This window comes from Microcaecilia unicolor, chromosome 2, assembly GCF_901765095.1.
Source record: "Microcaecilia unicolor chromosome 2, aMicUni1.1, whole genome shotgun sequence".
Lineage (NCBI taxonomy): Eukaryota > Metazoa > Chordata > Amphibia > Gymnophiona > Siphonopidae > Microcaecilia > Microcaecilia unicolor.
In genome coordinates, this window is record NC_044032.1 from 282,357,339 (window position 1) to 282,429,427 (window position 72,089).

The 72,089-nt window shown below is 43.9% G+C and overlaps 2 protein-coding genes across 2 annotated transcripts; both read right to left on the reverse strand.

Annotated features, from left to right (window-relative positions):
* Positions 1 to 9,347: 9,347 nt before the first annotated feature.
* Positions 9,348 to 14,755, reverse strand: LOC115463568 (cyclin-dependent kinase inhibitor 2A-like). Its single transcript, XM_030194219.1, has 2 exons — positions 14,168 to 14,755; positions 9,348 to 10,080 (listed from the first exon to the last, which is right to left on the reverse strand). The coding sequence occupies exons 1-2, from the start codon at positions 14,312 to 14,314 to the stop codon at positions 9,829 to 9,831; spliced, it is 399 nt and encodes a 132-aa protein (XP_030050079.1). The 5' UTR covers positions 14,315 to 14,755; the 3' UTR covers positions 9,348 to 9,828.
* Positions 14,756 to 33,209: 18,454 nt separating this feature from the next.
* Positions 33,210 to 37,931, reverse strand: LOC115463569 (cyclin-dependent kinase inhibitor 2A-like). The gene is made up of 2 exons (XM_030194220.1): positions 37,490 to 37,931; positions 33,210 to 33,682 (listed from the first exon to the last, which is right to left on the reverse strand). The coding sequence occupies exons 1-2, from the start codon at positions 37,616 to 37,618 to the stop codon at positions 33,419 to 33,421; spliced, it is 393 nt and encodes a 130-aa protein (XP_030050080.1). The 5' UTR covers positions 37,619 to 37,931; the 3' UTR covers positions 33,210 to 33,418.
* Between the last annotated feature and the right edge of the window lie 34,158 nt (positions 37,932 to 72,089).

Genomic DNA, 72,089 nt, shown 5'->3' on the forward strand with positions numbered 1-72,089 from the left:
CAGTCAGTCACTTTAGGGCCCATACCGAGAGCACTCAGTTTATTTATTTGTTGTCTATGTGGAGCCATGTCAAAGGCATTGCTAAAGTCTAAATGCACCACATGTAGTGCTCTCCCTCGATCTTACTCTTTGGTCACCCAGTCAAAGAAATTAATCAGATTTGTCTGTTAAGACCGCCTGCCTCTAGGATAACATGCTGCCTCGGGTCCTGTAATGGATTCCAGAAACTTCACTATTCTCTATTTAAAAAGTGTTTCCATTAATTTACATACCACAGAAATTAGACTTACTGGCCTGTAGTTCCTAACCTCTTCCTTCTGCTTTTGTGGAGGGAAACCACATCTGCCTATCTCCAGTGCTCTGGGACCAATCCTAACTCTAAAGAAGCATTGAAAAGGTCAGCCAGTGGATGAAGCCACTAATGTTTTCCTAAATTTCATTAGTATTGGATGTATGCCATCCAACCCCATTGTTTTGTCCACCTTTAGTTTAGCTAGCGCCTCAAGAACACAGTCCTCTGAAAATCGGACTAATTTTAATACATTTTGACTAACTTATTGATTCAAAATAAAAGACCTTGTTTAGGAAAACACCATTTGTGAGAGGACTCTTTTTGGATCCACTACTTCTACAAGACCCCAGAATAAGGATACCCCAATCAACATCTGATATATTAAAATCACCTATTAATAGTACTTCCCCTTTTGCAGTTATATTATAAATGCCTTCAATTAAATCTCTGTCCTTCTGTCTGTGAAGGAGGCCTGTACATCACACCAATGTAAATACGTTTTCCATTCCGCTTTCTATATTGACCCACAGTGCTTCTTCCTTACCCTGTAGGTCTTGCAATTATGTTGCTTTAATTTTCTTTAACATATAATGCCACTTCCTCTCCCTTTCTTCCTACCCTGTCTTTCCTGAGCAAATTATGGCCCAGTTTAATCTCTAGGTGAAATGCCTGTCCCACACTCATGCTTCTCCCATTTATGTGCCTTCCCCTAGCAATTGCATACTATCCCCCAGATTTTATATAGTGTGACTAAAGTTGCGTGCGCAACTTTAATTAGTTAACAAGCCGGCCAGTGCTGGTTGCCCCTTAAGCAATTATTGACACTAATTGGCATCAATTAAAATTTACGCACATAACTGTAAGCGTATTCTGTAACGTGATATGCCTAAATTCTATGTTGCATAGTTGAAAAGGGCAAGTGGTCATGGATGTGTTGTGGGTGTTCCTTAAATGTATGAGCATTATTGCAGAATACGCCCGATTCATGCGTAATTTAGGCGTTGGCATTTACACCAAGTTTTATTTGGCGTAACTGGCCGCGACTAAATTTAGTCATATGGATGGACACAGGTCGTATTCTATAAACCGTGCAGAATTTTAGGCGTATTCTTTAAAATTTAGGCATACTTCACAGAATACACCTAGGTGTAATTTTTTTCCATGCGGAATTTTCAGGTGCTATATATAGAATCTAGCCCTTTGTGACTTTGACATACTTTTTATAAAATAGCACCTAGCAATTACGCATATAAATGCTAGTTTATGACATCATTCACCTGTATAAGCGCGCCTATTCTATAGAGTAGTGTATGCAAATGGCATCTAAATTTAGACACCTTTTATGGAATTGCCCTTCATGGCCGTACATTTGTACCCAAGTGATTTGCCCAAGGTGACCAGGAATGTCAGTGTTAGGTATGGGATTTGAACCTTGCTGCATGCTGCTCTATCCACAAGGTCAGTCTCTCCACCCATTATTTACCTGGAGAGCCCTCCTTCCCCATACCCTTTTTCCTTTGCTCTTCAGTAAAACTTTCCTTAGGCAGTTATCCTGTTTTTAATTCTTTGAGTGAACAAAATTAGACTCGCAGTGAAAGCAATCTTATATCTGATAAGACAGAATCCCCCTTATAGTGACATACAACCCAGAGCTGGAAAAATTAAGAAAAATCATAAAAGATCTTCAGCCTCTGCTCCAGGAGGATGAATTACTGAAAGAGGTATTCCCATCCCCACCAGTGCTGGCTTTCTGACAGCCACCCAACTTAAAATACAAACTAATCAGAAGTAAACTCCCAACACAGACTCAAAAAGAAGAGAATGGCACACATCCTTGCAATATATCCAGCTGCAAACTATGCCAAAACATTTCACAGGACTCCACAGTCATTCACAAAGGAAAAAATTTTCACCATAAAGGAATCCTTTACATGCGTATACATCATTCAGTGTAAAAAATATGACAAAGGATGCTATATTGGAGAAACAAACCAGATGCTAAAAACAAGATTTAATTTGCATAGACATCACATGAAAAATGCCAGTGCCAGCCAGGATTTCACTCCTGTGGGGCAGCACTTTACAAAACCAGAACACTGTACCAGTGATATCATAGTAAGAATCATGAAAGGTAACTTTAAAACAATACAGGAACGTAAGACCTTTGAACTCAGAATGATTGAATATTTTGACACCCAACAGACAGGACTTAACAAGGATCTGGGTTTTCTAGCCCATTATAAACCATAAAGTTGTATTTCTCTGTTTATCACCCTCCTCTCACCTATCCACCCCCATCCTGTTAGACTGTTACTGAAATGCTTTGATGTTTCACTTATATATACTGTCATCTACCAACATTTGCTTATTTCCGATCTGACGAAGAAGGGCAATCTTCGAAAGCTAATCAAGAAATGTATTAAGTTATGTCCAATAAAAAAGGTATCATCTTATTTTCTTTTCCATGTTTTATTTTGTTTTATTTCTATTGATGATTATTGATAAGACCATGAAAGCTCTGCTAAGCCTTGCATAATGGAAGCTTTATGAGCCTTCATGTTAACAAACCATTAAAAAGCTTCACAGCAACTATTAGTCTAATTTCTTTAAGATGGATTAAAAAAGTGCCAAAGCAGTTTTAATATGATGATCTGCCAGAATTACTGATAATGCCTTGAGGGCTACAGAGAAAGAGTTTGGAGAGGAAACTGTTTAGGCTGAGAAGCCCACATTGTTTCCATATAACTTAGTCAAGCCAAAATACATACATTCAAGAAGTTCAGAAATGTATTTGTTGTACTTCAAAAATTTCAAGTAAACTACTGTAGACTGGATTCGGCCCTAGATAATCGGTTACTGGCCTTTAACCGTGATGAAGAGAGCAGAGTCTGCGGCCGTCTCAAGGCTGGCTGTGCTCTAGTCTGATTTGTTGCTCATTTAAAAAACAAACAACCCCCCTGTTAATCAATTTTAGCTTTGTTTTGCTTATTTGCAATTATGGTCTGAAAATGCGTATTGGTCTTGGAAACTTAAATTACCATCCCATAGGAGAAAAATTCCTGTTGCAAGGTCTGCAAAAGCCCTCTAGGGATGGCAATAGGCAAAATCTGAAAAAGAAACAACAAACGAAGAAGAACATTCATTTTCAGCACAGAAATACGACTCCACCATGAGAGCCACACCTCCTCCATCTGCCCAAATCCACCCAAATTAGTCGCAACACTTGGGAGTAATTATAAGCAAAAAGTTGAGCTAAATCCCATGGAAGCATAATCATTAAATAGCGAATCGTGTTTCGAGCAATTTTGAAAGGAAAATTTTGCTACAGGAGAGTCTCATCATGTTTAGAGGTAGTTAGGCCTAAGATCTCTGATTTATCCATATTAACCTTAAAACCCACTGTTGTGCCATAATTGTGGAATTCTGCCATTATAACCGGCAAGGTCAGTTCCAGATCTCGAATATAAAGCAAGATATCATCGGCGAATAAAGCCAGTTTATTTATCAGAGGACCCCACTTGTATTCCCCTTACGTCTGCATTTTCTCCAATATGAATGGCCAAAGGGATGGCCCTGTCTTGTGCTTTGCCTTACAGAAAAAGCGTTCGAGTAGGAACCGTTCACTCTCATGCGAGCCAACAGTGCTGTATACATGACCTGCACCCATGTATAGAACCTTGGGCCAAAACCTACCCAGTCCATTACAGCCCACAGAAATGCCCAGCGCACCTTGTCAAATGCCTTTTTGGCATCATAGGCTAGCAAAATCACTTTGGCAGGGTTGCGCTGGGCTCCCCACATCAGATGCAGTGTCCGTCTTACATTATCCGCTACCTGACGTTTTCTAATAAAACCCGACTGGAGCAGCAAGACCTATCAGCTAAAATCTTGGCAATAATCTTAATATCTAAATTTAAGAGGGAACTAGGTTAGTAAGACCCACATCCTAGCACTGGAGTGTACCTGGCGGTAATTACCACCAGGTTATTACCAGGAGCCCTTACTGCTGCCTCAATGGGTAGCGGTAAGGGCTCCCTCCAGAAATGGCCACGATGCAAGTGCTTTACTTGCCACCTGGCCATTTCCTGTAGGAAGATGAGACTAGGAGAGAACATAAGAGAAAATAGATGGGTCTTTAAAGCAGATCTAAATTTCAATTAAGATTGTTCAGCTCAGATAGCAGGAGGAAGCACATTCCAAAGAATCTGGTTTGAAAACCAACTCTGTAAGGGTTCATCTCAGTGCAATTAGTGCTTACCATCTCTATGTATGAAGTAAGCCTCTGTGCAGCCTCTAATTGTTCCTTTTATGAGAGGTTTGCTGACTCTTGATGGTCATGTCAGAGCCATGGTTACATTGGTAGCCCCCTTGAGGACAACCTCAATAGAGGAGATTTGCAAGGCTGCGGCATGGTCTTTGGTCCTCTTATTTATGTCTCACTACTGGCTTGAGCAGAATACCCAATGTGACAGCTGGTTCAGTCAGACAGTCCTGCAGAATATGGTTGGTGTCTAGAATCCAACTCTAATATCTTAGGCCCCATTTTGTTATGTTCCAGGCTGCACCTTCACAACGAATTTGTATATAGTTTCAGGTTAATTGACTTTGAGGCCTCTACATTTCAAATCCCTTTTGTCCTAGCTTTGTTGTTTTCGGTGAGCCTGGTAGCTAGGGATTCCCATCTGCTTGTCCTCAGAGAAAGTGAAGTTACTCACCTGTAGCAAGTGTTCTCCAAGGACAGCAAGCCAGGTATTTTCACCTACCCTGCCACCTCCCCTAGGACTTTTATTCCTTTCATTATATTACCTGACTGAGGGACCTGTGCTCGTGTGTCAGACAGGAAGGCACATGCACGGTGGGACGCTGCTAGAATTTTCTTGAAACACCTATACGCTAGCCAGTGTCCTCACCAGGTTCCGTCGGATGATGTCACCCACATGTGAGAATACGTGGCCTGCTGCCCTTGCAGAACACATGCTTACAGGTACCTTTGCTTTTCCTTAGGTTACTTCTGAGTCTATCCCCTTTCCACTTCATCCAGTGCATTTATGCCACGTAGTTATTTAAACATCTCCCCTCTCCCGCCATTTTTCAAAATCTTTAAGTCTGTTGCTATTTGCTTATATCGAAGACCACTGACCATTTTAATGGGTGCCTTTGGATTGGCTCAATCCTGTTTATCTTTTTGAAGGTGTGGTCTCCAGAATTGTACACAATATACTAAATGAAGTGTATCAAGAGTCTTATACAGGGGTATCATCATCTCCTTTTTCCTCCTCGCCATTCCTCTCCCTGTGCACCCCCAAGTATCCTTCTAGCTTTTGCCATCATCTTTTCTACCTGTTTGACCACTCAACTGTACCGTTCTCTTGGGTTTTTGAAGGCCAAGTGCATGACCCTGCATTTTAGCTGCTATATTCCAAACCATTCTTCAAGCTTCACTAAGTCCTTCCTCATGTTAGTCACCCCTGATGGTGTGGATACCCTATTGCAGATTTTGGTATCATCCGCAAAGAGGCAAATCTTGCCAGACATTCAGTAATATCATTTACAAAAATGTCGTTTAAAAAGAACCAGCCCAAGAACTGAACCTTGCAGCACACCACTGGTAACATCCATTTACCACTGCAATCTGTCTTCTTCCACACAACCAGTTCCTAACCCAGTCAGTCACTTTAGGGCCCATACCGAGAGCACTCAGTTTATTTATTAGCTGTCTATGTGGAACCATGTCAAAGGCTTTGCTAAAGTCTAAATGCACCACATGTAGTGCTCTCCCTCGATCCTACTCTTTGGTCACCCAGTCAAAGAAATTAATCAGATTTGTCTATTAAGACCTCCTGCCTCTAGGATAACATGCTGCCTCAGGTCCTGTAATGGATTCCAGAAACTTCACTATTCTCTATTTTAAAAGTGTTTCCATTAATTTACATACCACAGACTTCCTAACCTCTTCCTTACTTCTGCTTTTGTGGAGGGTAACCAAATCTGCCTTTCTCCAGTGCTCTGGGACCAATCCTAACTCTAGAGAAGCATTGGAATGCTTAAGAGTTCGTAGTAGACAAAAGCTTTAGCCATCTTTATTACAGGTAAAGAAAAAAATCCACAATAATGCACATACAATTTAAAAATAAGCCCCATGGTTTTCAAATATATACATTTTCAAAAATCACCTTCAAAACAAAAATCAGATTGATGGCTGGAGGTATATCCTGTAACCACTAGGTAGACCTTACAAAGGAGAATAACTATAACCTATCAGTTCACTAAAATGATAAATGTATAATTTCACAGGACAAAAAAGGTACTTGGCTTTCATACTTGTTATCCAAACCAGTGAAACATTTCCCTACAAGCTTTCAAAAAGGCTGCAGTCATCAATTTGATTTTTGTGAAGGTTTTTTTTTTTAAAGTATTTTTTGAAAATGATGGTGCTTATTGATAAGTTATGAATGCATTATTGTGGAGGTTTTTTTTAACTTAATATATAGACCTTGTTACTCTGGACAAGTAACTTAGAGGCTTTATTAGAAAGCTACAGTAAAAAGTGGCCTGTGCTAGTTTAGAAGCATGAAATTAGCATGCGCTGGGCCAGATTTTACCATGGTGGGTAATAAGACCTTTTTTTAATGTAGTGGTAAATGAACATGCACTAATATTAAAAGTAGCACACGGCTGTTTACTGCCCGAGTACTTAACGTCACCTATTTACTTGGTGGTAAGGGCTCATGCACTACTCCTGTGGTAATGACATCGCACGGCAATGTAATCGTGCTTCTGATTACTGCCAGGCAGTGGCGTACCAAGGGGGGGTGCGGTGGGGGCAGTCCGCCCTGGGTGCACGCCGCGGGAGGGGGGTTGCCGCGCGCCTGTCGGTTCTGCTCGTTCCGTGGGACATGGGAGCATGGAATGAGTGAAGCCGACAGGCGTGTGGGCACCCCCCCAGCAGGTAAAAATGCACCCGGGGGGAGTCCTTTCACCAGGGGGAGGGGGTGTCATGCTGCCCCCAGGGGGGGGCGCATCAGCGATCTGCCCCGGGTGTCAGCCACCCTAGGAACGTCACTGCTGCCAGGAACACCCCCACCCCTAATAGTAGAAAATGGTGCATTGTTTCCCCATGGTAGAAAAGTTTCTACCACGGGAAACAACGTACGCTAACTTCAAAACTACTGTAAGGCACCTGCGCTACCCCAGTGGTAGTGTCGATTTAGTGTGCATTACCCACACAGCCCTACCGCAGCTTAGTAAAAGGGCCCCTGTGCATTTGTGCAGAAGCCTGTTGACACGAGTTAACCATGTGTTAACCCCTGGATTCTATTTAGGGTGACTTAAGTTGCATGCACAAATCCGGTTATATTCAGGATTTGCACGCACAATATCGGTTAACAAGCCAATGAGCACCAATAATTGCCACCTTAAGTAATTGATACTAATTGGCTTTAATTAGAATTTATGCGCACAACTTGCCAAGTGTATTCTATAAACTGGTGTGCATGAATTCTACCGCCAGTATCCCAAAAGTGGGTGTGGTCATGGGAGGAGCATGGGTGGGTGGTGGGTATTCCCTATAATTTACATGCAGTGTTATAGAATATATTCCTTCTGTGCCTAAAATGTAGGTGTGGGAATTTACACTAAGTTTTACTTGACGTAAATGGCCACAGCTATGTTTAGTCCTTGCTAGGAGTATTCTATAAACCACACCAAAAAAAAAAATGTTTAAGTGCATTCTATTAACTATGTCTAATGTTAGGCATCGTTTATATAATACACCTAGGCGTATTTTCTTTGGCTCCAGTTTTTTAGGTATAATATATAGAATCTAACCCTAAGTGCTTAATGCCCCTGAGCAAAGGAGCCCCTAAGTCACATAACAAAACTCCTCACAAATAAAACACTTACTAGGGGGTCCTTTTACAAAGGTGCAGTAGAAAGTGGCCAGTTTTTCCCATGTGCTAAAAGCCATTTCTATCGCAGTTGGAAATTGGCCAAATTTTCCATTTTCTGAATTAATGGCCACGCACTAATGTTGCCATTAAGAAACGTTAGCAGGCGAGCCCTTATCACCTATTTTGTAAGTGGTAAGGGCTCAGGCACTAATCTTCCAGTAGTCAGTTAGCACACGGCAATGCCAGTGTGCTGATTAGCACAGACATGCACCCTCAGCCAAAAATAATTTTTATTTATTGCATTTGTACCCCACATTTTCCCACCTATTTGCAGGCTCAATGTGACTTAGTACTGTCAAAGGCGTTTGCCCAGTTGGTGGATAAATACAAAGTTGTATAGTGATCGTATGAGGTATATAAGTGGAGGGTCAGAATGGATGAAGATTGTGTGTTGTCCTGTCAGTGGCATTCCTAGGCTGGCTGACACCTGGGGCAGATCACCGATGTGACCCCCCCGGATGCATTTTTACCTGCTTGGGGGGGGGGGGGTGCCATGTGCCTGTCGGCTCCGAATCCACTCATTCCCTGCTGCTCCCTCTGCCCCGGAACAGGAAGTAACCTGTTCCACGCAGAGGGAGCAGCAGGGAGGGAATGAGCGGACTTGGCCAACAGGCGCGCGGCACCCCCCCAGTGGCATGCACCCGGGGCGGACTGCCCCCCCCCCTTTGGTATGTCACTGTGTCCTGTGCGATTACAGTCATGCTGTGTTGGTAAGTGAAGAGGGTTACATGGGGTTGTTGGGGTAGGCCTTTTTGAAGAGGTTGGTTTTTAGTGATTTCCTGAAGTTCAAGTGGTCGTGCATTGTTTTCATAGCTTTCGGGAGCCCATTCCATAGTTGTATGCTTATGTAAGAGAAGCCGGCTGCATAAGTTGTTTTGTATTTCAGTCCTTTGCAATTTGGGTAGTGTAGGTTTAGGTAGGATCTTGATGATCTGACTTTGTTGCCCTGTGGTAACCCGTTGCTAGAGCTTACTGCAGCTTAGTAAAAGAACCTCTAGGTAACCAAGAGAACAGGGTGAAAGCTTCTGCATAATTTTTATTCTTTTTGATAGACCAGGGCTCCACTATCATAGCTCACAGAATATTTATAAAATAGTAAGAAGTCGTGCTTTAAAAAAACTTTATTTTATTAACATATTTATATTTTAAAACAAAACTGAACTTGCCAACAGCAGAAAAAGTAGTCAATCATCACTTTTGATTTTTATCATGTTGTAAACATACGAAGCAAATTGTTACAAAATGAGAGATGCTAAATGAGAACAGCTGATTAAACGCAAACAGCAAGCTTTTTGCCATTGAATCACCTCTTATCCAGATCTCCCTGCCCACATTATCTACTTAAATATTAAAATATTTACTTGTTAACCACAAAACGAATGCCAAGTGAGAATACAGTTGGTGCAAAAAGCAGATCCTTGCAAACTCCTCCACAAAAATAACACTGGTTTTTAATTCTTCTTGTGCAGGTCATTACTCTGTCCCTGTGTCCCAGGATCTTTCACCAACTTATTTCAATTAGTTTTCAATAGTGGTACATAAACTATTTCCACCTGTCTTACTGCAGCTGGTCATCCTTACTGCCTCCTACTGGTGTGGAAGGTTTTTCAGCAGGGCATCAACCAGATGCCGTGGAACTAGGTCAATGGGTGTCTGACCCCACGTGTCACACTGGTCCAGGCGGGCCCCACCAGTGACCAGCACTTGCAGGGTGTCCAGAAAGCCCTCCCGGGCTGCATCGTGTGCTGGGCAGGTGCCTGTGGTGGGGTCTGGCACGTTTGGATCAGCTCCATAACGCAGCAGCAGCTCGGCCAGCATCGGATTCCCCAGTTTCATGACCTGAATTGGAAAAGTACAAAAATAAAATGCAGAAGAAGTTGGTCAGTTTGAGCTTGTTTTTCTTATTACTTGTGCCCTATTTGCTTTTTAACCTTCCTCAGTAGCTTGAAAAGTGGCAGCAGCGGTATGATAGGGTAGGGTGGTGGTAATTCAGTCCCTCTTAGCATGCCTGGCTAATCAAGTCCCCATGCCACATCAGTGGCTACTAGCTGGCAGCATGTTATATGGACCAAGGCAAATCTGCTTTTATTCTGTTCCATGCATAAACTGTATAAGAAAATCAGAACCAAGTCTCTTGCATGCATTAGCTGGAGCCAATCACCAAACTTACTGCCATCCTTGTGTAATTCTTACAGATCACACCATGTGCGTCATGAAAGAGAGGGCTGGAATGTCAGGTTTGTATATGTTGCAACACAATTAATGGCTCTGAAATAGTGACAAAATAGTACTTTAAAACTCAATGCACTTCACAGAACTTCAATTTCTTTAAAGTACTATTTTGCCATTATTTCAGAGAGATTATTGTGTTCCATTATATTTAGTACTCTCTTTTCCTTGTTGGGATATAGGTTTGCATATGTTGTACACATCAGATATTTAAAGTACTCCATTTGGGGACCTGCTTAAAGACAATTTTTGTGACTCTATAACTTCCTCCTGTCGATTAAAAAAAAAAATACAAATACAGCAAAAAAAAAAACAAACCTAAAACCTTTCAAACGTTCCGATTTCATTGCACAGCCTACAGCTAGAAGCAGGCTGTTGTAGGTGGTTCCTTCTAGGCATGCCAGTTGATTACCTTATAATAGCGCTACACTGCCCTGGTGAGAAACATTAGCAATATTTTCCTCCCGCATTTAATGTTGAGAAAGCAGGTGGCTTACTGATTTGGGGGATCTATTTTCAAAACTCATTTCAGTATTCTGTGTCAAGTGGTGGTTGGGGGGGGGGTCCTCTCGCGCGACTTCCCTGTTTTAATGGATAACCACAAAAAGGCAGTTAATTGTTTTTGACTGCCTCACTTTCCTATTTCCAGGGCTTCCTACAGCTTCTTAATCGATGCAATGCAGAACTTCAACATCGACATTTCCCGGACTTGCCGAACTTGTTTCACTGTGTAACTCTTTATGTTTGTGACCCAAAAAAAACAAACCCAAAACATAAAAACACCCCCCCCCCCCAGCTATATAGATACGTTTAGTGCATCTTGCCCTTGTTTCACTGTGTAAATCTTTATGTTTGTGACAAGAAAAACAAACAAACTCAAAACGCCCAAAAAACACAAATAAACAACCCCCCCCCCCCAGCTATATAGATAAGGTACAGACAAGTTCGACTGAACACACTCTCTCGTGTCCCTCTTGTCACAAGTTAAGGTAAACAGGACAGATCTGATGCTGATTATGTCCCCACCAGAGACAAAATTATTCCTGAAGTACAAAAAACAGATGCTTAAATGGGCCTGCAAATTGGTGGGAAAATGTAGGATACAAATGCTACAAATAAATAAAAATGTTCATATGATGGCTAACACGACAGCAAGGGGAGAGGTTCTGTATATGAAGCACAAAGTTTTCGGCAGAAGAAAATTAGCAGCTATTTGCCAGGAGGTTCTGGTTCTGCGTTTCTTTCAATGAAAAAGCAGCACAAGGAAACCAAGTAGGGCAGGTCCAGCAAATGTCAGCGGGGACGATTTGCCCTGCAACTAAGAAAATGTAGAAACGGAGCACTGGGGAGAGGTTCTGTATTTAATCAGGTTTTTGACAGCAAAAACGTGAGCTCTCCAGGGGCAGGAGACTAAATGTAATTTACCACGAGCTACTACCGAAGCAGGTGTGAGGCTGAGAGCTAAGTCGTAAAAAAAAAAAAAAAAAAAAAAAATCAATCATCGGCGAACTCGGCAAAGCAAGGTCTGCATTGCAATTAAGAAACAGTTAAAGCAATTAAGGAGATAGCGGTCAAAACAAATGCAACCAAGGATAAAGCCGGTTATAGTGGTAATAACGGGATCCGTGTTTTACCCGTTTCCACTGTCATTATTATTTGTATAGGGCTACCAGACGCAGGCAGCGCTGAACATCCAGGGGGGGGGGGGGGGGGGGGGACCCTGCTCTAAAGAGCTTAGATGAATTTATTTCCTCTCTACCGGGGTGAACACAAACCTATTCTGTTGGGTGCTGTTACTTTTGCTTTAGTTTTTGGCACTTTCCAGCCTAATCAGTCAAGTTCTGGCTGTCAGGGATCATAAATCAGAAGCGGAGCCAGGTTGACAGCGCGGGGACGAGCGAGAGCGGACTTCCGCCGGTGCCAGAGCACATTTTCAATGCAACACATTGGCTACTGGGATCATCTTCTAGATTGTTTCGTTTTAGGGCATTACTGCTTCCACCGGAACGGAAACACCTCCTCTTAGGTGCCCACCGGGAAGCCATTTCTTACAATCCATTGTGAAAAATTGGGGGGGGGGGGTTCGTTGCCTTTTTCTGTCACAGCCGAAAATAATAGTTTCTCGTAAAACAAAACAAAAACCGGCAGTTTTGTAACCATTCTTAGACACAATATCACGAATGATCAGGTTAGGCTGGATACACGTTACACAGCAGATATGGAACCAGCCCCTCCCCCCAGTGTATCGCAAGTTGACCCCGCAGTATTAAGACAAAATGGTGAGCCCTAGTTCATTAGGAAAAAAAAAAAAAAAAAGACACTTCTCCCCTTCCTAACTGAAATCAATTCACAATTTTCCTATGCCGGAAGATTTCCTAAATCGTAATGACGTCTTGCACTTGCTCTATGTAAACTGTGGTGATAACGGTGATCGTGATTTAACTATGATATTTTTATTATTATTATTATTAAATCAATGCTATATGGAATCTATTGAGGATCCTAAAACCAGTTCGGGCCTATTTACCACAGTCCTGCAGCTTAGTCGGCATTTCTCAATCTCAAATCAATACCGTCCGTGGCTTCTAGACAATTATTCGTTTCTAGAAAAGACACGGCAAAGGCTTATATTCATCCTCATTGTGAGAAGTATAGGCTATATAAATAAATACATTTTTACGCATGAAACTTGGACACATTTCATTGAATAAAAAACAGTTATTTTGCCCAAGAACTCTCTGTATGAAACAACTTATTTTCAATAAGTAAATGCTATTACTACTGCTAACAACAAAGCCTGCCGTTCTAGATTAATCAGGTGCGGGCCAGCCATCATTTTCAATCGAAAGTCACTTGTTTTCTATTTTCTGATTGAGAAACTATTTTTATGGGTTATCGTTTAGGTACTTTTAGGCGAAAAGGCGGTTAATAAATCCCAATCAAATCAATAAATATATACACACATTGTATGACCCAGTCAAATTACTGCACACCTCAGTAAATAACAAACACTGTTTCATTAGATCTCACCGCCAGTTTCCCCTTTGCAACTACTGGTTTCTATATTTCAGGGTTCCCCCCCCCCCCCCAACTATGCTTTTATTTTAGTGTGATCGACCTGTTTTACTATAAATACTCGCATCCTTCGCAGCGTCTGCGTTGAACCTTACAGGTGCATTGACTTTCCCCCATTTTTTTAAAGACTACTTTCAGTGGTATCAAGAACGTATCTGATTATTTGATTGCTTATTAAGTCCGTCTTGATTCCTATTACAGTAAACTGTTGAAGTATAAGGGGAAATAGGTACAGAGTATAAGCCTTACCAGTATAACTGTAGTTATTTCCTCCCTACACTCTTACATGGAACACGTGTTTCCCTCTCTCCCCCTCCCCCCGATAGTAGTATAACCCCTAGCTATCTTTTACTTGCTAACTCCGACCTCGGGATCTATTTCCCCAGGGCGGGCTAACCATTAGGCAGACGCCTAGGGACACTAAAAAGCAACTACAATCAAAGTAAAATAGTAGATCCACAACTACACGAAGATATAACAGGGGGTATATTTTAAACTGCGATGTTAAGAAGTTCATGATTTTTTTTTTGTGGGGGGGGGGGGGCACAAAGGAAGGCCGAAAGGCGTGCCTAGGGCCCCTAACATCCTTGCACCGGCGCTATTATGGCCCTCTTTTTCTTACTTGGATGGCAGTCCGGTGGAAAGAATTCATCCCGTTGGGGTCGGTTCCGTCTTCCAGCAGAGACTGGGCTAGAAGCAAATCCCCGCGGGCAGCGGCCCGGGTCAGGGCATCGGCTCGGGTCAGGGCATCGGCCCCCGCCCGACTCATGATGACAACGACAAGACTGGAGAGCTCCGAGGTTCACATGGCACTTCCTCCTCCCGGGCGGTAGGATGTGGGATCTGTGAGGCAGGTCGGGTGCAATGAAGCTAACAGGTCACCGCCCGCCGCTTCATTACTGCTGGTGCGTTGCCAACCAACTAAATGCCTACCGGAACTTCAATGCAAGAAAACGTATATATATACTAATATCTATGCATCATCTGCCTTTCATTATCACTGGGGGTTTCTGGTTCCTGCAGCGCAACAATAACAAAGGCAACAAACAAGGTACTGTCTCTACTCTTTGGCAAGGTAGATCCGGAACCGCACCGTTGCTCGGTATTCTCGGGTCGCTATATCAGCAGTCTCGCTCCTCTGCTCAGCTTTCTCGTTCTAACATGCCTCAACTTGCGAGCGACTGAAACGTCAGACCAAGGGGCGGAGCCTGGCAAGAGAGCACCACCCACCCCACAACCGTGAAAAAAAAAAAAAAGTCCACCCAACAAGCCGCTAATATTGTATATTAACAATTCCTGGAAGATTCCCCCCCCCCCCCCCCCCCAGGAGAGCTCCACCTACAGCAACACCCACCCCAACTATGCTGCTTTGACTCCTGACTTGTAACTTTTATCTTATCCTTATGTGTCCTTCTGTCTGTCCTTCCCTTATCCTTATTGAGCCTGTCTGTCTGTCCTGATTTAGATTGTAAGCTCTTTTGAGCAGGGACTGTCTTTCTTCTTCATGTTCAATTGTAAAGCGCTGTAGCGCTATAAAAGTGATAGTAGTAGTAGTAGTAGTAGTAATGGGATGAGGTGGACTGGAGGCTGCAGAGAGGCGAGGGGGCGGGGACTCGGCAGCTGGACTGACCCAGAGCTCATCATATGGCTGCTGGCTCTTTTTCCATTACTATGTATGCACATCTTTTCACTTACAAATTCCTGAATTTAGATCACTCTATAATTTTGCTATACCTGTGTATTTTAGTCACTTTGCACTTATAGAGCAGACCTAGCTACACTCCTGCCAAGGATGAAAATAGTACCATTCAGCTTGCAAAAAAAGCCCAAGACCACCCAGTGATAGTGGCCTGCTGTGTCACTCCTTTTTGAATTAGAGGGCAACCAATACTGATCTCTAGTCACTCCTGTCCATGCTAGCTCCAGTTTCAAAATGGCTGCCAGACTGCCACAATCTCTATCAGCAGCCATTTTGGCAGTAGAGAGGACATGGGGCAAGAGCCCAGGGGATCACTCCTGCTAGCCACCAGGGGGTGTACAGTAGGCCGGGGGGAGGGTGCTTGTTCTGTTCAGGGGAGAAAACGAAGGAAGGAGGGCTTCTATAGTTGGGGGAGGGAGAGTACACCAGCATTTTCATTCAAAATTGAAATAAGGCCAAACACAAATTTTGGGTTAGTTTTGATGCCAAAGCCAAAATTGAAATTCAGTCTGTCTCTGATTTGAATTTGGTTCTAGCTCCCTGTTCTTGGACCCCCTGAGTACAGCACTCTCTCTTTTCCTTCCCCATGTCCAACATATTTCCCTATACCCTCCTCCCCACAGAACTGCAGAGAGTAAACTGCTGACAGTGGCAGCTATGTGAAAGCAGCCTGCTTCTGGCTGGCTGCAGTGCCCATCCCTTGATCTTCATGCTGCCACATCGCACCTGATGCGATTTCCTGTGGGCTGGACATTGGCAGCAGAGAGACTGAGGGGCTGGCTAGAAGCAGTGTGTCTTTGCATTGCTGTCACCACCCGTGGTCCATTCTAACTTTGCAGGGCTGGGGGGGGGGGGGGGGGCGGCATGGGAGTGAACGAGAGATATCAAAACCAAAAAGAAAAAAAAACATCCCTTACAAAGGAAATCAACATTAAAAAGAAAGTAAGGATGGATAATGACCATCCACAAACAGATCACAAGAGGTGTCTGAGAATGTGATTTAAAAATTTATTATAAACACACCTCAATACATGACAAAAAAAGTACTTGACCTGAGACCATATTTTGTTGGACCACCGCCTGCCTCAGGGGTCATAAAATCTGTATAGAAAAAGAAACCAAACTGAAAATAAGACATATGAGGGGCATTTTTGATATGATGTCTAAGTCCAACTTTGGATGTTTTGTTCAAAACATCCAGAATCCGAATAGCAAATATAGCCATTTTTGAAAGAGCAAAATGTCTATTTTTCTTCTTTTTTGAAAATGGCCACATGCTAGATGGTTTGTGCTCTGTGCGTTTATCTTTTTCATCCATTTTCGAAACAAAAACACTGTCCAAATGAAAAATGCACAAAATCAAGCCATTGGGATGTAGGAGGAGCCAGCATTCTTAGTAGACTGGCTACACAGACATCCCAGGAGAGCAAGGGGGCACTGCTGCGGACTTCACATAAAAGGTCCCAGGTACACATCTCACCATCACCCCCTTATCTTGTCTACTGAGCCTCCAAAACCTACCACCCCCAACTGTACACCACTCAAATAGCCCTTATGGGTGAAGGGGTCACCTATACATGGGTATAGTAGGTTGTTGGTGAGTTTTGGAGGGCTCACAATATCCACCACAAGTGTAACAGAGTGAGATATGGGCCTGGGTCCCCTCCTCTACAGTACACTGCATTGACCACTGCATTACTCCAGGGGCCTGCTTGCTGCTCTAATAAAACTGGCTATAACATCTGCAGCTGTCATAGAGGCTGGTAAGTATTATTTTTAATCACATCTTTGGGGGTGAGAGAGGATCAGTGACCACTGGGGGAGTAAGAGGGGTCATCCTTGAACCCTCCAGTGGTCATCTGGTCATTGCCATTTATGACACCTTTTTGTGCTTTATTTGTTCTAAAAACAGGTTGTTTTCAGCTTGCGCCCCCCCCCCCCCCCCCAGGATCGGGACGTGCGAGGACATCCAAATCAAAACTATTTGGACGTCCCTCCCTCCAGGTCTCTCTCAGCCAATCACAGCATGTTTAGCTGATACCGGTGACAGCTAAACGCGCTGTGATTGGCTGAGAGAGACCTGGAGAGAGGGACGTCCAAATAGTTTTGATTTGGACGTCCTCGCACGTCCCAATCCTGAGGTGGGGGGGGGGGGGCACAAGCTGAAAACAACCTTGGAGGACAGAGAACGATGAGAGAAACCTCCATGGCTGTGGTCATTTCAGGCATGTGAGAAAAACTCCTTTAGTTTCCAAATTTGACTGAAGGATTCAAAAAGTAAAGTTCACAACTTCATGCTCATGCTACTTTCTCTTAGCTTTCTCAGCCAATCACAGCACGTTTAGCTGTCACCGGTATCAGCTAAATGCACTGTGATTGGCTGAGAGAGACCTGGAGGGAGGGTCGTCCAAATAGTTTTGTTTTGGATGTCCTCGCACGTCCCGATCCTGGGGGGGGGGGGGGGGGGGGCGCAAGCTGAAAACAACCTTGGAGGGGACGGAGAATGTTGAGAGAACCTTGGTCATTTCAGGCATGTAAGAAAAACACGTCCGAGAAAGACGCCCATCACAAAGGCTGAAGGAAAACGTCCAGGTGCTTGTCAGGGACGTCCTTTTTTTGTGAAGGACGTCTTTGGCATGCGCAGAGCAGCCAGCATAACGATTGGCTGCTCTGCGCATGCTCAGCTGGCCGACTGGCTTCCTCTCCTTAGGAAGGAAATCGCGTGCAAATGAGCTAACAGTGAGCACCTCATTTGCATGCGATTTCCTTCATGCATGCCCTTTCCTTACCGATTTGCTAAGGGATCATTAAGGAAAGGGCTCTTTACGTGGGGTTAGTGCATCTAGCCCTGAGTGGGCAGTAGAACATCAATACATCTACTGGGAAAACTAAATAAGCAGGCTTAGTACCGATTATTCAATGTCTTTTTCACACATGCAGAATACAGATAGACCCTCACCAAGTATAGAATAAGTAACCACAAACTAAAAGTAGATATCAGTAGACAAAAATTAAACTGAACCTCCAGGAAGCCAGACTCTGTGTATAGTGCACCATCAGAGAAAGAGAAGTGATATAAACTATTGTGCAAAATAAAAAGACAACAGATGTCACTTTCAAAAACTGAGACATTTGAATCCCTACATTACAAATTAGCAAAAATACCCCCCCCCCCCCTCGTTTACTCAGCCATGCTAGTGGCTCCCAGGTGCAAATGTCGACACAGTCCATTCAAATGGACTGTGTTGGCATTGCCGTGCGGCTTACTAAACGGAGGAAAAATAAAACAAAATATTGAAAATGAGGTGATACCTTTTTATTGGACTGTATAATGTGGGATATAAATAACTAAATAAATAAATTCAATACATTTTTTTTGACTAGGTTTCAGATCCAAACCCACCTTCCTCAAGTTAGATTTTGGCCTTTGAAAGTTAGTCAAAAAATGTATTGAATTTGCCCAATGAAAAGGTATCACCTTATTTTCTATTTTTTGTTTTATTCTAATGCATTAACCTTTAAACTGGATTAACAGTGCTATAACACTACTTCACTCTAATTTAATTTTTAATTTATTCTTTTCTCTATGATTGATGTCTGGCCACTTAATTTTTCTAATTGTGTAGGTCCCAGTCTCCGTTACTGCTTTCTTGTCTTCTCTTAGCTCTCTTTTCAGGGTCTCCTGTTCATTTGTTCTTTTTCTCTCTCCTCCTGTCTTCTTCACTTCTAACACTACATCCATCTCTGACACTGATCTTTTTTTCTTTCAGCTTTTTTTCTATTAATGCCTTTCTGTCCATTGAGATTTCATTCATTTTTAATATCTTTTCACTGCACCTACAGCAGTGCTTCTCACTTCAGTCCTCCAGGCACACCTACTCCCATCAGGTTTTCAGGATATCCTCAATGAATGTGCATCAGGGGCGTAGCTACGGGTAGACCCAGTTTGTCTCATCCACTAATCGTCGTCGGTCTTCTAGGTGCTGGTTAGTTTGCACAGCCTTTCAGTTCAGCCACGCTCAGCCATGTTTATGCAAGCTCAAGGGTATTATTATTGTTACTATTTATTTAGATTTTGCTCACACCTTTTTTAGTAGTAGCTCAAGGTGAGTTACATTCAGGTACATTGGCTATTGCTACACTGGGTAGCAATTATATTATAGCTCACCATTGCTGATGCCACATGGCAACTGCTAGTTCTGCTGCTGCCCTAGTGTTCTGCAGCTCCTCTCACCAGTGCCTGTTACCCAGCCACCCCGGGCCCCCTGCGGTGTGCATGCTGCAAGGTAATAGAAAAATCTGCCGCTCTCATGGTTCGGCCGAGTATGCTGCAGCTGTTTTCACCGGCGCCTGCTACCCTGCCACCCCGGGCCACCTGCGGTGCACATGCTGCATACCAACAGAAAAATCTGCCGTCCTAGCTCAGCCGGCTGGTCTCCCTGTTGGAGTGTCAGCTGAAGAAGTTGGGCCCTCTCAGTCCCAGGTCTCAGCAGTCCTCCACGGCCACAGGCACAGGAGCCAGAACAGTCAGTGCTCTGCATCAGGTGCACACTGACTGCATAGTGTGCATAACTGCAGTCTTTTGGGAAATTCAACACTCAAACCCAGGTAAAAACAAATGTTTTAATTTTAGTTATATGTAATGCTGGTGGGCTTATGGGTGTGGGTGGGCTCTTCACTGCATAGGGGAAAAAAAGGTATATTTAATGTAATGCTAGTGGATTTCTTTCTGGGTGGGGGTGGGCTCAGTGCCCAGCTTAAAATAATTTTAAAAACATTGTATTTAATGTTGGTGAGGATGGTCTCTGCAATACCTAGGTTAAAATAAACAGAACATTTTTATTTTTAATGTAGGCCAGTTTCTGAGAGGGAGTGGTCTCTCCAGTACCCAGGGCATTAAAAAACAAAAGGTTTTGTATTTAATGCTGGTGTGTGTTGGGGGGGGGGGGGATGGTAGGGGATAGGACAGGGCTGACACTAGGCTATATGGAGGTGTGGAGAAATAAGGTAGAGCTGAAGCCTAGCTACGGGATGGATGGTGGGGAAGGGAAGGGCTGATGCCAGGCTATGGGGATGGATGGAGAGGTGGATAGGGAAGGAAAGGAAAGGGAAAGGCTGATGCCGAGCTACAGTATGTGATTTATTTTGATGCAGGGCAGCTGTTGGGCAGACTACCTAGAAATCTATCATCAAGTGCATTCTAAGGCGTTATTTTCTAGTATCTCCAGAAACACTATTCATAACTCTATACATAGTGCCCACTCATATTAGCTCTGGCCCACCCAAAATGTCAGGTCTGGCTAGACCACTGATGTGCATGAAATAGGTTTGCATGCATTACCTCCTTGGTATATAAACCAATCTCATGCACATTCATTGTGTACCATATAGTGACCACTTTGTTGTTTGATATTTAATAAACATTTATTTCTTAAATACTTCTCTTGTTTGATATTTTTCTCATACAGATATCATATACTATACATCCTCACCATTCAAACATCATTCATACTTTCGCTCAACAATACTTGCCACAACATATCAAAACCACATTGTCAAGGTATAAAAAGTTTCCTTAATCAAGCCTATCTTACTAACATATTATCTCTAACTGCCCATTATAGAAACTTCAGAAAGTTCAGAAAATTTCAAAGTTCCACAATAGAAATCAAACAAAATAAAACATGGAAAAGAAAATAAGATGATACCTTTTTTATTGGACATAACTTAATACATTTCTTGATTAGCTTTCGAAGGTTGCCCTTCTTCGTCAGATTGGAAATAAGCAAATGTGCTAGCTGACAGTGTATATAAGTGAAAACATTCAAGCATTACTATGACAGTCTGACAGGGTGGGAAGATGGGGGTGGGTCGGAGGTATACATGGGGACATCAAAGCATATCATTGATATTCTAACAGGATAGGTATGGATAGGTGAGGGGAGGGTGATCAACAGAGTTCCACATAAATCGCAAATGTCTCCAGCGTGTTATCACTCCTATGCAGTTAGTGCTCTTAGAACTTCCTGAGCCACAACCGACCGCAGTTATATACAGTCCTGTTCTTACAAGCTGAATCCTTGATATTGTTGTTAAGGTAAAAGGAAACTTCCCTTGAGAAATGCGTGCCAATCGTGCCAAATTGTGCTTTCAATTAACTGTCAACCAGCGAAGATCACTGACACAGGTCTAATATCCAATTTCTTATGCCATCAACCCTACACAAACGTTGCGTTTCACCCTTAGGCGTCTTCAGGGGTTTGACTAAAAGGAAATTAGATATGATACCATAGGAATTCAAATCTATCCAACACAATTCTTTCAACTTACATATAAGGGCTGTGAGGGGGGGTGGTATGAGGAGGAGCTTTAGAGTATTTATGTACTACACGCATGCGCTGGTGTTTCAGCAGCGGCAGTGCCATTTTTCAGACTCCAAGGGAGGAAGCGCAGTCCATTTATACAGCCGGTAGAATATCCAAGGTACTGTTTCTATGTTGGAGGGGTGTGACTGGCTTTGCTAGTGGTGACATGTGGAAGAAACTGGTCCTATATGATTTTGCATTGCTTTTACCAGTGTGTTTTTATTAGCAAAAAAGGTGCCGGTACTCAAATACTAAGCCACCCTTCAGGGGTCAGGTGATCACTGATGGACCTATCCCACAATAGCCAGGCCCCCTAAAACCAGTCACAGAATCTATGACAAGGCAGAATTGGTGTGTAGAGCCTGAGCTCTTTCATTAAAACTTGGGGTCCATGGGTCAATTTTAGCAGACAGTGGAAAAGGTGCCGGAACTCAGTACCCCCAAGTACCCCCTCAAAAAAAAGCCCTGGCTTTTACTGCTGTCACCAACCCTGGAAGAGAATAGTTGCTGCAGTGATGCTTTAGGAGAGAAAGTAGGGTGACAGTTGAGGTTAGAGAGGCTTAGCCTCCCCGAGCCTCTTATGCAGGGTGCCTATGCCCCTAATAAATGATGTACAGCCTGTTTCCAGTCAGTGTTTGAGCTGTTTAAAATATTTATGGCTAAAGAAGCAAGCTGTTTCTGTTGTATGAAGTGTATTTTAGGCATAGGTATAAGGGAGGAATTTATCAAGTAGCTTTGGGGTGGGGGGTATCTGTGGTTGGTCGCGTAGGCAGCAAGATACCTATTTTAATGCTATGCACTGTATTAATGTACTGTAATATTTACAATGCATTTGGAATGAATGTCTTATTGAGTTATGCTTTCTTTTCTATGTTTTATGGAGTTCCTTTCTTATTTTCAATATTGTTTGGACTGTACATGGCTCTGATTCGCAATGTAAAAAGAGCGATTTTATCAAGCCCAAATAAACATTATGTTTGTGGAATAATCTTGAAATTTTTGAACAGTCAACATTTTCTGCATCTCAGCCACAGTCTTCTTTGAAGAATACATTTTAGGCAGCTTATAAAATTATTTTCAGTGTGTTCCTTCGTTCCATTTGTGCCTTTGAATAACTTTTCAGCAACTTCACATTTAAGGGGGAATTCATCACATGGCGTTATGGCTTTAACACACGTTAAAGGAACTAGTGTGTGCTAAATAAGTCCATTCTATGCCTATGAACTTTTACAATTTAGTGTGCTCTAGTTCCCGAACAACAGTTATCAATGTGAGGCCATGGAACATAGATGTGTTTTCAAAACAGTTTTAAAGTTGGTAAAAGATTATTCTAATTGTAGGGAAGGAGGCAAATTATTCCATAGGAAGGGTGCCAAGCCCAGATCTGAAGATTCTAGAAGATCCCTGAGTAAGTCTTGTTCCCCACAGACCTAACGTTGATATAAATGATGGGGATGGGAGTGGGTGAGACTTGTGTTCCAAGGAGGAGACTTGTTTGATCAAGTTCAGAAGAGATTGAGTTTTTCTTAGGCCATCAATGGTGATGAAGTGTTGATTGTCTACAGCTTGTTTTAGACAATTGGTTCTGGTTTGTAACCATAGTAGTATTCTGAAGGTATATATTGGCGTTGTTTATCAAATATCTACCATTAAAATTAGGGTGTTTCCTAGGCCAGGGTTTTCTAGAAGTATTATAGACTATGGGAATGGGACTAAGCCCCAAACTATCTGGTAGGTTGTTGCCCAAGATGCCCAAAAGAGCTAAGCAAAACTATGTAAGCCACTGCATGCAGATAGCATTTGGAGCTGATTTAATGGTCAGATCAATGGAATGGGATGAGGATTAGGCACCTGGTTGTCATCAAGTTACCCCCAAATTGCTTACAAAGGTTCATGCTAAGGTGCAATGTCCCTTAGGCAAGCCCTGTTGGCGCGCCTTAGAGATGCACTCTTTATCAAAGCCCAATTGGGCGCTGTTGATGACTTCAGCCAGTAGCGGTCCCTGGTGGAAGACGACGATGGTGAAGAGAGGTTTTGGTGTCTCAGGCGCTCATGTGGTGGAGAGATGTAGATTCGCAGTTGTGGCGGCCTCAAAGATAACTCTCTTTATCAAGGCCCAATCTGGCTCATCTGATGATCTCAGTTGGTAGGCAGGGTTATGACTGCACCATTGCCAATGATTCCTGGTGAAAGAAGATTTGAACGTGGAGGGAGATCTTGGTGTCTCAGGAGCTCACATGGAGGGGAGATGTAGACTAGTAGTTGTGCTGGCATCAGAGATTGTGCTCTTTTCAGCTATGTCTGAGTTATGGAAATAGCCCCACCATTTTTTATGCTGCCACCGAGTCAGGACAAACAGCAGGCAGCAGGGCACTAGGTGTTACTGACCTGGCCCATAAGCCAAAATCCTAGAGGATGAAGCTGGCCACCCAAAAATCTTCTGGCTCTCCATCAGTCACTCAGATCAGTAGATGCTCATGAAATGTCACCTCTCTCGGACAGTCACTCACACCAGAAGGAGCCTGTATAGATTTATGTAATCCAGCCTTTGGTTCCAATTGCAGGAAGAGGGGGAAAAAAAGGGTGTACGAGAAAAGCCAGGCCCTTAAAATTCCTTCACCCTAGTGAGCTGTTATGAGCAGAACCAGCACTCAGTCTGCCTCTTGAGGGCCCGGTGGGCATTTTTTTCTGCCTGGCTTTGACCGCATGTTTCCCTGGTGTAGTTGTGAGAAGCTGCCACTCACTGGGGTTAGCACTGGAGATACTGCTGAGCCCTTGATGTATGCCACTCCACGTTGCCGGAAGGCTGTCCTTGCTCACATGTTTCCACAGTTTGCTGTTAGTTTGCGCACTTTGCTCAGGTTTGCAGGGTTTTTCCACTGGAATTGAGTGAGGAAAGGGAGCTGAGGTCTCCTACGCTCCAGGAAAACCATCCTTGTTCTCCCATTTCAGCAGCTGCCAGTGCCGTTTCAGGTTCATGATTGGAGCAGGGCTTATCAGGAGCAGAGGACTTTAACATGCACTGAGGGAACAAGGGACTCATGATTTGGGTCGAAACAACCTTCCTCTCTCTGACTCTTCCACAGAACCTGGTCCTGAAGTGCATAAGCCGCCGCCGCTGCTCTCCGTTGCTGCCGCATCAGCCACTGCTGCTGCTGTAGCCAGGGATTGCCGCTGCTGCTGCCCCAGTCCCTCTTCTCACAGCTGCCCGTGTCCTGGTCGCAGGAGATGCATTGGGAGTTTGCGGAGGTTCTTTGAGGGGAAACAGTCATTCCCTTGGCTCCCGCTCTTGAGAGTGAATCGGAGCTAGACCGGATGGGAAGAGCTCAGAGAGTTTTCAACATCAACGGGGAGGGTATGGGGAGGAAAGAGAGACAGATGCTGAAGGTGGGGGGGGGGGGGGGGGGAGGAGGAGGAGGAACTAATCACAAATTACCTCGCCTTGGACAAAATGAAGGCATTTGCTCAACATTGGGAATAAAAATCCACAGAACTGGTAAATATAAAGGGGGGGGGGGGGGGAGGGTGTGTTGGAAGAAGGGAGATATGCTGGATCCAAGGAGGGTGGATTACAGGAGACTGCATGAACCTATCTAGCCCAGTATATGGGCTGATGGTAGTGGGCGGAGCTTCCACCATCTTCATTTGTCCAACACAATAGCAAACACCGTTGAAAACAATAGCAAATTAGATTTTGCATTCTCTCGTTTGGAGGGGATCATGTGTGTGTGTGTGTGTGTGTGGGGGGGGGGGGGGGGTTGGGTTGTTTGAGGGGTCTGTGAAGAGAGAGAAGGCAAATGAGCTGCTCCCTACGCCGCGTCTCTCATGGCATGGGCAGCAGCTCCCTTGATTCACCCTCTTCACAGACCCCTCAAATTCCCCAAACTCCCCTTACATCCCTCCCCCATTCCCTCATAACAAAGAGAATGCAAATGCAAAACCTAGTGTATAGAATCTAGCCCTAATGCTGAAAATCAATTAAGATAACTCATCTACTATAGCTACCTAAATCACTCCTCTCCTTCTTCTTTTACCCTCATTTAACCTCTACACAACATTAAATGTATATGTCACCTTGCAATGACAATGTTAACAAAACTATGTAAGCCACATTGAGCCTGCAAATAGGTGGGATAATGTGGGATACAAATGCAATAAATAAATAAAATCAGTGCAAAGATCCTAACTTTTTCCCTTGCCCTAAATCCACCCTGTTGCCACATTTTTTATACAGTACAGTCTCAAATATCCTACATAAATTGGACTTACAGGTTTGTTGGAGTATCAAAAAGTCAGATACTAAAGAAAAAGTAGATGAGAGATAAAATAGAAGTATATTGAATGCATGGGATCAGTATTGGATCAGATTCTATGAAATGTGATTATGATGTTATGTTACCGGTATGGTTTTAGTATATATTTTAATTATGTTTTAAATTGTGTGTTGTTATTGTGAACCGCCAAAAGCGCTCTGAATTGTTCAGGATAGTAAGGGCCCCTTTTACAAAGCGCTCACAAAAAAGGAACTACTGCAGGGCTACCGCAGCAGCCCGGCAGTAAAAATAATAATAATAAAACTTTATTTATAATCCTCTATATCTATAAAAGTCTAAGCGGGGAACAAGTCACATACAGAACAATAAAAACGATTTCTTTACTCAACAAACTATACAAAAATTGCTATTATACTCGAAAAATAAAACATACAGCAGATTACATTTACATGGTATTAAAATAATATCATACATCAGGGGAACCAAAAGCCTGAAAATATAAATGAGTTTTCAAATCTTTTTTTAAACTGGTCCTTATTCTGTATTAAACGAAGTTCAATGGGTAATGCATTCCATAATTTCGGGCCTTTGATGTAAAAAATAGCTATGATCCCAGCACGCCATCATATCCAGTGCTGCGAAAGTATATTTATTTTTGTAGCACCGGTGTGTACCCAGCGGTAATCGCTGCCCAGTCGCTGCCAGGTTAGTGCACGAGCACTTACCGCACCTCAATGGGTGGCGGTAATGGGTTTCCCCTGAAACGGCCGCGCAGCAAGTGCTTTACTTGCCGTACGGCCATTTCCTGCAGAAAAGAAAGATCTACCTTTTGCCTGGCTGCTGTAAAAAGGGGCCTCGGCGCATGTCAAAAACATGCACTGATGACAACGCAGGCCCCATTTTGCTGCTGCTTGATAAAAGGGGCCCTAAATGATATAAATACAATTTTAAAAATAAATCTTTTAAAAGGGGATGCAGTAAAAATTAGTTTATAACTTAATGTACCCAACAATCTGACCTAGCACTGCTGCCTTTTACCTAAATGTGATGCCAGGAAAGAGAGAGAGAAACTCGCACGCATCATAATGACAATGCTGGGATGTCACTGAGATATGTCGGATAATTTGGAATGTTGGATAAATGAGACTCTATTCCTAAACTGAGGAATTTAATGACATTTTGAATATAAAGTTAATTCCCAAAGTGACCCTTTTACCACACTAATGTGTTTTCAGCAGCTTAAAATGGCTACTGCAGGGCACTCCTGACGTGTCCCATGGTACTTTTGACTTGTTCGTGCACCACTGATGTTCTAAAAAATAAAATTTTATTTTTTGCCGAGGAGAGCATATCTGGGGGGGGGGGGGGTGGAGAGTGGGTGTGTCTGCACTAATCGATTAGCGCAGCTAGATTATCGTGTGCCAGCTGATTAGCGTGAAAACCATAAATGACTACAAAATAGATGGCGGTAAATTAGCATGTGGCATTAATAGAAAAAAAATAGGAAAATCAAGCATCTTACTGCATTTAGCACATGGGAAAAATCTACGTACAGGTGCGCTAAAGTCCGTTTTTACCACTGCTTTGTAAAAGGGCATCAAAGTTAGGAACATAGATCCATTGCATATCGGGCCATAATTTTCAAGTGGGATTCGTTGCCAGAGAATGTGGTAAAGGCAGTTAGCTTAGCAGGGTTTAAAAAAGGTCTTGACAGCTTCCTAAAGGAAAAGTCCGTAGACCATTATTAAATCGACTTGGGGAAAATCACTGCTTATTTCTGGGATAAGCAGCATAAAATGTAATGAACTTTTTTGGGATCTTGCCAGGTATTTGTGACCTGGATTGGCCACTGTTGGAAACAGGATGCTGGGCTTGATAGGCTTGATCTGTCCCAGTGTGGCAATACTTATGTACTATTGTTTTTGACTGGTGTTTGCTACTGTTTTGGAGAGAGGTGTGGAAGAAGGGCAACCTTCGAAAGCTAATCAAGAAATGTATTAAGTTATGTCCAATAAAAAAAGGTATCATCTTATTTTCTTTTCCATGTTTTATTTTGTTTGATTTCTATTGATAACCTACTGTTTTGGACAAACCGAGATGGCTGCTGCCGGGTGAACCAGCTTCAACTTATTGACGTCATGCCGTTTCCTGTTAATCCAACCTCCTTGACTACACTACGCGAGGGAGAAAGATATTGCACAGAAAGCCAGGGACCCTGTGCTGTCGCTCTCCCCCCCCCCTCCCCCCAGCTTCTTGAGAGCGGTGAACAAGTAGCAATCATCATTTTCTGGGAGATGCATATGCCTGCAGGCAAATGACAGGTACCCACTTGAAGGGCTATAGCCATATGTGATGAAGGATGAAGCTGCTATAGCCCGATTCCACCCTATGAAAAACAAACTAGCCCAAGCCCCCTCATTCGGCCCACAAAATAGGTAGCAGCCACCCCAGCTCAAGAAATGGTCCGGTCTAAACCCGGATCTTGAAGCAGGGCGTTCCTTAGCAGAGCCAAGGAGCAAGGGGCGGTGACATGGGAGTTTTTAAAGGCGCAACAACCTTCCTGTTTTCGGCGGTTTTTAATTCGTCATGCCGAGCCGTGACAAAGTGAACAGCAAACGCGTGGTCCCCGCCCTTTTTTTTTCTTTAAATGGATGTCCAGTTTTTAATCAAGTTCTCGCTCTATTACTTCAGTAAGGAGCTTTGTTTTTATTATCAGGTTGATCTGGGGTGATAATATCTTGATTATAAGTGGTACTTCAGGCTCCGGTAATTGTTATTTATTTATTTGTAGAACAGCGGTTGCAAAGTAGGGAGAATTAGTTTGGCTTACAAATGAACACATTAATTTGTTTGTAAAAAGGTACTAAACAGTTTTCCACATACAATCAAAACTTTTTTTTTATTCTCGTACGTTGCCAATCTGTCTACTCCAGGTTAGAAAGTGATGAGATTTAATCATTCCCAAAACAAACTGAAACGCTAGAGCATTTTTCACGCGAGGGGCAGAGAAAATAGAAACAACAAACGTTATGCAGAATGTAGTGTTTCTGTGTGAAGCACATTTTATTTTCCAAAGTCGTTTCCAAGTTTAAAACCATTTCTGGTAAATAGAGAGGGAACCAGTTTGATCTTCTAGGAAGCTCGTGAATGTTGGGAAGATACTTTAACAAATTTTGCTAGTGTAAGAAACTGATAATTAAGAGTACCGATGTTGTAAATAGTTTACAGAAATCCTGGAGGTTGTTCACGTGAACTTGCGTAAATGCAGCAACGACTGTACGAAATTATAAAATAGATAATTCACTGCACCTGGCATAGAACATAAAAAATATCGATAAAATACGAGCTTTTATTGAAATGTAATATGTATTACCGCGTCCTGAACACGATTTTAGTCCTAGTACTGTAGAAAAAATATTTATACTGAAGATCTAGTACATTCTTCAAATAATAATGTAATTATTGGCCTCATTGTGAGCCTGAACCCATAGACCCCAAATATTCGGTGTTAGCCTCTATTTCACAGACACGCCATAGGGCTCAACTCTGAAGCCTCTTTGACATAGAGGTTATAGGTTTATATTACTTTAGAGGGGATTGAGGAAGGTGAAAAGAAAAAATGGTATTTAATTTTTTTTATCTAGTAATAGAAATTTATACCCGTATATAGACCAAATAAATAGCATTAGAATTTCGCGTGTGAAAAACCCCACAGAAATATAGATATATATTTTCAACCGATTCAGATCACTCACGTGAAAAAAAATGTTCCTGGCAAAGAGAAGGGGTAATTAGAGGATACAAAGTGTTGTGCTCGTTTTCAAAGCACTTACCTCCGAAATTACATAGATAACCTATGGAACTTTGTAAGTAAGTGCTTTGAAAATGAGCCTTTTAGAATGCCCACCAATAATAATGATAATGCACAAATCAAAATGTAAATATTAGACATAAAATTCCTAAATGCATGAAATGAATCAAATGCAGTTTAACAACGGCTTGTTACTAGATGGAAAACTACAATGCAGCCCATCATATGCAGGATTAATTCCTTTGTATGTATTCATTAGCCCTTTATATAAAAGCATTCCGAATGAGCACTAGCAGCTCTGCTAAAAGTAGCAGGAATAGGTATTAATATGATAAACCTTGCGATAGCACTTGTTAAAGAATGGGAGTCCAGGATTTGCAACCCTACTCTGTATCCAAATGAATTTCAGTGCCTCGCATCACTTTAGAAAATATGGGGTCTTTTACTAAAGCTAAGCTCGCATTACAGTCCTATGGGCCCTGCTGCAGATAACTCGAGCTAAGCTTTAGTAAAAGGCCCCTTATATTCGCAATACATTTGTTCATGGGGCTATGCTGTCGGAACTGAAAAAGAGAGTCATTGTCGAAGGGGACTCTTTGTGCAGTAGGTTCAAGCTATCTTAGTGATAGATATCTCTTACTTGCAGGGAAGATGACATTTTTTTGTTTGTTTATAAAACAGCCCAAGACATGACTTATTTTTAGCATTTTGCTCCGTGAAAATTATTTTGAACAAACTCACTCTTGACTAGATCAAATGTTTTCTGTATATATTATTCTATTCAATTATTAAACTGAAAGCCCTTGCAGTTGGTGATAGTTCTAGATATTTTTTTTAAACTCTAGTGCTCCTTTGCAATTTTTTTTCCTGATTTCCTTTTAAATCTCCAAAAATCCAACATCTCATGTTACTGAACATAAAAGAATTAGGAATTTTTAGATTGTTGTGGTTTATTTCAGCTTTGGCTCTTTGAATAACTTTTTTTTTATTCTCCATTTTTAAGTAATGTTCCACAGAGGATGAATCATGCAGTTTGTTAACAGGATGGCTAACCCAGACTGTGGGGACCTATGAAAATTCTCACAATGTAAACAAAAGAGGCCTCAAAACTATCTAAATTGGATCTTTGCCGGTGCTGTTTAGAGGAATCTGGTTCTTTATCCCATATGATTTAGTTCTGCAAAAATGTCAAGGCCTACTGGAACTTTATCTAGAACAAAATGGTTTTAATATTTGATTTGCCCAGAATTGGATATCTCCTACAAAACCATAATTTTACATGCCTCTAATCCGGACATTAAAATACCAGATGATCATCAGAAACTGTTTAACGCTATGATAGCAGTTCCTCTTCACCTTATCACACGCAACTGGAAAGATAATTCACAACTAAACTTTATGGAATGGTGTAGCTATCTCTTGTGTGATAAGAAAGCATGAAGCTGCTTTAGCTTTCAAGCAACATACTCTTCCATCTTCATTAAAACTTGGCCTCTATTAGACTCATTGTGTTACTATCAACAGAAGGGCTCAGATCACCTTTATTATTATCTTTTAGATCTCCTGGGCTTTAAATAAGCAGTCTGAATTTTCACACCAGGTACAATAGATGCTTTTCTGTTCTGTTATATTGTTAAATTGCAAGATATAAAAATTTATAAAAAAAAATTTCAACAAAAAGATTTGAAAAAGAGCAATAGTCTGACCAAAGGGATTCCCGAATATTATCATTGGCCCCACTAAATTATCTATCTCCAGGAAAAAAAAAGACAGCTACAAAAAAATTCCAGGAACGAAGAAAAAAATTTGCTAATAAACCAGAGAAAAATAGCCAAAATCCAGTCTGTTTTAGTCAACAAAAAAAAAACAAAAATATCCACATCAAATCCCCAAAGTTCCAACACACACCACTGGTAGTTCATGACGTATCAAAATAAAGGCCCACCTTGACTGAAGAGGTATCTGTTCCCCAATATCAGCTCCTCAAATTGCTACTATTCCAGTACATAAAGGAACTTTAAGTGCTGCAGAACATGAACAGATTCCAGCAGTCCAAAACCTCAATAAGGGGTTTGGGGATTTGATGTGGATATATATATATATATTTTTTTTTTTTGATAACTAAGAGTGTGCGGGGTTTGGCTATTTTTCTCCGGTTTATTAGCAATTTTTTTCTCCATTTCCGAAGTTTTTTGTTGCTCGTTTTTTCCCCTGGAGATAATTTAGTGGGGGCAATGATATCTGGGAACCCCTTTGGGGATAGACCGACACATTTGGTCAGACCATTGCTCTTTGAGTTTTGAGGCTTCATTTAACTTGTGAGGTTTTCCATAGATCCCCACAGTCTGGGTTAGCCATTCTGTTAGCAAACTGCATGTTTCATGCTCTTTTGGGGATATTTTGAAAGTTTGCTACCCCTTATGTATTTTTTTCCATGCAGTAATGTTGCCATTCACAAAACATTAGCAGGTAAACCCTTATCACCACCTATTATGTAGACAGTAAGGGCTCATGTGTGACAACGTGCTGATTAGCACAGAAACACTGATTCTCCAGCCCCTGACATGCTCCTCAGCCAAAATAATAATAATATTTTTAGCATGCCCACATTTGAATCTTATTGTGGGACACCTCAGCGTGAAGCCCTTGTTAGAGCTTACCGCAGCTTAGTTAAAGGATCCCTAGGTAACACAGTGAAAGTTTCTGCATGATTTCTATTTTGTTACATTTGTACCCTGCACTTTCCCACTCATGGCACTCAATGCAGCTTACATGGGGCAATGGAGGGTTAAGAGACTTGCCCAGAGTCACAAGGAGCTGCCTGTGCCTGAAGTGGGAATTGAACTCAGTTCCGCAGGACCAAAGTCCACCACCCTAACCACTAGGCCACTCCTATTCTTTTTGATACACCAGGTCTCTCTGTTACTATAACTCACAAAGGGTTTCTTTTACTAAACCATGCTAGTGATTCCCAGGTGACAAATGTGATGCAGCCCATTCAAATGGGCTAGTGCGGTTTAATAAAAGAGGCCCAAAACATTTATAAAAGTAAGAAGTCATACTTCTGTAATCACTTAAATGCACTTTATTTTATCCACATATTTACATTAAGACAAGAACTGAAATTGCCAACAATTTAACAAAGAAATTAAAAACAAAACAATCCAACAGCACAGAAAAAGCTACGCAATCATTTGGGTGATTTTTTTTTTGTCGTGCTGCAAATGCATATAAAGATGCAAGTTACTTCAAAAACTAACATGAAATCATTTTGCTTCTTTCCAAAATTTAAGATGGCTAAGAACAGAATGAGAACTTGTCTTGTAGAATCCCCTTCCAGGAGCCTTAACAGCTGACTAACCTCAGACAGCAAGCTCTTTGCCATTGAACCACCTTTCCCTGTCCAAATTATCTGCTTAAATATTTAAAACATTTACTTGTTAACCACAAAATGAATGCCAAGTGAGAATACAATTGGTACAAAAAGAAGATCCTAGCAAACTCCTCCATAAAAATAATTCTCTGTGTGTGCCATTACTCTGTCCCAGGATCCTTTACTTTGACTTCTATTTCAATGTTGCACTATTTCCAGTGGTCAAATAGGAGCCAGCTCTGTGGGTGCTTGAGCGCCCCCCCCCCCAATATTGAACAAATTTATTGGCCAGGGAGAGAGAGAATTTCCATTGGGTTTAGCAGCCCCCAATAATTTTTGAAAAGTTGGCTCTTATGACTGGTCATCCTTACTGCCTCCTACCGGTGTGGAAGGTTTTCCCAGATGCCGTGGAACCAGGTCAATTGGCGTCCGGCCCCATTTGTCACACTGGTCCAGGCGGGCCCCACCTCTGACCAGCACTTGCAGGGTGTCCAGGAAGCCCTCCCTAGCTGCATCGTGCACTGGGCAGCTGCCCGTAGTAGGGTCCGGCACATTTGGATCAGCTCCATACCGCAGTAGCAGCTCTGCCAGCATCGGATTCCCTAGTTTCATGACCTTAATTGGAAAATACAAAAAATATTGATATTATTAACATCAGATAACATTCCTCCACCTTACCATCCCACCATGACAGGGCAAAGGTTATGGCATGGACCTCCATGCTCATTCCTTCCAGATCACCCAACTCTTCACACCCACTGGCTCTTCAAGCCTTAATTAAGTGTTCATCACCCAATGAGCTGAACCTCCTGTACATCAGGTATCCAGCTGCTGCAACACCACCAGCCACCCCAACACCAACTCCTTCCACATGCACTCATCACAACCCAGGGATCCCTAAAACAGGGAGGGCAGGCAGGCAGGAAAGACGCCTCCAAGGAGGAGGGCAAAAGCACCTCCTGGGAGGTGGCATCCTTAAATAACCCCTTCTTCTAGCCTTGTCTCCCTCTTTCCATCCCACCAATACCTCTTCAAGGTCCTGGTGGTGAAGCCGTTTTGAGTTTCCTTTCCAATCCCCAGGGACTAACCCCAGACTCCCCTCCCCCAACCTGTGCCTACCCCTATCCTAACCCAGGGCAGCTGCCCAGCCCAAGGTTAAACTTGTCCTATGAGACAAGCTCTTGGCCTGAAACGTCCCAGTAAGCATATAAGAGATATCTCCTGCCATGTACGTCGTGAAAGAGGGGGTAGGCTAAAAATAGCTGGGTAAAGATCGTAGTGTCAGGTTTATCATATGTTGTACACATCAGATATTTAAAGTACTCCGTTAAGGATCTGCTTTAAAAATTGTTTATGACCAACACCTCCTTCTTTGGATTTAAAAAATGAATCCAAAGAAAAATAAAGGCATTCAAACGCTCCGATTTCATCGTGTATGCCAATAAATTATCTCATAGAGGGGCGCTAAACTGCGTTGCAATATTTTTCTCCCGCCTTTATATGTTTTGTTGAGTTTGATTATCTTTTCTGAAAGCTCATTGCAGTATTGTGTGTCAATTGGTGGCGGGAAGGAGGAGGAGTGCAGGGGTGGGGGGAGATTTCCCCTGGCAAAACTAACCTGTTTTAACGGATTGCCGCAATAACAAAAAAAGTTCCGAATCTCACGGGTTTTCCGGACCCCCCGATTATGACCTTAGCTAACATTTGTCGGAGCTGCAGCAGCTTTACCTCGTGTCCCTCTGTCACAAGTTATGGTAGGTAAACAGGACAAAACTATTCCTGAAGTATAAAAAACAGATGCTTAAATGGGCCTGCAAATTGGTGGGAAAATGTAGGATACAAATGCTACAAATAAATAAAAATGTTTATGTGATGGCTAACACGACAGCAAGGGGAGAGGTTCTGTATATGAAGCACAGTTTTCGGCAGAAGAAACCTGTGTCAATTAGCAGCTATTTGACTGGAGGTTCTGGTTCTGCGTTTCTTTCAATGAAAAAGCAGCACAAGGAAACCAAGTAGGGCAGGTCCAGCAAATGTCAGCGGGGATGATCTGCACTGCAATTAAAAAGCTGTAGAGACGGAGCACTGTCTGGACAGCTCACTGACAGCATGGTGGAGAGGTTCTGCACTTCATTCACAAGTTTTTGGCAGTAAAAAACAAAACAAAACATCGGTGAACTCTGCAAAGCGAGGGCTGCAGTGCGAACAATTAAGAAGCAGTCAAAACAACGAACTGGCAACTAAGGAGATAAGCGGCCAAAACAGGTTCGGCTAAGGATGAAAAGCTAAAGCCGCTTATGGTGGTAATCGTGGGCTCCAGAGGATCCGTGTTTTACCTGTTTCCACTATTTTTATTATGTATATCTGAAATAAAGATCTACAATTTATTTCCACTCTACTAGGTGCAATTTTCCCCAGTATGTCCCGTAGGGAGCGGTTATTTTTGCTTTACCTAGTGGCACTTTTCAGACTAACCAGTCAACTTTCGGCTATCACGGATATTTTTCTGTATGGTTTCGTTTTAGAGCATTACTGCTGCCACCAGAACGGAAACGCCTCGTCTTAGGTGCCCACCGAAACGCCGTTTGTTAAAATCCTGTCGCAAGGCTGTGGACAAGATGAGGTTCTTTCCTTTTCCCGTCACAGCAGAAAATAATAGTTTTTCGGGTAGCACAAAAATGGTCATTTTGGAAGTGATCGCTTTTTTTTTGCTTGTCCATTCTTAAAAAGAAAGAATATCACAAAATAACAGGAATGATCAAGTTAAGCCGGATACACGTTACACTTTAGGTACGAAAAAAAAAAAACCCTCCCCAGTGTATCGCAAATTAAGACCCCGCAGTACTGAGATATAAAGGGGAAGAAAGACTTATGAGCTAGGACTCACCCCCTTTTAACTGCTCTGCAATCAACTTTCACATAGGGAATCCTCAGGCATAGGAAACTTTCATGTGTTTAGAGAGAAATCACAATGCACGTTCAGTAGTCGTGCACTTTCCCCGGTTCTATGCAACTGTGGAGATAACGGTGATTGTGAACGAGATTTATTTCACTGAACGATATTATTGTTACTACTACTAATAATAAGTGCTATATTGAATATATTGAGGAGCGTAGCACCAGTCCGGCCTATTTACCACAGTCCTGCATCCGAGGTACTGCATGAGCTTAGCCAGTATTTCTGTCTCAAATCGATACTGTATGTGGCTTCTAGACAATTATTCATTTCCAGAAAAGGAAATGACAAAGGTTTTTCTTCAATAGGCTATATAAATCATTTTCACGCATGAAACTTGGGGACATTTCACTGAATTAAAAAATGGTGATTTTTCTAGTATAATAAAGGTGCCCAAAAGCTCCCTATATGAAAAATTATTTTCAATACGTAACCGCTACTACAACTGCTAACAACCAGCAAGCGTTCTAGGTTAATACGTGTGGGCCAGACATCACTTTCAATTGAAAGTCATTTTTGTTTTCCATTTTCTGATTAACAAACTAGGGTATCTAATATATATACACACATTGTATAATCCGGTTAAACACTTCTATATTTCATTTTTTTTCACTATTTTACTTTTGTGCGATCGATCTGTTTTATTATAATGTTAAAATACTCGCATTCTTGGGAGTTCTGCGTTAAACCTTACAGGTGATTTGATTTTTCTGCAGTTTTTATAGATGTTTTAGACTACGTCCACTTAAACTCTTACTGGAATATATTACTCTGTATTTCTATTCCGGAAATGGCGATCGCCACTACGGTATTTGTAAGCCACATTGAGCCTGAAAAGAGGTGGGAAAATGTGGGATATAAATGAAGAAATAAATAAATATTTATTTAGCAATACCATGCGCTTTGTTACAGTGGTATCTGGAATGTATTATCTCATTATTTGCTGTTGAAGTATGAGGGAAGGGGGTACAGAATAATACAACTATAACCCTTACTAGTATAATTATAGTCTCTTCTCTCTCTACACCCTGATATCGTTACATGGGAACAAGTGCTCCCTTCCCCCTCCCCCCCACAAGTAGGTATAACCCCTATTTTCTTAAGAATATGCCGCTTAGTGTAATTCTGTTCCTAAGTGTAACTACCACCGGGATCTCTCCTTACTTGCTAGTTCCGACTTCTGGATTTATTTCCCAGGGCGGCCTAACCATTAGGCGGCCGCCTAGTACTGGGGACACCCAAGAGCAACTGCAGTCAAAGTAAAATAGTAGGTCGTCCACAACTACACAAAGTCAAGAAGTAACGAGGGGTATATTTTTAAACTGCCCATTTATCCAGATTATTCTGGGAGGAAAGGTGCTGGTAAGGATAATGATTTTTGGCACAAGGGGCTCGAGAGAGAGAGAGGGGTGGGGGGAGCCCCTACATCCTTAGATCTGGCACTGTTATTTGCCTCTTTTTCTTACTTGGATGGCAGTCCGGTGGAAAGAATTCATCCCGTTGGGGTCGGTTCCGCCTTCCAGCAGAGACTGGACTAGAAGCAAATCCCCGCGGGCAGCGGCCCGGGTCAGGGCATCGGCCCCCGCCCGACTCATGATGACAACAACAAGACTGGAGAGCTCCGAGGTTCACATGGCACTTCCTCCTCCCGGGCGGTAGGATGTGGGATCTGTGAGGCAGGTCGGGTGCAATGAAGCTAACAGGTCACCGCCCGCCGCTTCATTACTGCTCGGTGCGTTGCCAACCAGCTAAATGCCTACCGGAACTTCAATGCAAGAAAACGTATATATATACTAATATCTATGCATCATCTGCCTTTCATTATCACTGGGGGTTTCTGGTTCCTGCAGCGCAACAATAACAAAGGCAACAAATAAGGTACTGTCTCTACTCTTTGGCAAGGCAGATCCGGAATCGCTCGGTATTCTCGGGTCGCTGTTTAGTCTTTGCGATGTAGCGCAGTCTCGCTCCTTCGCTCTCATCAGCCTGAGCTGAACCTTTTCGTTGTCTCTCTGACATGCCTCGACTTGCGAGAAAAGAACGTCAGTCCAAGGGGCGGAGCCTGTCAGGAGAGCACCACCCACCCCGTCCATTAGCGAATGGGATGAGGCGGATTATAGGCTGCTGAGAGGGGGCGGGGAGTCAGAAGGGAAGAGTTGTTTGCAGTGCATGAGACACCTGGAATAACATGGCTGCGCGTCATCCCAGCTGCACATCTTGTCATTTACAAATCACTGATTTCAGGTCTCTTTATTAATGTGCTATATCTGTGTGTTGGTCACTTTGTACAGCTAGTATAAACCGCAAACACATCAGCTTCACTGTACAAAACTTTTCACTGGTTTTGTTTTGAGTATTGTTTACAGTTTTGTACAGTGAAGCTGATCAATACTAGACTCTAAAACTTAAGGATTAAAAAATGAAAACATCTTTTAAGGGTGGTTTTGATCCATGATTGCTTGTTGCACTGTGGGCCAGTGGCATAGCCACAGGTGGGCCTGGGTGGTCCATGGCCCACCCACTTAGGGCTCAGGCCCACCCAACAGTAGCATACGTTTAGCAGTAGCTGGTGGGGATCCCAAGCTCTGCCAGCTGAAGACTCCCCCTCCCCCGATGGTAATGAAAACATTACTCTCCAAGATACCGACACCGGCACATGCTCAGTTTTCAGCACATGCCTGCTGCAGACTGCCAAGGTGGAAAGAAGCATTTTCCTGCCAGCTGAGATATTTTTTTAGTGGTGGGGGGAAGAGGGCGAGAACATTTGGTGCCCATCCACGTCTTGCCTAGGCCCACCCAAAATCTGTTGGCTGGCTACGCCCCTGCTGTGGGCAGAAGAATCGCTAAAAAGAGCGGTGTGCTTTTTTGATGGCCACAGTTTTATGAGATCTTTTTTCCTCCTTGAAAAATCATTTTTTCACTGGTTTTGTTTTGAACACTTTGTACAATAACAACAGACCTTACTATTTTATTGCCTTGGCTGGGGATGTAGGGAACTTGACAAAGCCCATAGTCACCCACTGATAGGGCCCCCTGCTGAGCCACTCCTCCTTGAATTAGAGGGCAGCCAAAACCGATTTCTTGTGGCCAAAACTGACCCCCAGTCACTCCTGCCTGTGCCAGCTCCAATCTCAAAATAGCTGCCACAATCTCTACTGGCAGTCTCATGAGACTGTCACTGGAGTTTTCAGCAGCCATTTTTTGCAATGGAGAGTACATGGGCAAGAGCCAGTGGGGATCATTCTTGCTAGCCACTAGACTACCATGGGGTATACAGTAGGCCAGAGGAGGAGGGCTTGTTCTGTTCAGGGGGAAGAGGGAGGAAGGAGGACTGCTACCGTTGGGAGGGGGGAGGGGAAGAGCACCAAGGTTTTCATTCAAACCTGAAACAAGGCCAAACAAAATTTGGACCGGTTTTGATTCCAAAGCCAAAATGGAAATTCACTTGTTCTCTAATTTGAATTTGCTTCTGGCTCCCTGTTCTCAGCTCCCCTGGGTCCACATCCAGCACTCTTTCTCCTTTCTACCCTCCTAGCCACACCAGCAAAGCAGAGTTAGAGTGAACTGCTGACAGTGGCAGCTATGTAAAGGCATGCTGCTTCTCTTTGTGCTGCCACAACCCACCTGATGTAATTTCTTGTGGGCAGAATGTGGCAGCAGAAGACTGAGGGGACAACCAGCTGGAAGCAGTGTGTCATTGCACTGCTGTCACTACCAATGGTCCATTCTGACTTTGCAGGGTTGTGTATGGGGGGTGGGGTGGATGGGAGTGAGTGAGTGAAAGAGAGTACCAACAAGAAACCAGAAAAACAGTCCCTACAAAGGAAACCAACATTAAAAAAAGGAAAGAAACCAACAACAAGCAGATCACAAGAGGCATCTGGGCTTGTGATTTAAACATTTATTGTAAAAAAACACTTCAATACATGACAAAACAGGACTAATTTGGTAAGTGTGAAGAGAAAACAAGTGCTCACTGAGATTGTGAGGCCTTTCAGGGACAAGGGTTGAAGGGACATTTCAATACATGACAAAACAGAACTAATTTGGTAAGTGTGAAGAGAAAACAAGTGCTCACTGAGATTGTGAGGCCTTTCAGGGACAAGGGTTGAAGGAACATTACATGAACTTAAAGAAATAAACTTTGATTACTTTATTTGTTCTGTAAAGTAAACAGGCTCTACACACTTGTACATATCAATAAAATATGTTTCACTTTCACCTGTGTGACTGTGACAGGGCTGCAGTCATTCTAACACAGGCCCCATCTTAATTTTTCCGCCTGGGGCCCATTCAATCCTAGCAATACCACTGTCTCTTTGGTACGCATTTTGTTATACAGACAGGTAGAGAGGTGTGGTAGCCGTGTTAGTCCACTCTTAAGGTTATCAATAGAAATCAAACAAAATAAAACATGGAAAAGAAAATAAGATGATACCTTTTTTATTGGACATAACTTAATACATTTCTTGATTAGCTTTCGAGGGTTGCCCTTCTTCGTCAGATCTGACGAAGAAGGGCAACCTTCGAAAGCTAATCAAGAATGTATTATGTCCAATAAAAAAGGTATCATCTTATTTTCTTTTCCATGTTTTATTTTGTTTGATTTCTAGTTATACAGACAGAAATGGTTAACAAACAAAACACTAACCTGGGGAACTGTGACTGCCCCACCCTCAGCCTGTCTGGGTTCCTCCCCATCAAACAATATCTTTTCAATAAAATCAATTAAGCATTACTAAGACTACAACCTAAAGAGAAACACAGGACCCAATAATGTGGTTATAAAAAAGCTAAATCTCTGTTTATTGTACAATGATACAATTAAAATATCAGAGATTTCCACCCTCTCACTCTGTCAGACTGTCAAAGTAATGCTTTGATGTTTCTCTTATATATACTATCTGCTACCACATTTGCTTATTTCCGATCTGACGAAGAAGGGCAACCTTCGAAAGCTAATCAAGAAATGTATTAAGTTATGTCCAATAAAAAAGGTATCATCTTATTTTCTTTTCCATGTTTTATTTTGTTTGATTTCTATTGATAACCTTAAGAGTGAACTAACACGGCTACCACACCTCTCTACACCTGAGCTGAAATAGTTACATATGTCTATCCTCCTTAAGCAGGTAAGTAGCATTCAAACCAAGAAACTCACCCATGCCCTGCCATGACCAGCTAGGGCATCCATGCTAGAGAGTTGCACGGGGACAGAAATGCGACCCATCCCCGCCTGTCCCCGCCGGAATCAAACCTGTCCCTGCTCATCCCCGCCAGAATCTAACCCGTCCCCACCCGTCCCCGCGAGTAATCTCCGTCCCCGCCCATCCCCAAGAGTGATCTTCTCCATCCCTTCTCCATCCCCGCCCGTACCCATAAAAAAGGGAAGTATGTATTTCTGAATTTTAAATAGTCTTAATTGAGTTTTAATGAAAATACAAAATGCAAACATCCACCAAGTAAGAGGACCCAAACCAGTCAAGAATATTTGGCAGTTATTTCTTTAGTCCATTCAGAAACAGAAGTCCATCAACAGCGTGTGGTCCTAGCTGTGATCGTCTATCCTCAAGAACACGCCCAGCTGATGAAAATGACCATTCGGATGATGTGCTGGCAGCAGGCACTCCAAGGACTCATCTGGCAACTCTAGAAAGATTTTTCCACTTACTTGTTTTTGACTTTCAGTAAGACAAGATGTCATCAGTAATTCTGTCAGTGGTAGTCATGTATGCATCCACCTGTGAAAAACCAGATGGTATCATTTTGAATGTGATTGTGTGAAGGCATATTTTGCAATGATAGTAGTATTGTCATTACAAATAGATAGAACATATTGAAATAGCTAACAAAAGAAAATATATACATACCTCAGATACCTGGAGGAATTGAGAAACAGGGGTGATATGATACAGACGTTCAAATATTTGAAAGGTATTAATCCGCAAACTAACCTTTTCCGGAGAGGGGAAGGCGGTAGAACTAGAGGACATGAAATGAGATTGAAGGGGGGCAGACTCAAGAAAAATGTCAGGAAGTATTTCTTCATGGAGAGAGTAGTGGATGCTTGGAATGCCCTCCCGCGGGAGGTGGTGGAAATGAAAACGGTAACGGAATTCAAACACGCATGGGATAAACATAATGGAATCCTGTTCAGAAGGAATGGATCCTCAGGAGCATAGCCGAGATTGGGTGGCAGAGCCAGTGATGGGAGGCGGGGCTGGTGGTTGGGAGGCGGGGATAGTGCTGGGCAGACTTATATGGTCTGTGCCGGGGCTGGTGGTTGGGAGGCGGGGATAATGCTGGGCCGACTTATACGGTCTGTGCCAGAGCCGGTGGTGGGAGGCGGGGCTGGTGGTTGGGAGGCGGGGATAGTGCTGGGCAGACTTATATGGTCTGTGCCAGAGCCGGTGGTGGGAGGCGGGACTGGTGGTTGGGAGGCGGGGATAGTGCTGGGCAGACTGATACGGTCTGTGCCGGGGCTGGTGGTTGGGAGGCGGGGATAATGCTGGGCCGACTTATACGGTCTGTGCCAGAGCCGGTGGTGGGAGGCGGGGCTGGTGGTTGGGAGGCGGGGATAGTGCTGGGCAGACTTATATGGTCTGTGCCAGAGCCGGTGGTGGGAGGCGGGACTGGTGGTTGGGAGGCGGGGATAGTGCTGGGCACACTTATATGGTCTGTGCCCTGAAGAGGACAGGTACAAATCAAGGTAGGGTATACACAAAAAGTAGCACATATGAGTTTATCTTGTTGGGCAGACTGGATGGACCGTGTAGGTCTTTTTCTGCCGTCATCTACTATGTTACTATGTTACTATATTCGAAGATGAAGAAGACTAGAGGTCTTCCAAGAAATGTTCCTCTAGTTTCATCTTTTTATTGGGTTGCTGCAAGACAGACGAGTCATCTGGAAGTGAAATGTATGCTGCTGGCAGTCTATCTACCATCTCTTTCAAGCTGGACAGTGCCTGTGCATATTCAATTGGTGCTAATGTTCCAAAGTTGTTTTTAAAACATGGATCCAGCAAAGCAGCGGTACAATGCAAATGATGAATTGTGAAGTATTTATTCAGTATGTTAAGTAGATGTTTTTTTAGTTGTGAGATGATGGTACTGTCAGAAGACTTTCCAATGAAATGTTTTTGAAGCTTTATTTTGTTAGGTAACACCAGATGCAATGAAGGGCTTTTGTCAGTAGAGAGGCATTTTGTGGCCACTTCAACTGGTTCCATAACTTGAATGACATCAGCCAATAAGTCTTCATTGATATGAGCCAGCAGATGAAAAAAATTTCTATTAAAACCTGGCTCAGCACTCAGAGTATGGAGATCTGAAAAATTTGTTGCCACTGATTTCAGTGTTAACAGCATACTGTTCCATCATGTTACTACACATTGTTTAAATGATGTTACTAGCTGATTGTTAATTTTTGTTCTTTTTGCCAATGTCACTAGTTCTTTCAAAGTGTCAATAAGTTGGGCAGCCTCAGGTGGCAAACCAGTGCCATACAAACTTGTCTGCTGTTGTAGTCCATGTGACAAAGCAAGATTTAGATTATGACATGAACATCCAAGCCATGTGTTTTCTCGAAAGGCAGCCTTCAAATTATTGGCATTGTCTGTAGTGAACACATTGTCTTGACGTTGAACACAAAACTCGTCCAGAATCGACTTCACTGTCAGTTTTATATTTTCTGAGGTATGATTTTCATCCAGTAATCGAGTAGCCAAGATACACGATTCAGTTTGCCAGTTATCAATATACTGTACAGTCACAGTTATGTAGCTGTGGTTGCTTTGTTTGTGTGTCCAGAGGTCAGTTGTCACACCAAAATGTGGCACCAAAGTTAGCTTGCCGATGAGTGTGATCTTCTCTTTCTTAACAACACTATCAAGATGATGAGACACAGTTGACCCACAGGGCATGACTTGGTCTAGGTCAACGTTCCCATATTTAGCACCAATGGAGATGAGATTTGATGCTAAATTCCTGAAACTGTCTCCTTCAACAATAGAAAAAGGCCTCACATCTGTTGCACACATGGTGACCACAATGTCTGCCACTTCAGATTTGATGCTTGCAGGTACTTTGTTGGTATTACTTGATAGAAAAAAGCCTGGTATAGCTGTAATCTTTGTTGCTGGCATACGGTTTGCACAGTAGTCCTTGTGAGCCCATAAGCCACTGGTGCCATCACGTGATCTCCAAGAGAGAACTGTCTTGTATCTCGAACAAAGCACAAAAGGTACTTCTTTGGCATCGATCAATACCGATTTAAAGAGATTCCATACTCCACTCTTACCCTTATTTTTTGTATATGAAACACGGTCGCTGTTTGAATCAATAAGTTTTTGAATGTTGGCTTTCTTTTCCGTTGCCATACCTACCGAGTGACAGCCTCTTTAAAACGACACAACACAGAAGAAATAAAAATCAAAAATGTATTTACTACTGTACTGAACAAAATCTCATCTTGAAAGACCATGGCGGAGGGGTTGGGTTGGGCTTGATGCAGCAGGGCCAGCTTTTTCTCTTTCCATGATCTGAGGGCCAGTGTTGCCATCTGGCGAAACATTTTCTAGCCCGATTCATTCCAGAAAGTAGCCCAACACTTTTGACACAAAAAAGGCCTTTGTATTGCTCCATGAATACTTGAATACTGTGTGCAATTCTGGTCACCGCATCTCAAAAAAGATATAGTGGAATTAGAAAAGGTACAGAGAAGGTTGCCAAAAATGATAAAGGGGATGGGACAAGCAACTTCCCTGTGAAGAAAGGCTGAAATGGCTTGGGTTCTTCAGCTTGGAGAAAAGATGGCTGAGGGGAGATATGATAGAGGTGTATAAAGTACTGAGTGGAGTGGACAGGGGGCACACAATGCAGAGTAATACATTTAAAATGAATCAGAGAAAATATTTCTTCACTCATTAATATACGGAATCTTAAAAAAAGGGCAATAAATACATAAAGCAAACTGAAGTTTTTTCCACACTAAAATAGAGAGAATTATTGGTCACCCAAACAGCACAATGCCCTCAACAAAAGAAACAAGTGGGTATGCTAATGCTTCAGCTGCACTAAAACAGCTCACAAACAGCCAGTTCCCACCATGAGAGTAATAAACTGCCTATACATATCTATATAAATAAATCCCACCTTGAACGTTCTGAAGCTCCCTCCAACTGTGGCAGTGAAGTCCTGAACTGCTGTAGTCCTCCTGGCTATTCGGACTACTCACCACCGCCCTCAGCCACGCCCCATCTGCGACCTACGCCACGCCCCAACTGGACATAAAAAGCACCATGAACGTTCTGAACCACACTTTGAGGCTTCAAAAGTTCGTATGTTCGAAGCTCTGTAACCACTTTTAACCACAGTCCATCTGTGCGCCGCCATGATCTGAATCTGCCCCGCCCTGACCTATCAGAGTACATCTCTGCCCTGCCCTGACCTATCAGAGAAGGGAGGAGCCTCACAGCTGCACCGCTCTGACCTATCAAAGGGAACTGAAACAGGAAAAGGGAGGAGCATCACACCAATGAGGGACCTATCAGGGAAGTCAAATAGAAGAAGGGAGGAGCGTCAGAGGCGAAGGGGTCACTCGGGAGGAGCGTCACTCGCTTTGCTGTGCACATGTGCTGGAGGAGTTCTGCACCCGTTTCTCCTCCCTCTGTTTTCTCCGGTGGCCTTGGCAGCTGAATGTAGAACTAACGAGGGCAGGAGCTTTTGCTTCGCATCTGGCAAAGTAAGTCAGCTTCTGCTGTGCACCCTCCCCTCCTGTCCTTTCAAGCAGCGAATACGAGAGAATACGAGCTGGGACTGAACAGGCAGCACAAAACTCCTTTTTGTTTTGTTTTGTTTAACAAGGGCAAGAGCTTTTGCTTCGCATCTGGCAAAGTAAGTCAGCTTCTGCTGTGCACCCTCCCCTCCTGTCCTTTCAAGCAGCGAATACGAGAGAATACGAGCTGGGACTGAACAGGCAGCACAAAACTCCTTTTTGTTTTCTTTTGTTTACACTTGCACAGCTGATAGCTGGTCGCTGCCTGCCGTGCCCCTCTTCCTTTTTACAAACATTATGCCACTTTTCCTCTTTTTCCCTCTTTTCTTTCTCTACAAACATGACAAGGGGGTTGGAACAGGAGGTCCTGCACAGCTCTCTCCACTGTTGCCACAGGCTAAGCAACAGTTCAGGCACAAGGAGGGGAGGATGAGGGCCAGAACAGGTACACAGACCACAGATGGAGGCGGAGGAGGGGGTCCTGACAGCACAGGTGAAGGGGGGAGGGGCGACCCACAGTCCTGAGAGAAGGGCTGTAGGGAGACCTGAAAGGAGGGGGGGAGACTGACCAGACAAGGAGATGAGGGGTCCTGCGACAACACAGTGGCAGATGCAGACGGAGGGGGGTCCTTCCAGCCAACATAGGGAGGGGGGGGGATGTATCTCCGTCACACACACTATCTCTCACACACACTCTCTCTCTCTCTCACACACTGACTGTCTCTCTCACTCTCTAACACTGTCTACAACACACGCTATGTCTCACACTCGATCACATTCACTCTCTATGTGTCACACAGTCACTGTCAAACACTCTATCACTCTCATACACTCTCGCTCTCGCTCACATACCCACTCAAACACACTGTCAATCTCACACACACACTCTCTAACAGACACACTTGCAGCCACACACATTCAATCTGTCTCTCTCACAAAGTCACTCTCACACACACACTCTCTCAAACATACACACTCCGAGGAAAACCTTGCTAGCGCCCGTTTCATTTGTGTCGGAAACGGGCCTTATTTACTAGTAAAAAATAAAAGTAGTCAGCTGAGCTCACCTCTGTGCAGTTCTCTTCTGTGGATGACTCATGTCACTCACTCACAGTCACTAGTAGAACTCACTGCCCCTTCTCTTCTGGTCTGGCTCTGGTCACAATACCACTGCTGCTGAACTCCTGCTGCCTTCCAGTTCTCTCTCCTAGTTCAGTGCCACAGTTGCTCCATCCTCCTCTGTGCCACAGCTGATCTGCTCCTGCTACCTCTGAGAGGAGTCCTCCTCCTGCAGTGCTCCTCGTGCTGCTGCTGTCCTCCTTTCTCTCTCTCTGTCCTCTCCTCCTACAGCACTGCTGCTGTGCTGCCCACGTGCTTGATCCAAGCCTTAGCTGCTTCCTCCTCCCAGATGATTGATGAGTCTGACTCTCTGACCTCACTGCCTTTATTCACTGGTAGCGGACCTGGCTGGAGCCTGCTGTTCTCACTCAGCAGTATGACATCATTTCCTTTGAGTCCTACCCTGGCATGCAATTAAGGAGAGACGAGAGAATTTGAAATTTTAAATGAATGAAGTCCAACTGTAAAGTTGGATGGGAAGGAGAAAAGAAACCCATATTTCGCACGCACAGCACACACATTCATTCATTCATTCATTCATTCATTCATTCAAGTAAAATCAGTTACATGCAGGCAGCACAATCGGCAGGAAATTCTAGAGAGAACAGACAACAGAATCAGATAAATATTCGAGCTTTACAGTTAGTGCCAGTGTTGGTGTTTGATACCAAGGTCTGGCAGTGTCTGGAAGACTCACTACATACAACTTGAGCAAATCTCCTGCACGTGTTGAACTTGAGTTGAGACAGAGAGAGACCCGGGTGAAAACGTGCAAGTGCTCATCAGGGATGTCCTTTTTTTTTTTTTTAGATTATGGATGAAGGACGTCTAAGTGTTAGGTGCTCAAGTCCCACCTTCGCTATGCCTCCAACACCCCCTTGAAATTTGGCCGTCCCTGCGATGGAGCAGTTAAGGACGCCCAAAATGGACGTTTCTCTGAGAACATCCACGCCTTTGCTCTGCCTGACACCCCCCTTGAGATTTGGCTGTCCCTGCGATGGGGCAGTTGAGGGCATCCTTTTACCACTGGAGGAGAGCTTGGTGTCTCCGCCCACTAAAAGAAGAAGGGGCGATTGGCGAACCAGCAGCATGATTGATGCGATAGGGGCATAGATCGGCAGAAAAGCAGCGGGCTCTCACAAACAAAGGTATGTGTGCGCATCTCCATGGGAATTCCGCCAGGACATCCTCCATCCCCACGGGAATCTCGCATGTCTATTTCCATCCCTGCAGCACTCCCGCTGGCCCGGAGGGGATTCCCACGGACTCCGCGGGATCCCCGCGAACCCCGTTCCCATGCAGACCTCTAATCCATACCTTGCCACTGAGTCAAATGACCCACAAAGATATGTCCTATTTTTTATAGCCTAGTAAAATTAAGGTTCTACAAAAGAAATTAGCTTGGGTATACTGCCAGCTGCGACAGCTCAGAAAAGGAAACAACCAATGCATTTCCAGGAACAGAGCATATGAAAAGACAGGGTAGCTGGGAGGGTAAGTCACCTCTGAGGAGCAGGATTCTGCTTGATCCTTAGAGGAGAAGGTTTAAATAAACATTCTCATGCTCTGTCCCTGGCAAATCCCCACCAACCCTAAGGGGGAATTTTCACAGCAACAGAACTGAAGATAAGCCTCAAATACTATCTGAAACTTTAAACTCTGCTCCTCTCCAAGTTTTAACTGGCTTGAGAGAGAGGCGAGAGAGGCTACCCTGTCCCCTGTTAAGTGGGGTCCTTGAGACAAGCCCTTGTCCTTAAACAAACAGAAAAAAGAATTTTCCTATGCAAAAAGTGGGCCTTCATAATTTTGAGGAGGAAACATAGTCAATTGTATGCCTGTACGTCTAGCTCCATCTCTACCTGTTTTCAAATCTATGCTGAAAATCCACCTTTTCACCACTGCTTTTGGCTTCTAGCTACTACTCAATTACCTCCCCTTGTTCCTTCTCACCCAGTACTTCCCTCGCCCTTAATTGTCTTGTCTTAATTGACTTAATTCTCTTAATTGACTTAATTGTCTTAATTATCTTAATTGACATCGCCCTTAATTGTCTTGTCTGTCTGTATTACTTTTAGATTGTAAGCTCTATTGAGCAGGAACTGTCTCTCTATGTCAGGTGTTCAGCGCTGCGTGCGCCTGGTAGCGCTATACAAATGTTAATAATAATAATAATATAAAAATAGCTTTTTTGTTGTATTTTTCCTGTGGGTAAGGACATGCGTAAGCTCTAAAATGTATCTGGGACCACTGCTAGCCTTTCTGTAGGTAAAATTACAAGCTGCTGAACAGGGGCGCACGGGAGCATGCAGATCTAAGGAGGCTGCCCGGATGGCCATCGCTGCGGACGCAGCTTTTAGGAATGGGAAAAAAGCGGCAAACAAAAATGCATTATGTGGGCGTAGGCTCATGGGGGGGGGGGTGCGTAGATGATGAGAGGTGGGGAGCTGGTAGGGGAGGCCTCTTTTCCCCGGGCTGTGGATCACAGGGGACAAGACGGGGGGGGGGGGGGAGGCGATAGGAGTTCAGGCGACCGGCTCGAGGAGCGAGCTGATGGGGGTCCGGTGAGTGGGCAGGCTGTTGGGGGGAGCATGAGGAGCAGCAGGATGGCGCGGGAAGCTCCAAGGGCCTCAGCAGAGTTTTTCCCGGGGGGTGCCGGGGAGGGATTCCCATGAGGAGTGGGCAGTGCCACATTTGGGTGGGGTCCGAGCAGTGGGGGGCCTGGCCCCCTTTTGGGCTGCCTTCATGGATGGCACTGGCGGCCCCCCCGGGCTGCTCCCTGGATGGGCGGGCCAGCTGCGGGAGCCCTGAGATGGGGGTGTATGGCAGGAGGAGGGGCTCTCGCCCGGGAGGCGGTGTGGGGCACCAGGTGGGCTGGTCCTGCTGCTTCCCCTGTTTTATATTCACAGGGACGGAACAACACGGACGCCACTGGAATGGGTGCGGCAAGTCGGGAAGAGCAAGAGACAGAGTGCCCTTCGACGTCCACAGAGGGAGGAGCTGGCAACCGGATGATGATGGGTCAGGAGCAGACCTTGCTAAGTGCAGAGGATACAGCGCGGCAGGATGAAGCAGGAGAATATAGCCTGTGGTAGTTTCAAGAATGGCCGTGCCAGGTGCAACAGCGTCTGGAAATGGTAATAGGGGGGGGCCTAGTGAGGGGCAGGCTAGGGGTGCACGGCACAAGCGGGGGAAGCGGAGAAGGGAATCTTCCTCCTCTTCTGTTTCCTCCTCTTCTCAGGCAGGGGGCGGTACTCGGCAGGAGGGCATTGCAACGGGTGACGAGGGAGGGGCTAGAGGACCGCAGGCCTTAGTGACCTTGTCGGAGCTCTGGGAGCAGGTGCCACATTTGTTACGAAAGAGGATCAGTTAAAGGCGATGCATTGATATATTCCGTTTGTTGGAGGGCAGGAAGGGGCGGAAGCATTCGAAGCGTGACAAAAAGCAGACCGAAGGACCAAAGGAGTGCAAGGCCGCAAAGATGGTGGTCAATTAGATGTGATCCTTTTTGTGCCTGACCAGCATCTGGGGACGGAGAGATCAGAGGCAGTATGGCTTAATGTTGGCATATGCAGATTCCATGTTGGACGCGTTCCAGGGTTTGGGGGTTGGGTGTGGCAAAACTACGACGAAGCCTTTTGGGACAAAATGGAGGAGACCTGGGGTATGCCGGATATCAACCTCTGGTTGGTCCACATGGCCCCTAGATCCATGGTGGTGGGGGCGGGGGGGGCGGGGAAAGGGGGGTTCACTCCCCCCAGTTCGAGTAAGCCCTTTCTTGCTGTAGGGAGGGGGAGGGCAGCGCTGCGGGGGCCGCCCCTGGACCAGCCTCCGAGGTCTGCTGGCGATTTAATAGAGTGGCCTTCCTTTTCCTGGATTGTAAGTTTCACCATGCCTGTTCTGCGTGCGGGCAAGGACATGCCACAGTCAAATGTCCGAGGAGGGGGGCAGGGGGCACGCCTGCCATTAAAACAGTAGATGGTTAGAACGGGCGCCCACGCTGGTGAAGGTTGGTGCCATGCTGCCATGGCTCCACCAATACCCGGCGGAAAAAGCAGCAGTGATGCTGGAGAAGGGTTTCACAGAAGGGTTCATTATTCCTTACCAGGGGCGGGTAGTGTCTAATTGGGTTTGGAACTCAGTGTCTGTCTCGAAACTGAAGGGGGTAGTGTGATGTAAACTGGGCGAGGAGCTGCGGTGGGGCAGGGTGGCGGGCCTGTTCGTTGGTCGCCCCTATTGCCACTTTATGCTGTCCCCATTGGTAGGGACGCAGAAAAAGCAGACAGGAAGTTCCGTTTGATACATAACCTGTCCTATTCGTTGGGCAGGGTGGTGAAGGCGGGCATTCCCAAAGACTGCTGCTCAGTTCAGTACACTTCGTTTGCTTGTGCGGTGGTGCAGTGCAGAGGGCGGGGGTTGGACACTCTGGCGCATTATCATAACAATGTCCTATTCATTGGGACCCACGATAGGGGAGCTTGCAGTAGGTTGTTGGGAGCCTTTCTACAGGTGGCAGCAGACTTTGGCATACCGTTGGCACTGACACGACGGAAGGCCCCGCTTCGGTCCTGACTTTTTTGGGCATTGAGATAGACACGGTGCGCATGGTGATGCGGCTGCCGCGAGAGAAGGTGGTTCATTGGGGGAGCAGATCATGGGGGTTTTGCGGGACAGGAAGGCCATGCTGGGGGCCATCCAGTCCTTATTGGGGAGTCTAAATTTTGCTTGTAGAGTCATCCCGATGGGGCGTGCTTTGTCGCAGCGTCTGGCAGTGGCGACATCCAGGGTAGTGCAGCCTCACCAGCTTGTCCGCTTATCTGCGGGGGTGTGCAGTGATCTGCGGATATGGTTGGAATTCCTGTTGGCAGTTAATGGTACGTTGGCACTACGGTGCGCAGAGGTGTACAATGTGGATCCTGAACTGTTACAGACGCGGCAGGGAGGCTCGGATTTCGGATTGTACGGTGCGGGTGCTTGGTGTGCAGCCCCATGGCCGGACAGTTGGGTGGAGGCGGGAATTACGAAGAATATCACCTTTTGGAACTGTTTCCGTTTGTGGTAGCCGGCGAGTAGTGGCTGGAGCAGCTGTGGGATAGGAGTATACTGGTGTGGTGCGACAATCAAGGGGTGATGGAGGTGGTGAACAAGCAGGCGGCGTTGCTTGATGGTGAACTCCTTGATTCGGGAAGTGGTGCTGCGCTATTTGCGTCTGAATGCGGAAGACGCTGAAGGCCTAGGTAGCACCGACAACATGATCTGCGTATGGCAGCGGCTATGTCTGAGTGTCTAGTTTTCTTCAGAGTGAGGGCAGGTCCAGGGCAGGCTTCGCTGAGCTGCTCGCTGCATACATCGCCGACGCCAAGATTCAAGGGAGCTCGCGTGCGGTGAGGCAGCAGCTGCCGGGCTTCTCGTTTTGTCAGCAAGGCGTTCGGATGGGGTCAACTTAGCACCTGTTACCTAGCGTGCAGGGCCTTAAAAGGCGGGAGCAGAGCGGTTCCCCCGAGGGGGGATGCGCGTCGGCCGATCACCCATGGCTTGTTTGTGCGATTGTTACATGTAGTCGGGGAGGCGGCTCGGTCAGTTTTACGGGGCCTTTTGGGTGGGGGAGATGGTAGTGAGGCACAGGTCAGCTGAGGTGTCCGCGGGGCTACGGTACAAGAATGTCCGCAATCAGGCTGGCGTGTTGCGCATCAAGCTGTTGCGATCCAAAACGGACCAGAGGGGGATGGGTAGCATGATAGTGTTTAGGGGGTTCAGCATGGACTCCTGTCCAGTGGCTTTGTGGACAGATTACTTAGAGGTTCGGCCTGTGGGCTCTCCCTCTCTCTTGGTGTATGCTGACGGTGCGGTGTTTACGAGGGACCAATTTGCAGCAGTATTCCGTTGATGTCTCGGGGCAGCGGGGGAGATCCCGAGTCAGTTGGTACGCATTCCTTCCGCATTGGGGTGGCAACAAGCGCCAGCCATGCGGATTTAGGAGCAGACTACATTCGCAGAGTTGGCAGGTGGGCTTCGGGGGCCTATTGGGTTTACATCCGGCCTTCTTGAGAGGATGGGGTTGGGCGGAGCAATGCCTAGAACTACTGTCTGCGGGGCCCATCCTACAAAACTGGTCAGTTTGGGTGTTCTTTGTTGGGCAAGGGGGGGGGGGGGTCTATGGGTGTCCTGGTCTGCACATTGTTTGTTTGAACTCCCAATTTTAGATGCGGGTTTGGCATATGCAGTGGGGATCGTCGGTCATTCAGTTGTTCACAGGGCTAGCGTCCGAGTGGCGCGGCGGCTAGGAGGGGTCCATCTTGTTGGAATGTAATTGTATTTTACATGCATTGCCTGTCACCTATTATTTCTCTGTGATTACTCTGTGACCTCTGATGTGAATTACTTAGAGAGGTCACACAGCTATGCAACTTCCTGTGGGGGCAGATGCAGCACATGGAGCACATGGAGCTCATGATCTCTCCTAACCTGAGAGGATCTATGGTGGTGTGAGCATCCATTACCATCTAAGCACATGGAAGGAGCTGATAATACAAATGTATAGTAATATGTATATATAAGCCTGTCTGATTATAATCTAACTACAAACTGTGAGTAAACAGATGTTTTGTTACTTCAACTTTAAAGTGACTCAGCAGTGAATTATTCAGGGGTGAATGAGAGAGAGATGAAGAAAGAAATTAACATTTCTAAAGCTGAAGCTGTGTGTACTAAAATCTGCTAATTATTTACTACAAATAATCCAACAAAAGGGTTATGGGCCCAGGGCCAGGAATTGAAAAAGAAGAGAAATATTACCAGGCAGAAAAAAAGGCCACATTTTTTCTCTTAAGTTTTAAAGGAAAGATTCAGTCTGTCTCTCTCTCCCCCCACACAGCAGACAGAAGGCTAAGAAAATGGCTGAGGGAAGAAATTCACCATTTTTCTATTCTCTCAAGGTGCCTAGATTAACTGAGTTTAATTATCGGCAGTGGGAACTAAGATTCATATGTCTCCTTCGAGCAAAAGGATTACATATATGCTTAGACCAAGACAGAACAGCTGAAAATATGGCTGAATGGGACAATGCAAACTATTATGTGAAGTGCATGCTTTTGGAAGCTCTCTCAGAGAAACAAGCCATATTAGTGGAGGGAAAAGATACACCAAAGGACATTTTATATAAACTGAGAACTATGTATGCAACTACATATGCAAAGCAGCAACCAATTTGGCTGGCAGAGTTGAATGAAACCAAATTAAGGGATAAAAGTAAATGTAATGATCACATTATGCATCTTATGTCTTCATTTCAAAAGCTAGAACTTTCTGGAATTCCCATGTGTGATGCATTGAAAAGAGCATTTCTTTTTACCTCACTATCAAAGAAGTTTGATGTTTTTAGGTCTGTAAATGAGGCCATTGAAGGGCAATCTTTTGAACAGACAACATCAAAACTAAGGCAGGAATGCATAATAAATGATTCTGAGGAGATGTGTTCTCAAAGCAAGTCAGAGAGAAATGAAACAAATTTCTTGGCAAAGAACAGAGGAAGGCGGAGCTATGGGAAAACTCCACCCAAGGGCAAGCTGATTTGCTACTCATGTGGAAAGGAGGGACATGTATCTAAATGGTGTAAGGAAACACAAAACACTCCCTCTAGCTCACCTAAGCCAATGGAACTAAAGAATTTTCAAACCAGGAAATGTATGAAGGACAAAGATAAACACAAGGGCTTTCTAATGGCAGAAAAATCTTTGACTATGGTAAATAATAATTCAAATGAAAGTACTTGGATTTTGGATTCAGGGAGCACATGCCATTTAACCAATTGTAAGGATTTCTTTCAGGAAATGTGTCCAGAGGAAGGTATTCTTAAAACTGCAAACGCAGGGACTGCTAAGATCCAAGCAAAAGGTATTGGATTCTTAAAATGCAAAGTGTCTAATGAAGTTAAAGAAATTCCTGTAAGTGATGTCTTGTATATTCCCCAAGCAGTGTGTAATATGCTTAGTGTATCTACATTAGATAAGAAGGGATTTGCGATTCATTTTGAAAACAGTAAGTGCACAATCTCTAAAAATGATGAAGTGTATGCTGAAGCTTTTATGCATAATGATGTTTATAAACTGAGCATTTCAGGTGAAGCCTCACATATGGCGCAAGTAAGGAAGAATGATGGTAAATGTAGTCTGGAAATCTGGCACCGCCGCCTGGGACATCGTGATTCTAAGGTGATCCAGGATCTTTACAGTAAGCAACTGGCCACCGGCATTCAGATAAGTGCAGATGCTGGTAAAATGGAGAAATGCATAGACTGTGTTACTCAAAAAAGGTGTGAGACCCTCATTTCCTGCATACACAGGAAATAGGAGTAATAAAGTGCTGGACTTAATACACAGTGACTTATGTGGACCGTTTAATATCCCATCATTGGGAAATAACAGATTTGTGCTAATATTCTTGGATGATTTCTCTAGATATTGTGTGGCCTATTTGCTGAAAGAGAAAAGTCAAGTCACAGACATGCTGAAGAAATACGTAGCCATGGTGAGCAATAAATTTGAAAGAAAACCAAAGGTTCTTCAGACCGACAATGGTGGTGAGTTCACTTCACAAAGCATGTGCACATTTCTAGAACAAGAAGGCATTCAACATATCACAACAGTAGCTTATACACCAGAACAAAATTCTGTTGCAGAGAGAAAATTTAGGTCACTTGTGGAAATGACCAGATGTATGCTGTCAGATAGCAATCTCCCTAAAAGACTATGGGGGGAAGCCATTCTCACAGCAGTGTACCTACAAAACAGAATGCCAACTAAAGGCGCTCAGCGCACACCACATGAGACATGGCATGGTAGGAAGCCAAACCTGTCACACATAAGAACATTTGGAAGTACAGCATATGCTCATGTACCAAAGCAAAGAAGGCATAAGCTGGATTCCACAACAGAAAGGGGCATTTTAGTTGGCTATGCTCCAGGACACAAAGGATATAGAATTTTTAATCTGAAAACTGGCATTGTTGGCATAAGACATGTTACATATTTTGATGAAAACAAAAGGGTTGATAAAGGCTGGATTATCCCAGATGAGCCTTATCATCCAGAATATGAAACTAGAACCATAATAGACATGCCAGTGTATATAAATGCCATACCAAGGCAGATGTCTGAAAGCAACTCATCTGTATCTAACGAGGAACAGGCAGAGGAAACAGACACAGAAAGGATCATTGAAGAAGACAGTACAGTTGGAGAAGGGGAATCAATTGGAGAAGGACTCTCAGATTTAGAGGATGCGGAAAGGTCAGACCAACCTGTTGTCAGACGCTCATCCAGGGAAAACAAAGGTGTTCCACCCCCAAGACTGTCTTACCTAACAAAGTCAGCAGAAGCTCAAGAGCCCTTAACATGGGATGAGATTGAGAAAATGCCAGCAGAAGAAGCTGCTGAATGGCATAAAGCTGCACAAGAAGAAATTGATGCATTGGATAAAAATAATACTTGGATTCTTACAGAATTACCTCCTGGCAAGAAAGCTATAGGATGCAAATGGGTATTCAAGTTAAAAAGGAATGCACAAGGAAAAGTGGAAAGGTATAAAGCCAGATTAGTGGCAAAGGGATATCTTCAAAAATATGGAGAAGATTTTGATGAAGTGTTTGCACCTGTAGTGAAACACACGACAATCAGAACACTTCTGAGCATTGCAGTCTCAAAAGGCATGCAAGTCAAACACATTGATGTGAAAACAGCGTTTCTTCATGGAGATATAACTGAAGACTTGTACATGGAACAACCAACAGGTTTCATAAATACAAAACAAAGACAGCTAGTGTGTAAATTAAACAAAGGTCTTTATGGATTAAAGCAAAGTGCAAAATGTTGGAATGACAAATTGCATGAAATATTGACAAATTTAGGATTTAAGCAAGGTGAAGCAGATAAATGTTTGTACACTAGGTGCACAAATGGACAATATGCATACATTTTAGCTTTTGTTGATGATCTGCTCATTGCAAGCAAAAGTGAGCAAGAGTACAAGGACATTGTAAAGTGTTTAAACCTCAATGTTGAGATAAAAGAACTTGGTAATGTGTCATACTATCTTGGTATAGAAATTGAGAAACAAAATGATGGTTCTTATCTTCTAAGCCAGAAGCAGAAAATAAATGAGCTTATTGAAAGTTTAGGTATGCAAGATGCCCAAGTTGTAAGCACTCCCATGATCACTGATTTTCTGAAGGATGAAACAGTAAGAGAACCTTTACCAGATAACATCCAATATAGATCAGCCATAGGTAAGCTTTTATATCTAGCTACCACATACAGGGCTGATATAGCAAATGCAGTAGGAATTTTGAGCAGAAGGGTCAGCTCACCTACCAAATCAGATTGGACTGCAGTTAAAAGGATGGTAAGGTATTTAAAGGGTACCATTGATTGTAAATTAAAGATTTCAGCCAATAGTAATCCAAAACTAATATGTTACTGTGATTCAGATTGGGCAGGGGATCATTCTGATTATAAATCCACAAGTGGATATGTGTTTATGTATGGAAATGTACAAATTTCATGGGCCAGTCATAAACAAAGTATTGTGAGTCTGTCTTCTACAGAAGCTGAATACGTGGCCGTATCGGAAGCGTGCAGAGAACTGATGTGGATTGAAAAACTTTTGCTGGATTTTGGAATAGCTGAAAAGAGACCAATCCAGATAATGGAAGATAATCAGAGCTGCATCCGACTGTCACAGAATGACAAGGTTCAGTCACGCACCAAGCACATCGCAACGAAATACCACAACGTGCGAGAGTTGGCGAAAGAAGGGGTCATCAGTCTACACTATTGTCACACCAGTGAGATGACAGCTGACATCATGACCAAACCGTTACCCAGAGAACATTTTGTGAATCTGCGTATAAAGCTTGGACTTTGTATGAATAAATAATTGCATGACAGTTATGCATGAGAAGGGGTTTGTTGGAATGTAATTGTATTTTACATGCATTGCCTGTCACCTATTATTTCTCTGTGATTACTCTGTGACCTCTGATGTGAATTACTTAGAGAGGTCACACAGCTATGCAACTTCCTGTGGGGGCAGATGCAGCACATGGAGCACATGGAGCTCATGATCTCTCCTAACCTGAGAGGATCTATGGTGGTGTGAGCATCCATTACCATCTAAGCACATGGAAGGAGCTGATAATACAAATGTATAGTAATATGTATATATAAGCCTGTCTGATTATAATCTAACTACAAACTGTGAGTAAACAGATGTTTTGTTACTTCAACTTTAAAGTGACTCAGCAGTGAATTATTCAGGGGTGAATGAGAGAGAGATGAAGAAAGAAATTAACATTTCTAAAGCTGAAGCTGTGTGTACTAAAATCTGCTAATTATTTACTACAAATAATCCAACACATCTGGGATTGGCACGGTCAGGGATTGGAATATCCGGGTGGGGTGAGCGTGGAAAGAGATGGAGGCAGCTCTTGCCGCACTCTATCGGGTGCAGGAGGTGCCCCAGTACCTTCAGATGTTGCATCTCCATTTGGGTGGCAACGAAGTGGACGGCTGGACGAGCAAGAGGCTCCTCGACACAGTAAAAGTGGACTTGTGGCTGGTAATGGCATGGTACCCTTATATAAACGTGGTTGGGTCAGACATTATTCCCAGGCCGGCCGGCCTACCGGCCCACAAGCGGCGCCGGGGATTGAGTAAGATCAACTGGCAGGTCAGTGGGTGGATCATGGCAAGAGGAGTTCTTCAAATCAGGCACCCCTGGGGGACACTCAATGTGCAGGATTATATGTGAGAGACCGGGTGCATTTGTCTGATGTGGGATTGGACTTGTTTTGCTGGATATTCAAGATGTCTGGAAAACAAATTGGGGGTCAGGGTCTGGGTAGGCCGCAGCTTTCTGGGGTGGGGGGGGAGGAGAGTTCTTGAGGGCACAAGGACCTCCCCCGTGGCAAAAAGAAGCACTCAAACCCCGAGCTACTGCAGCTATGGCTCATGGGGGCTGAGCCAGGGCATGACAGGCGGATCTGGCGACCCGAAAGATGTGCGGAGGTCCGCACGGATCAGGGCCCTTGCTGTTAGAGCGGGGCCCGGAAGATGCCGAGAAGTGGCCGCTTTGCTAATATGGTGAGCGGCGGAGGGGGGGGGGCTAACTGTTGATGTTAAGCCTGGACATATGTAGCTCGGGGTGGGGGGGGGGGGGCATATTGTTTCTTCAAGTTAATGAAGTAATTAAGTACATAGTTATTAAAGTAAGCTGCGGCCTATGGTTACCCAACTCTGGTGTCTGAGAGTGATTGGTGGGGGCAGGCAGGGAGGGAGAAGGGGGAGGGGGTAGGAGGGGTCAAATGGGGTCCCAGCTTCAAGGTTTATAAGAAAGCAAAGTCTTCCTTGTGTAAAAACTATTACCGTTTGGTCATAGCAAACATCGATCAGTTCTGATTCCAAAAACTGGCTTTACAAGGCTCACAATCATAGGTGGTCAGTGACTCAGTTATTTGGGGAGGTTAAAGAGGAGTGAGGCTGGGGTGGGGCTAGAATGAGGTGGGGCAGGACTGGGATGGGGCGTGGTCGGGCAAGTTAAAATCTTTGAGGGGATGACATAGCAGCAGTAAATGGACAGCAGGTCACTTTTCAACACAGTAACTCTGGTGCAGCTGCATACTGTTAATAAAAATAGAAATAAGTAGACAAAAATTAAAGTGAACTTCCAGGAAGCCAGATTCTGTGTACAGTGCAACACCAGAGAAAGAGAAAAAAAGTGATGCATGACCCTCTCTACTGTGCAAACTACAATGACCAAAAAACAAAGAAAACCAACACTTGCACAAACAAAGCAGCAGAATCAAAATGGAGTGGAAATGACCATGAAAAAGATGTGTCAGGATGACAGCTTACCTACTACTCTTTCCTGCCCTGCCCCTCCCCCCAAGGGCTTCCTTTCCACCACTGAAAATACCTTCTCCCAGGAAAGATCGGTGAGGCTTCTGTGTAAGGTGGTTTTTATTAAGTGCAGCCATTTGATTTCTTTCAGTCTGGTACCTATGCGATTTATAGAAAGGACTCCTGAGGAAGGCTCAGTTGCCAAAACACAGCCTGTGTAGGGTCCATCTGTACAACATAGGTTTATAAGATTGTGATTACGCACCTGCTGGATTATTACATGCATTGGTATATATGGTTTATATCATCATATTTTTAATAAACATTTTGTCATCCTGGAACAATATTTTCATGGTCATTTCAAATTAAAAGCCAACAAATGTCACTTTCAAAAACTGTCACATTCCAATCCTTACATTACAAATTAAGGATAAGCCCGGGTTTTAAACCTGCTATATAAGTCTGCTGCTGAAGCTTGAAAATACTCTTGAGAAGCTGATAGTTTTTTGATCCGTAGGAACTGACCTACAGGAATTCCATTCTTAGAAGCTGATCCTGAGTGCCATTCCAGATAAGAATCGCTTCAACAGTTTTTTCAGTATGTGAATTTTGTCGATATACACATTAAGTTTGAGTCTCTAGTTGGGGGTCAATCCCTCAATTATTTGGATATCATTATTCATATACAGAATGGGAGGTTCACAACAGAGATATATCGTAAGGCTACGGATTCTAATACATTAGTACATTACCATAGTTTCCATCTTATGGTTTCTAAGAATGGAATTCCTGTAGGTCAGTTCCTACGGATCAAAAAACTATCAGCTTCTCAAGAGTATTTTCAAGCTTCAGCAGCAGACTTATATAGCAGGTTTGAAACCCGGGCTTATCCTAATAAAATCATTAAGAGGGCATATAAAAGAGCCATGAATGCTGACCGCTATTGGTTATTAAATCTGCCTTCCAAAACATCAGATAGAGACAATAGACTGATCTGTGTATTGCCCCACTCCCGTCAGACCATGGCCATTAGAAACATCATAAGAAAACATTGGTCAATGTTAGCGGTCCATGGTTTTGACCAAGCGCCCATGTTTGCTTACACGAGAGACCGTAATTTAGGGGAGATTTTGTCATCAGCTGATTTTTCATCCCATATGGCTATCACCTCTGATATGAAGGGTCATAGGAGTTGTCAACATGCTTGGCAACCCACCATGGTCATCAATCCTAGAACCGGCAAACCGTTTTTCCTTAGAAGCTCTACGGACTGTAACTCCTCTCAGGTCATTTATGGAATTGTTTGCCCTTGTGCCAAATGGTACATAGGGCACACCAACAGACGAATTAAACAAAGAATTGGGGAGCATTTAAGCAATCTAAGGAATTGTAAACGTGAAGCACCACTTGTAGACCATTGGCTGCAAACCCAGCATACCATTAAAGATCTAAATGTTTTGGTGCTCATTCAAATTGTTTTGCCTCAGGGTGGAGATGTACCTCGGATTCTTTTACAAAAAGAACAAGTACTCATTTACCGATGGAACACAGTGGCCCCTAGTGGTCTGAACAGGGAAATAGAGTGGCAGTCCTTGATCAAAACAAAAAAATTTTCCTGCGCTTGCGAATCAGCTGATCCCCATATAAAAACTGTGCACCTGTGGGTGTTTTTTTGCAGGCTTCTAACTGGGATGATATCTGTTCCTCCCTGGATTGTGCTGAATTGTGAGTAACAAATCTAAATATCTATATATGTTTTTGTGGATATTTTAAGTTCTTTTATAACTGATAAGCATATCGATAGATTTGTAGCGAGTCAATCAAAATTTTTCAAGTGTTCGTTATTTTTTTACTTTTTATTTTTGTATTATCACTTTTTAGATCAGTTTCCCTGAAGACGCCATATTTTGGCGAAACATGGCCCATGTAGGGAACTAGGAACACTGATAAATGGATACACTAATGGAGAATTCACTGATGGATTGACATATATAAAAGTACTGCATCGACCTGGGACTGGGTTTACCCCTTGAATTGGAACATCTGTTCAAAACGTTAAGAAGATTGCCGCTCCACCATATCCCTCCCAATCGAATTCAAGCTAAGTAGATGATACTTATTCTACTTTTTTGAAGATTGTTACACCACGTTGCTACAATTAGGTTGGAGGTAGGGTGTGCGATGATGGCAAAATGGTGGTTTTACACATCTCGAGTCTTTGGGACTTTGTAGTACACCAAAAAAACTGAGCACAATAATATTATTTATAAAGTATAATATTTTATATATTTTTTTCATTTTTTTTTATTTTTAAATCAATAATTTTCCTTTTTTTCTTTGTAATTAGTTTATTAATGATTGGTTTCTGTAATGGCTCATTAGTCGAGTGATAGAAACCGAATTTTACTGAAAACTCAGATTTTGAAGAGTATATTAAATTTTAACTGCCAAACCCCTGACCATTCTTCCAACATTTGGAGATCCCTTCTTATCCACTCTATTGGCTATCTTTGTGTCATTCGCAAAAAGGCCAACATTTCCTTCTAACCATTCTGCAATGTCTTGCACAAATATATTAAACAGAATAAGCCTCAGAACTGACCCCCGAGGCACCCGACTACTCACTTTCCTTTCCTCCAAGTGGATTTCATTTACCGCCAACCTCTGTCACCCGTTGGTCAACCAGTTTCCAATCCAGTTTACCACTTTGGGTCCTAAGTTCAGCCCTCTCAGCTTATTCATGAGTCTTCTGTGAGGGACCGTATCAAAGGCTTCACTTAAATCCAAGTAGATTACATTTAGCGCATGTCCTTTATCCAGTTCTTTCATCACCCAGTCAAAGACATCAATCTGATTCGTTTGACAGGATTTTCCTTTGGTAAAGCCATGTTGCGATTGGATCCTGTAACCCGTTGGCTTCTAGAAAGTTAACTATCCTTTCCTTCAGCCAACTTCATTATTTTTCCTACCACCAACGTGAAGCTTACCTGCCTATAGTTTCCCACTTTTTCCCTGTCTCCGTTTTTGTGAAGAGGGATCACATCAGCTCGTCTCCAGTCTCGCGGAACCTCTCCCGTCTCTAAAGATCTATTAAATAAATTCTTAAGAGGTCCTGCCAGGATTTGTCTGAACTCCCTCAATATCCTGGGATGTATCCAATCCAGCCCCATTACTTTGTCCACTTTCAGATTCTCAAGCTGTTTATAAACACTTTCTTCCGTGAACGGTGCAATATCCACTCCATTCCCAGATATTCCCTCAGCAGCCGACCACGGTCCTTCTCCAGGATTTTCTTCAGTGAACACTGAAGGATTTGTTTAGCACGTTCGCTTTATCCTCATCACTCTCCACATTGCTATTCTCAACATCCTTCAGTCATACAATTCCATTTCTATCTTTTCTCCTTTCTCCAATATATCTGAAAAAGGTCTTGTCACCTCTTTACATCTTTAGCTATTTTTACTTCCGCTTGTGCTTTTGCTAGCCGTATTCCCTCTTTGTTTTTTTTTTTAGTTTAATCCGATAATCTTTTCTGTGATCCTCTTGTGTTCTGTACTTGCACAAAAAAAAATCCCTGGGCACTGTGGGAGGGAAGTACTGGGCTCCCCATTGCCCTGGGCCCTAGGGCATTGCCTGGTTGCCCATATGGTCAATCTCCCCTGATGGGTAACTGTATTACCCCATTGGAGTCTTTTTGCTGCCTAGGGATCACCATAGATTACCAGCTCTACTTCACTCCTCAGGTATCGAATATTCTTAAAATAGGTTTCTTTATTCTATCACAACACCATTCTGTTAGGCAGTTTTTTCACCATGTTTCCTTCTACTCGCTCATACTTTCTTTTCTTCTTTCGAGATTAGACTATTGTAATATCATCTATACTGGCACTTCAAGTGAATTTGTAACATAGGCAGGCTGCACACACTCACACTCCCAACCCTCACACATAAGGCACACAGTGACTGGACAGAATGCAAATTTTCTGGGAGTAAATGGCCGCATCTTTATTGAACACATTAAATTGAACACATTAACTTATAACCCTAGGAAGCACCCGAGCCTTGAGTCCAACATATTAGAGACGTCCTCTCCCTGCCCTGCCTTACCAGCTAGGGAGCATGACTCACTGGTCCAAGTGGTGGCCAGCCATATCCTCGCCTCCAGCGTGGCCACGTGTCTTTCCGGTTTTACACAGTACCCCAGTCCAGCATTCCACCTGCCGTTTACAGCCAGCTAGGTGATCAGTCTGCCACCAGTGAGAGCTCTTGTCCTCGCCTCAAGCGACAAACTCCTTTTCGCCCGCTGCTCCAACACCTCCAACAGTCCCTAGGCTCGGGTGCATCTCCGGCAGCTCTTTATTTGAAATTCGCTGCCGTCGGGTTGGCTCCCGCCCCCTTCCGGCTTCCCCACCAATCACAGGTGGGATCTCTTCTGATGTCACTTCTCTGGCAGGGAAGCTGGAAATGGGAGGACAGCCCTGGACAGGGAGCTACCGCGTGGCAACCACCATGTTAAGTGCGGCTGCTTGCTAGTCAGCTCTCTGGTTTTCTTAAGAAACTGCAATCTTTACAAAACAAAGCAATCCAGTTAATCTGTCACGCTCATAAATTCGATCACGTTTCACCTGTTCTTAAACATCATTAGTTCCACTTCAACAACAAATTAGCTTCAAAATTTTAGTTCTTGCTTTTAGGGCTTTCAGGATGGGCATTTCCCCCCTTCCCATTTGGCTGCCCTTACTGTTCCTTACATACCTGCCCATGTCATCTGCTCTATTAATGATCATTGCTTGGCCTTTCCAGGCCCCAGGGATACTCAACTGAAAACCATCAGACATTGTGCTTTCTTTTTTACTGCCCCTTTTGCTTGGAATAGCCTCTCCCTGGTTTCCATATTGAATTATCATTTCAAAGCTGTAAAGCTGCTGTAAAAACTTTGCTTTTCCCGCAAGCATATGGTATTCAGTAGGGGTTTTTGATGTCTGTGACCATCATTTCCACCCTTTTCCCCTCCAGTCCTGCCTTACCACTATTTTATCATCCCTTTCCCCTTCCCCGGAATGACTGTACTGCTGATTGCGTTTTCAACTGTCCCATCCTTTCATGTTTCCTTTTAGCCTGCACACCAGCAAAAGCAGCACAGCAAATTTTAAATAAACTATAAACTACGACTACAATATTACATTTATACAGCACTATAAGGTGCATGCAGTTCTGTACAGAGTAAGTCCCTGTTCTGTGCAGCTTAAAGTCCAGGGCAGACCAGATACATTGTTTTAGGAGAGGCAGAGATAAGACTTGAAGTCTGAAAAGCAGTGCTACCACCTGTGAAAACTGTACCCAAATAAACACCTTATTGGCTCAAGTTGGGTTCAGTGCCTCAGGCTGCTGCCCTGCTGGCCCTGCCCTAGTTATGCCACTGTCCCAGACATTCATATTATCTTGCAACAGGTGGGTTCCTGAGAAGGTTGTTTTTCCCTAGACAGGTGAGTCATTGTCTCCTCTCTGCTGTTTACACCTGATTTAAGGCTCAGACAGTAAATATATTTGTATCTTTGTCTAGCTTCTGAAAAGAAGACCAAGCTCACAAGATTTTTGAGCTTTTTAATCAAGAGCTTAAGATTGCACAGGTAGAAGAATTCCTGAGATCTATGATTATTGTGACGCCACTGAACTACCTAATACCAGGCTAATAATGGACAGGGGCCACTGGAAATGACTTCACCTTCAGGTATTTTCTCGTTTCAAATATTTCCCCTTCACAAGACTGTGAATTTATACTAGCAACTGCAACAGGCTTGCAGCAGAAACATTTCAACACAGCTGTGCATTTTAAGTGCAGAAGCACATGGCCTGATACTTGGAGGTGGTACTGGCTGTTGTCCTCCTGTCAAATCCTGTTCTCACGCTTAAGAAAATATCATCTTCTCAGGATAATTGCAGGCTACCACCCTAACAGGTTAAATTTTATTATTCATGTATGAACTAGTCAGGGACGCTCAGTGAATCTCTGCCACCCAATGAGTCATATACACAGGGTCGAATTAACACTATATTGGGCCCTAGGCAAATATATTTGTGGGCCCCCCTATCCCACCATCATTTCATCTCTCCAGAAGTAGCAGGGAAAAGTGCACAGCACAGCCTATTATGATAGCATAATAGTTTGTCAGTGAGCATGGGGACTATGCTGGAGAGCTGCTAAGTCACCCTGTTCCAGGAGGGAAATTCTGAGCCGGTCCTGGATTTCTGCAATCCTATTCTGGTACATTATGGAACCTGATTTCAATTGGTGGTATCAGGGACTACAAATAAAATACTGAATTGAAATATAAGTTACCAAAAATAGGACTGGCCAAGAAGTCTCCCTCCTGGAGCTGGGTAACTTGGCAACTCTGCAGTAGTGGTCTGAGAACAGGGAAGCCTGACAAGTCATTTTCACTCTCTTTTGCCTGAGGTACAAATCAGAGATTCCAAAGGCAAACTGCTTGAAAGAGTGACATTCAAGGACCATATGCCCACAATATCAATTTACAAAGTTTTACTTGTGAAAAAAGGTTCACAAGTGGAAAAGGCAAAATAAAATATTTCGTTTTGTTTTTTTAATGCTTCTGAAAGGATATAGGAGGAATGGAGGCAGTATTAGGGCAGTGTTCACAGGAAGTTGCCCAAGTAAATTCCCTGGGCTGAACATTTCCCTTCACTTAATATGTGCACAGGTATGTTTGTACCAGTGAACTTCTCCATTCCTGCCCAGATTTTCAAAGGGAAGCTTTATTTATGTGACTATTCTCAGCAGAGACAAGAAGGACGGCGGCTGCCACACGGTAGCTCCTCGGCTCGTCCCGTCCTCATCTTCCGGTTTCCTCGCCAAGAAGTGACATTACAGGAAACTCAAGCAGCGATTAGCAGGATAATAACCCAATGGCACAAAAACTGGAATAAAGAACCACCGAGGAGGCAGGGGAGCCTGCTAGCTTTCTTTTCTAGCACTGTCCTGCTGCTTATGTGCTCATCCAGGCAGTGCCCCCACCTTCCACCAGGTCTGCTCACCATCATGTAAAATTCTGGCATTTGCTGCCAGTTCTTTTTCTCAGCCTGCAGCAGACCCTTCACACTTTCATCTATTCTTCAGACCAGGGTTACCATATTTTGTCCTCTCAAAAAGAGGATACATGTGCCGCCTCCTTCCACACCCTCACCCCGCCCCTTTCACATCCTTGCCCCGCCCCTGTCACATATTCCCCTCCCCCCAGGTCACATATTCCCCTCCCCTGCCCCCGGTCACCTCCCCTCCCCTTACTTACTATCTACTGCCCTGGTGGTCTAGTGACCTCCTCAGGGCAGGAAAGAGCCCCCTCTTTCCTGCCCGGAGCTCTGTCCTTGCCCTGCATCCTGTTGCTGTGACGGTCTCGGGATTCAAAATGGCCGCCTAGAGTTGAAGTCTCGCGAGGCCGCTTCAACTCTCAGCGGCCATTTTGAATCCCGAGACCATCACAGCAACAGGATGCAGGGCAAGGGCAGCGCTCCTGGCAGAAAAGAGGGGGCTCTTTCCTGCCCCGAAGAGGTCACTAGACCACTAGGACAGTAGATAGTAAGGAAAGGGGAGGCTAGGATAGGCCTGCCACCCACCCGCCCAGAAATCCGGACAAATGGGCAGACTGGCAAAACCCGTCCGGACATGTCCTCAAAAAGAGGACATGTCTGGGTAAATCTGGACATATGGTAACCCTCCTTCAGACCTACCAAGAACACTCACTGATTCCACTGGTCTGTACAAAGCTCAGCTTCCCCCACAGCACTTGCAGCTCAGGCCCGCCTTCCTGTGACTCAAAGCCTTCCCATTGGCTGGATCCTACCACAGCCTGTGCACTGAAGGGGGGAGGGGGGGAGAATGGAGAGCTATAGTGGTTTAAACTCTGAAAAATATCCACACATTTAGCCTTCCTTCTGCCTTTGAAACAAATAATTTCCAAATTTTTAGAATCCTGAAGGTAATCAATAGAAATAAAACAAAATAAAACATGAAAAAGAAAATAAGATGATACCTTTTTTATTGAACATAACTTAGTACATTTCTTGATTAGCTTTCGAAGGTTGCCCTTCTTTGTAAGATCGGAAATAAGCAAATCTTGGTAGATGACAGTATATATAAGTGACGAAGAAGGGCAACCTTCGAAAGCTAATCAAGAAGAAATGTACTAAGTTATGTCCAATAAAAAAGGTATCTTATTTTCTTTTTCATGTTTTATTTTGTTTTATTTCTACTGATGATTACCTTTAAAAGTGGACTAACACAGCTACCACACCTCTCTACTCAAGATAGAATCCTGAAAAAATCCAGACAGCTGGCAATCCTAGCCTTCTGAGCACATCTGACGGAGCACCCCCCTAAACATTTGGGCCCATGGCACATGCCTTGTTTGCTATGTCTTAATCTGGCTCTGCATATACACATGGAGACTATTCATAGTGAGAAATTATCTGTTGGGGTGCTATTAGGAGTGTTAGCGAGCGCCTAGTGGGATTTGGCTTATGTGTGTATGAGAATAAGAAATATGAGCACTTCAGATATGGAGGGCCCGATGCACAAAAGTTCCCATTAAAAACCGAGTGCGTTTAGATCCTTGGTGGAACTTACAGATTTGGAAATAGCATTGCTGAAAGGAAATCGCATGCAAATGAGCTGCACACAATTTCAGCAAGCAGTTGGGTAGAGAAAGCGCCTAGCACATGCACAGAACAGTCTCTGAGGGCCAGATGCACTAAACTTAACGAGCTAGAAACGTGGTTTTTAAACTGGTTCTAGCCAGTTTAACGCGCAAGTAGTAAACCGGGACATGCACAAAAGGGTTCTTCAAGCCATTTTCCTGTCACGGTAGCAGCTAACGAAAACGGAATGCAAATGAGCAAATTAGTATTATAATGTGTATGCGATGCGATACACTATCGTTTTCCAATCCCCTTACCATGGAAAACCTAACTGGAGGTCTGTACTTCTCGTTGGGGCTGCTGTGAGGGAATCGGAAGGAAAAAAAAACGTACAAACCTTACTGCTGTCTTTTTTTTTTTTTTTTTTTTGGTCTATTTTCCTGCTCAAACCTCCCCGGAAAATTCTTGCAGGGCTGAACAACACCTAGAGAGCTCCAAAACACATCTGAGAAGGATGACAATCTGGAAAAAAAAACGTCCAAGTGCTCATCAGGGACGTCCTTCTAACGTGCCTAACATGGACGTCCTTCACTCAAAAACAAAAAAAGGCGGGCCCGCGTTTGCAGCTTTGTGAAGGGCTACTACTTATTTTTTTGGGGGGTGGGGAGGGGAAGAAAAACCCAGAGATCTCTTGTTGGCATGCAAAACGGTTATGCACAAGCTATAATCATTGCTTTAAAAGTTGACCGAAGGAGCTTAGATTTGTCCCCCTTCCTCATCGCCAGCTGAAGCTCCTTGAGAGGGCTGATGGACCCCCCCCCACGGCCACTCCAGGTGCTTTGCCTGCTGACAAACAGTGCAGTAGCCAGAGCCCAGTGGAGATGCCCCTGCCCTCCCTCTGATTAGTATTCTGGTGGGATGGGTGCCAGGGCAGATGACCAATCAGGTGTGGACAAGCTATTTATTGCAAAAGCAATTTGGTGCTGTTAAAAGGAGAGGGATTTGCTGAACCGGTAATGAGGGCTGGAGGAGCTCGGACTCAGCAGCAGTAATCAGCCTGTCAATGCTTTTTAATGAATCAGGGATCGGGACATGCGAGGATATCCAAATCAAACTATTTGGACGTCCCTTTCGATTATGCCCCTCCAGGTCTCTTTCAGCCAATCACAGCGTGTTTAGCTGACACCAGTGACAGCTAAACACACTGTGATTGGCTGAGAGACCTGGAGGAGGGGCATAATCGAAAGTACATAAGTACATAAGTACTTATGTACTTTCGATTATAAATAGTTTGATTTGGACGTCCTCGCACGTCCCGATTCTCTCCGGCGGTGGTTGTAAGAAAAACGCGTCCAAGAAGGATGCCCATCAAAAAATCTGTAGAAAAAAAAAAAGTCCAGTGCTCATCAGGGATGACCTTTTTTTTTTACGTGAAGCCGCCTTTGGCATGCGCAGAGCAGCCAGCATAACGATTGGCTGCTCTGCGCATGTCCAGCTGGCTGACTAGCTTCCAAGGAAATCGTGTGCAAATGAGCTAACAGCGAGCAGCTCATTTGCATGTGATTTCTTTCATGCATGCCCTTCCCTTACTGATTCGCTAAGGGATCAGTAAGGGAAGGGATCTTTCGTGGAGTTTATTTTTTATTTATTTTTTGTTACATTTGTACCCCGCGCTTTCCCACTCATGGCAGGCTCAATGCGGCTTACATGGGGCAATGGAGGGTTAAGTGAGTTTAGTGCATCCAGCCCTGAGTAAGTGTCCCTGTTCTGTGCATGTGCTTCAGCTGGTGTACACTTTCCTTTCCCTTGCAGTACTAGCTTCACTGTCCCACTTCCTTTGCAATGCTCTGGTTCTGGCTCCACCTTCCTGCTACAGCTTACTTGCCTTCCTTCTGCCCCCAAGATTTCACTTGGGAATTTCCTCCTTGCTGAAAGCCCCCTCCCAGCTGACATCATAGGGGAGTTCCCCAGCCAATTGGCTGTCTGCTTGTTTCTCTCCCCCCCCCAGCTGACATCATAGCTGACATCACAGGGGCTTTCCCCAGCTAATTGGCTGGCTGCTGTTTCTCTGCCCTTCTAAAGCTCTTCTCTGCTCTGGTATACTGTTTGCTATTGAAAAAAAATCTCCTCCTTTCTGAAAGCCGCCCACTCTCCTCAGCTGTTTCTTTGCCCTTCTAAAGCTGTTCTCTGCTTTTGGACAAGTTTTGCTATTGAAAAATGCAAGCAGACTGCTACTCCCAGAAGTCTCCCTCACACAACAACAACAGCTCCAGACCTGAGGGAAAATGTTGCATGTTAAAGGTAGGTGGTCTTTTCTGTGCACAACTTGGAAATGTCTGTCCATAGGACAGGACATAGGATTTGCACAGGAAACCACACAGAACCCCTTTGGGTGATCGCTAGACTAGCTAGAACCAGTTTAAATCAGAAGTTGCTAACATGGTAAGCTTTGAGCATCAGCCCCTGAGGTTCATACCACAAAACAAGAAATGTAACTATAGTTTGTCTACAAAGGATACAGTGTAGCCCACCCTTGGGTACACACACTTATGTGAGAAAATCTTTTAACATGGGTAGCTGTATTAGTCTAGTGTATATACAGAGGCAGGTGGCAACTTAATAGATCGGGGGTGGACAACTTGTGGCACACAATTGAATTTTAGATGGCCTGCAAGATCATGGGAAGTATGTACAGAAAACATCCTTAACCAGTGTTTTGGTGATTTTAAGTACTATATTTCAGAAATATTTTCAGAATAGCCACTCTAGCAGTTTGTTTCCATCAATTTTAGTAAAATTTGTACTTATTTATTTATCTATCTATCACAGAAGGTCAATGGTACTCTGTGCATTTCTGCTTCTGACAGAGCTATACCGAATTGCATATTTACTATTCGGCCAAATACGAATAATGAAAAATATTATTCGGCCAAATATGAATAATGGGCATTGAGCTTTAACATAACAAATAATAAAAGAAGCAACGTGAAATCAGAAATCAAGTGTTTATTTCAGTAGGATTAAGCACAGTAGAACCCAGGATTACGCGTTTTCAAATTTAAATCACTACTCATCCGAATACAACGTATTCAGGGCACTATCCGAGGCCGAATCGAATTGAATACTCAGTACAGCCATAGACAGCAATGTTGTGGCCCACCAAGAATAGTGCTAACTTTCATGTGGCCCTCTGTGTATAAAAGGTTGCCCCTGTTATAGATAAACCAATTTACTGAGGCATGCATCTGACAAATTGAACTCCAGTCCTTGAAAGCTCATGCCTCAATAAATTGGTTAGTCTATAAGGTGTCACCTGTCTCTGTCAGTTACTTTTACACTTATGTGTCTGTCTGTCCCCTAATCAGTAGGGTTTTCAAAATTACAACTATGAATACATATGAGAAAATTTTGTATAAAATGAGTCTGTAGTATAAGCAAATACATCTCATGCATATTCATTGTGGCAATCCTGAAAACCTGACTGGCTAGGTTGGCCTGCAGGAGAGAGTTGAGTAGCACTGCCCTACCCTATAAGTGCTTTTTAGTAGATTACGTTCACCCTGAGGATAGGGGCATGAGCAGGAGTGTGCCACAGGAATCGGGCCTTAGTCCAGTTTTTTCAACATTT

Excerpts from the sequence above, each read along its gene's own strand:
- LOC115463569 (XM_030194220.1), bottom strand. The coding sequence starts at position 37,618 with ATGAGTCGGGCGGGGGCCGATGCCCTGACCCGGGCCGCTGCCCGCGGG. Across the intron at positions 33,683-37,489 it reads TCCACCGGACTGCCATCCAA|GTCATGAAACTAGGGAATCC; the intron begins GTAAGAAAAAGA and ends TTTCCAATTAAG.
- LOC115463568 (XM_030194219.1), bottom strand. The coding sequence starts at position 14,314 with ATGAGTCGGGCGGGGGCCGATGCCCTGACCCGAGCCGATGCCCTGACC. Across the intron at positions 10,081-14,167 it reads TCCACCGGACTGCCATCCAA|GTCATGAAACTGGGGAATCC; the intron begins GTAAGAAAAAGA and ends TTTCCAATTCAG.